Below are 60,948 nucleotides of genomic sequence, written 5' to 3'. Positions count from 1 at the left end.
GTAAATTAACAGTCAAAAATAATGTCAATGTGTTTTTAAATGTATTTCTAATAGATTTCTATCATTAAAAGGACATCTTTGAGTGGAACTAACAGACTAACTAACTAGCTAACTATCTAACTAACTAGCTAACTATCTAACTAACTAACTAGCTAACTGTCTAACTATCTAACTATCTAACTATCTAACTAACTAACTAACTAACTGTCTAACTAACTAACTAACCAGCTAGCTAACTAACTAACAAGCAAGCAAACAAACAACAAAAATAGCTTGTAGCTTGTAGGTTTTCTAAAAGTCCATCAGCTAATCACTTTGTTCTTTCACTGTAATGTGAATCTACAGCTAGCAGCTCTGTAGACTCAGTGCTGCTTTGAGCTAAATAACTTACATCATATACATGTTTACATATTTACAAAGACAATGCTGACATGCTGATTTACAGCAGCAGGTATAATGTTGGCCACAGCTTGTTCACAAGCTAAACTAAGTGTTTTGATTCACTGCACAGCTGAGACTGCTGCAGGTATTTTACTATAAATCAAAGTATTTTATTTTATTTATGAATTTGACCTGATGGTGGCGCTATATGAAAAGTTAAGGATCAACAAATAAGGGACATTAATGTGTGGTGATTTCATGGACATAGTTTAAATATTTCACTCAAAACTACAAATGTGAAACTCATGTTGGTTGTAGAAGAAAAGTCAGGATGTCATCAAAGTCAACAGGATTCATCTTCTGTGAAACATGAATGTCTTTACAAAGTTTAGTGGCAATAACTGTTGAGATATTTCAGTGTGGATCAAAGACGGATGATCTGACACTGCCATCCATAAAAGACATTTGTTTTCTTGATGCTGGTGATTTTTCAATTATCTGCAAGACAAAAAACAGCTGATTAAGACAAAGAGTTGCTGTTTTGATTGACTTTATAATCCGATTAGCCACTCCAGGCCTGGTGGTGAGTAATCTTAATAGTTGACCTATCGTAGTCTTTCAGGTCTAAACCAAGAGAAATAATTTCTACTGCATAAAAAACATGATGCTCTGCTAGTCAAATTTTCTCTTTTCACTGAATCAGAATAATAAGATTAGAACTTACTGTACCATCAAAATAGGTCTGACTGGTTCTCATACACAGGAAAGTCTCGTTCTGTGGAAAAATAAAGTTTTGTTACATATGATTATGATTATATTCATTTCTAATGTATTCTTTATTTTGTCTATGTTACTACAGTATTGTGGTAGTCTGAGCTTAGAAAACATTAAATAAGATCACATGAATACCAACCTGGGACTTGTGGCTCAGCATTTTTGTCGGTTCTAAACATTGAAAAAAACATAGTTAAGTTGAGTTATTGGTTTTAAATTACATTTTTCAACAGTAAACACAGCAACTCAATCTAAGCTTCATGGTGAGATTGTATTTCCCATTGTATATTCAGTATGAAGGTAATGCTCAGTTCACTTTGAATTTGAATTTTTCCACTTAAAGGAATTCACTTCTTTTTTAATTATCTCGATCACTATTTTTTACTTACTTTTTGTCATAAATGTAAAACCCTCCACCCAACGCTCCTACAACAACCAGCACACAGGCCATTGTTATTCCAGTGATGGCACCAGCTGAAAGACCTCCTTCTCAACAAAAGAAAAAGTAGTATCACTTCAATTTGCAATTTTAGACACACAAACTTGCCTGAAGAGGGTTTAAATGCTAATTGTTAGCACATATAAATGGATATATAACAAGATTACATAGATCACAGGATCAAACACAAATCATTCACCTGATGGAATAAAATCTGTTGAATGCTACTCATGCTACTTATCTCTTCATATGATTATTATGAGAAGTATAGGTAGAAGGAGGCAGTATAGTTTTGGGTCGGTTATGGATCAGAGTGGGTACTAATAAGAAGATTTTTTTTATTTTTTATTATTATTTATGATTTGCTCCCCGCCTTTGCTGTCTGTGTCTGCAATCACCACACATCTGAAAATCAGTTTAATACAATCAAAATTTCAGGACACGAATGATAATGATTAATAATTATAGTACATTCTTCTATAATATAATATAATAATAAACACTGGCAATCAGTTTAATTTTACCTTTTAAGGATATGATGAGTTCCTCATTTGTCATTGGTTATTCATTTATTTTCTATTTTATTTTGTTGGTATTACTAAAATAGACTGCTGCTCGTCAAATTATTAGAGGTATACTGTAATACTGTAATACTGTATGTTAATCACATACCTGTTACAATCAATAGATGACCTGCAAATCGTGTTCTCCCAGTTATTTCATTCAGTGCTCGACAGGTGTAGAAGCCACTGTCAGACAGTTCAGTCATGTTTTTAGTGAACACAGCAGAGTTGTATAATATAATTGTCCCATTCAGTAACCAGGTGTAACTGGCAGATGGTGTAGACGCAGCAGAGCAGGTTAATGTTAAGGTCTGTTTCACGTTTATCTCACTTGGTCCTGTGATTTGAATATTTTCTGGTCCATCTGAAAACAAATATTTAGAAAGTTTAAACCAGCATAAATAATGTGTTTTTATGTAGTACATTGATTGGGAAGAAATAACTAATAAAGAATAGAAAACCTGCATGTTACAGGTCTATAAATACTTTACAATGTTTTACTTACAGTTAACAATCATGCTGTAATTAGCTTCATCATTGCTGACGTGGTTGCTGATTTTACACACATATTCTCCACTGTCTGTTCTCTTCAGAGAGATAAAAGACAACACTCTGTTTGTATCATAAAGTATCATGTTGTCAGTCTGAGTCAATGGTGAGCCGTCCTTCATCCACTCTCTGGTAAAGATGGAGCCAGCACCATCACAGGTCAGGCTGACAGACTTCCCCTCAATCAGCTGTGTTGAAGGTATGATTGAAGTATTAGATACTCTCTCTGTTAATGAAAGAAGAGTCATTTCATTTCACATCACATGACGTATCAGACAGTTAAAAGACTTGTGACATGTAATTTTCCTTCTGTGAGGTTGAAACTTGTTATTTCTGATTTGCCTGAACAAATCCTCAAAATTAAATCAGTAATGATGTTGGTTATGAAAGTAATGGGAGTTTAACATTCATTCACTACACTGAATAATGGAGATCCTCCAACATTGACCCAAGCAATTAATAGTTATGTGTTCAGTCCAATATTGTGGTTTTAGGGTCTTAATGAAGCATGGCATCATTAAATTATATGTTAAAATATGTAAATGATCAACAGGAGTGACATTTTCTTATTTTCACCTGACTTGTATCATTAAAAAACAGGAAATGAAAGAATGTTAAATCAAAAGAGATTCAGATAACCTTGGAGAGTTATACACTGGTCATACAAAAGTAATACAGTGCAACTTACCCAGTACAGTTACAGCTGAAGGTTGAGATGTTTGATATCTCATAATTTTGTAGTTAAAGGCCTGACAGGTGTAGTCCCCACTCTGATTCATCTGAAAATTCATCAGTGTGAGTTCTGGTCCACTATCAGACAGCAGGTCTCCATTCAGAAACCACTGAAAATCAACAGGGGGTCTGGAGGCAGCTGAACAGGACAGCCTGATAGTTGACCCTTTCACATGGTGTTCTTGTGATGGAGATAACTTCAAAATGATGTTTTCTGGGCCAACTGGGCGGAATATGGAAAGTAAAAACCAAATATCGACATAAAGTAGAGTTAATGTCAGCGCAGCTCAGTCTGATGGCTTTTAATAGCTTCATATGTCAGTCAGCTACAAAGAGCAATACAGGTGATGAAATGTCATCAGATCAAGTCCTTAACTGGTTCATATTCAATAATATGAATCAAGCTCTGTTGCACTAGCATGCTTTTCATTAAAGGATAAGAAGTTGTACATGCAGGTAAGTAACTCACAGCTGATGGTAATTTCTATTGGATCGCTGGTGTCATCACTGACAGGATTGGACACATGACACCTGAATGGTCCCTGATCATAGCGGGTCACATTGATGATAGTGAGAGTACGGCCTCCATCAGTGAACTGAACTCTCTCACTGGCTGTAACCTCAGAGCTGCCGTTCATCCAGAGGAAAGAGAGAGAGGATCCAGAAGAAGAGCAGGACAGACGGACAGAGCTGAACTCCACCAAGTCTGAGCTGCTGGCAGTTACCCTTACATTGGAGACTTGTGCTGTGGGTGAAAAACACTTTGGTTTTATACTTGACACTATGTAGCAAAGGGAGCACGGCTCAGTAATTTAGGAAGTGGGAACGAATCAAAGGTCAGTGGCATAACAATGAATATTATTCACTAGATTTTCTTGGTTCATATTAGCTTCTGGGGCAACTAAAACAGAAGTGAATAATTTAGTTTTGCTTAACGTTCAATTAGCGTTTGACAATTATTATACACTAGACATACACAAACTGTACTCAACACAGAACTGAAAACACTTCAAGTAACTTTTACATTAAGATGTAGAAAAAGTGTACAACACAGTAGATACAACTGTATCTACTTAAATATTGTGTTTCCTCTCTTCTACTACTTGTTAAACATTTAAACATAACAACTGTACGATCAGACAATATACATCTACTGCAAGTAATACATACTTTCCAGTCCAGTATCAAAGCTGTTGAACTGAGACTTGACTGTTTGAGATTTGAATGTCTTAACATTGAAAAGTAAAAACAGCAGAGAGGACTAGTTCAGCTGTTCCTCACACTCTGAATGTTTAACTATTATATTCTAATAGAAACTGCTCCCATGGTCTTCTGTACAACACTATACTTAGTGCTAGCACAAGTTAAATGCTTAACCAGTGTTGGTGGACCATACAGTTAATTTTGACTCTTTGACCATACCTACATTCTCCATGAAAATGTTTGAATGGCCATTTGCATACTATTTACTGATTGTGATTAGCTTGGCAAGTAAAACTAGCTTAGTGTCTTAAATGTGTGTACCAGTAGCTAACATTGACTAGCTGCAAGTATTTTCCTGTTTTTGACCTTGTTAGACAAACATGGCATTTGTTACCACCTCAAACATATTTTATTCTGAGATGTCCTCATTGTCTATTTAAGAGCAAAGTTTGGAATATCTCAATTTTAATAACAATTACTTAGTGCAGGAATGCATGTAAAGTTGTTATTAGTGTTTCTACTCTGCATTAAAGGAACAAAAAACCTTTAAATTTGTTATGTGTTTATAAATAATGTAACAGTTGAGACAGACATGGGAGAAATATGTATTATTGGTACTCTGACACAATATTAATAGCAAACTTACCCACTACGGTTATAGCTGAAGGCAGAGATATTTGATATCTTCGAGTTTTGCTGTTAAAGGCCCTACAGCTGTAGTCCCCACTCTGACTCATCTGAATGTTCGTCAGTGTGAGCTTTGATCCAGAACCAGACAGCAGGCCTCCATTCAGAAACCACTGAAACTGAGCAGAAGGTCTGGAGACAGCTGAGCAAGACAAGCTGATGGTTGACCCTTGCACATAGTGGTCTTGAGATGGAAATAACTTCAAACGAGTGTTTTCTGGGCCATCTGAATGTGGGGAGCAGAAACAACCAAGTTATAATCAACTAAACATTATATTAGTATCATGAGAAATAACTGAATCCAACAGCTTGACGCCGTGTGAAACCTCATAATTTATTAATATGCACAACTACATCAGTATACACCAAGTCACCAGAAAATCCCTGAACACTGTAATATAATGAAACTGAACATCCCTGTGATTAAAAAAAACAAACACATTTTATGATACTAACTGTATAATGTTTTTGTATACACAGTACTGTAATTTGTAAGTTGCACCAGATTTCATTAATATAACATGAGATTTATTTTTGTGAAGAACTCATTTGAAGAATATCTAAGATATGATTTTGGTATTGGTTGGATATTTGAAATGATTTGAATAATAGTTCATGATTTGATAAATATATTCTTTATATTGTTATTTAAATTGGGAACTAATTCTTTCTATGTAATTTGTTGTGTTTACTGTAGTTTAGATGCGGCGGAGTGAGACGTCACACAGTGAAGTCATGTATTAAGTTTGTTGCTGGTGCCATCACAGTGCCACTTGTCTTTTCTTGAGCGGAGATTAAAAGTACACAAATTGCTCTGAAGAAGTTATCCCTGTGCTTTTTCTTACCCACGACCCGAAAGAGATTCAATTTTAGGAGACGCTAACCTACACTTTTAATAGAAAATTAAAAATATTAAAAACACTACTGAAACTAAACATTGTGAACATTCTAAGTCTCACAAATAGCAGCAGGTCTGTTATATTGGATTTTATTATCTCATGCAGTCACTCAGTGTCTACAGTGATCAGCTTGTAAGATGTGGCACAAATATAATCAAGCTTGCAGATACTGTTACATAAAATACTGAGTATGTTATAAACTCACAGTTGATGTTAAGATTTACTGGATTACTGGTGACACCACTGACAGCATTGGACACTCTACAGACCAATGGTCTCTGGTCATAGCGGGTCACACTGATGATAGTGAGAGTACGGCCTCCATTAGTGAACTGAACTCTCTCACTGGCTGTAACCTCAGAGCTGCCGTTCAGCCAGAGGAAAGAAGGAGAGAATCCAGAAGAAGAGCAGGACAGACTGACAGAGCTGAACTCAATCAAATCTGTGCTGTTGGCAGTTATCTTTACATTGGAGACTGGCTCTGTGGGTGAAAAACAAAATACTACAGTAAACACCTCATAGGGAAAGTCAGTTTAACTTTCTGTTGACATTGTGTCACTAAGTCACTGATTCAACTCTGTGGTAGTTTCTTAGGCTGTATATTATGATGATGGCTCATTACAAACTTTTAATATCATTCAGCACCACAACATATGGTCTTAAAACTACCAAATTACTGTAGAGTTGAATAAACTTGACTGTGACACAATCTCAACAAAAGCCAAATTTAATTAGCATGTAACATAAGACTTTATTGAATGACAGTTGTATTCGATTACATTCAACTACATTCATGTATAGATAAGCTCCTGTTTTATATCAGGCATGTCAGAAAAAAAAAACAATACTAGTGCAAATGTGCACCTTTCACTAAGCTAGTCATATCTCCGCCCGGCATGAAGCCGATATTCTACTAATTTCACTGCAGTGGAAAACTGTCCCTAAAATGTTCACATACTGTATAACATGAAACATGTCATGTAATGATGTCAATTATGTTACATTATTGCTCTTAAAGTTAATTTCTTCTGTTCTCCATTCAATGTTTAAAACTACTGTTCATGTGAAACATCTGCTCACCAAGCATTTTCAGTTCAGTGAGTCCTGATGTCGTTTGTCCTACATATGGTTTAATACTAACTCTGTACTGTCCAATGTCATTAAGAGTCAGATCCATGAGCTTCAGAGATCTAGTAGATTTGTAGAATGTGATCCTGCCTTCATACTCTGGTGCAATGCTGTTTGAAAAACCGAAGGAGGTTATTATTGGTCTTTCTATACTGTTTAAAACAAAATTCCAGCTAACTGAATGAAATGGTGTTTCTGTTGGAGTCACTGTTGTGGTGAACATCACTTCTCCTCCAACAGCTGCAGTCAGTTCATCTGGCAACACACCACTTCCTTTGGTTAAACCTGGAGGAGACAGTTACATGTTAGAGAAGGACTGAGATCAGTGGACTGCAATTTGAGACACTGGGACAATTTACTTCATCATAATAAACTACTTTGTTTTAAAGTCAAATAAGTAAAATACAGTCAAATCATGTTTTTCTTATTGTTTTTGGATGTTTGACCTTCATGGTGCAGAATGATGGTACCAATGTGCAGAGTTTGATACCAGAAAGTTTCTCTGTGACCACCAAAAATCTTTAGTTTAACAAGTGTACTGACAAACATGATTTGTGATTTCACAATTAGTTTAGAGCTAACTGTGGTCCAATATGCAAAAATGTTTGAAGTGGAAACCTAAACACAACTTGTCATTCAACACACATACACTGAAGATGGACTTTACAGAGAAGTAGGAAATGTCTTGTGTCCAGCAGCTAAACTTTTAAAAAGACAACATTTTCATATTCATATTCGCATGTACATATTTATATAGTTTTTATATAGTTTAACAATTTAACTGAACTTTTCCACAAAAGAAAACGTGACACACAAATTCAAAGTAAAGAACGCATTTGTACATCTCAAAAAACATGAAAGGTTTCACGTTGTAACGTTTAATTTGTTCTTCATTGTGCTTTGAGACGTGATGAGATTCTGCTGTTACTGAGCATAGTGGATGATACAGTGATAAATATGCTTACACTGAGAAGGATTTTAAAATGCATGTGGTTGTATACGGAGGGTCAGACCCATTCATTCATTTATCTGACGTAGAAGGAGCCACCACTGTTCACAAGCACTAACGCACATATTAAAGAGCGCACAGGTTGTAGTCTGACTCCTTTTAAGGTGAGCAAAGACATATCTCTCTGTAGCCTTCATGGTAGGATGAAATGGCCGCAGCATGTTTTAACCACATATCCTCACTTCTAACAGCTGAGGGAAAATAATCACATAAGATAGAGGGCATGATGTATGCCCCTCTCCACACACCAACAACAGACTGTTTCGTGATGCCATGGCATGTAGGGAAAAGATAGGAGTACATCATGGGAAGTCCACCTCTGCCTGAGACCACTATGACTGTCACATTATGACATCATAAGTTTCACGTAATGATGTTATACTTAAGTTTTTTTTATTTTTCTGGCATGGCAGTGATACGTTTCTGTAGTTTGGTATGAATATTTTCTGAAGACAGAAACAAGCCAATCAGCCTCATTATGTTTAGGTGATTGTTAGAAATCATAGCTGAAGCTGCTGATATGTTTACAGAGCAGTTTATACTGTAGTGCACTCGTCATTCATTTTTATGAGGACAATTTAGTTTGTGCCCTTTGGTAGAAGTATTAGATCACAACAAGGCCATTAAATATTAACAAACTGATGCAGTTAGTGAATGGTAACCAGTACACATAGGTATAAAGTTATTTGTGTAGTAGCCTAGTAACAGTGACTTTTAGCTAGTTTTATAACTCTTTGGACAAAAAGTGAGGGCTAATGCAACTTCTCTGTAAGTGACAACAAAGGAAAAAGACTTTAAAACTCTCATATAAATTCTACAGCTCATATCTTAGTGTCAGTGTAGTAAACCATCAGTGCCACGTATTGTGTTGCCAACTACAGTATGTTCATAGTGAGATAAACCCACTGAAGACGTCATGACAAAAGTTGGCATTGCCCTGTTTGTTCTGGCAGTCTAGAAGTGATAGTTCAGTGTAACTGCAAATCTAGCAGAGCACCTCACAGCTTTTTGTGAGTTTTTTGGTCTATTGTATATTTTGTTTTCATTTTATTGTTAAGTATGTTTCTTATATGTTGGTGTTTCTGGTATATTTATATTTGGGATATTTTGGTTACCTATGCGATGAACTTGTAGATTTTAAATATTTTATTAAGGTATTTATTTGTATCTGGGACCTTGATGCCTAATACATTTCTTTCTCAAACAACATCATTTTTTATGTTATCTGCTCCCTAAATTAAGTTGGTCCAGAATATATCACTCTAATGGCATTTGCTAATGAAAGCAATGAGCAATGTAAGCAAAACACTGTGGGAAAAAAGGAAAGATTCTCCCTCTCATGACTCGTGGCATCTGATTTGATCAAGTCTGAAACATTTCTTTGTATCATCACCCTAACTAAACACGCCTGTCCGTAAAGTACTGTAGATGTAATCAGACAATGTAAAACCTTAATAATGATAATAATAATAATAATAATAATAATAATAATAATAATAATAATAATAATAATATTAACATCAACACTGTGAGCATTTCATCATAAATAACTTGAATAATAAATCTAAGGATAATATCTCAGAAATTTAGACAATATGTGTAAAAATGTCTTTGGTTGAACACATTTTTCAAAAACTGGTGAAAAACATTTAGTATGTTCTGTATCAAGTGATAAGAGCTCACCTGAGATGACTGCCAGGAGGATGAAATGAGTCACAGCTGTTTCCATTTTATCTGAAGTATCTTCAAGTATGACCAAAAAGACAAATTTGTGAGAGGAAAGATTTTGTGTCAAACTCCTTAACTTTCCTTTGGCTGGTTTCAGTGTGACAATGTGGATCTCAGTATATGAAGGCTAATAAGGAAGTAATGTGTTATCAGAGGCGGTCCTGGCTAGTTTTGCGCCCTGGGCGGAATGAATTGTTCCATAAATTCCTCTCAAAATGTGCAAATAATGTTATTTCAACCATATCATGTTGTTATTTAAACTGTGTTATATTACTTTTTGTATTACAGTTTTTCTGTGTTTAAACTACAGTAATAGGTAATTTCTACAAATAAACGTTTTTTTTAAATATATTCTTTCTTTTAAATTAATAGTTATGTTTGGTTCATTTTATAAAATGTTATTGTAAAATAAACAATTGTATCTCCATTTACAGGTTTTTGATGATTTCATTTTACAGTATTTCAGTGTTAATTGCTGCCACCTGGTGGACATTGCGCACAATCCAGTCGACAGCACTGATAATTGTGCAATTATTTTGAAGTTTCATATTGAAGTTTATAGTTTAAGAGATTATATAGATATCTTATTAAGTTCTATATAATGGTAAAGGGTTAAGTCAAGCAAATGAACAGTTCGAGAGATACGCCAGGGACAGATAGAGATTCCTTGTTTTATATGGGGATAAACACAAGGTAGTAAGGACCCACATCGTCTCATCAGTTAATTCAGAAATGCATTCCTACTGTAGCGCCCTGGTGGTTGAGTGGTTAGAGCACATGCCACGTGATCACAGCGTCCATGGTTCAAATCTGACCAGTGACCTATGCTGCAGGTCATTCCACTTTCTCTCTCCCTATTTCCTGTTAGTGTTTCTTTGCCAGTTACTGTCTAAATAAAAGCAAAAAGCCCAAAAAAAAATCTTAAAAAAAAAAAGAAAAAGCATTCATACTGACTCATGCAGTGACTTAAAGAGTTATTAACACATCTACTCACCTGCTTTAGACTGTCAATTTTAAGTACATAAACTGCCCCTAACGTTCACTTCATGAACAGATTCTTGAATACCAACAAAATAATATTATCTGGGCCAACTTAATTTGGGCAGGAAACAATGTTGGGGAGAAAGAAATGTTTGTGGTCACAGAAAATGTGTGAGGGCACAGAAAACTACCTTGATGAAACATTTAAAAACTATTAGTCCATACCATCCGTCACCAAAATATCCCAAACATAAAGATACCAGAAGCACCGACATATGAAAACCCTATTCAAGATAAAATGAAAACAAAATATAGAAAGGAATACACACAGTTCACAAAAGGCTGCGAGGCGTTTCTGTTGGGTTTCATTAGGAAGAGTTAGTGCTCTGTGTAGTATCTATAGTGATATAGTGATCTATCCTCAGCATGGATGATTTGTAATTACACTGAACTATCACTTCTAGACCGTCAGCACAAACACTAGAGGGCAATGCTCTACAACTTTTGTCATGACGTCTTCAGTGGGTTTATCTCATTATGAACATAGTTGGCAACACAATACGTAGCAGGTATGTTTTCTACACCAACACTGAGACAAGAGTTGTGTGATTTGTTAAGACAGTCAGAGTTTGATGGTTGAACTTTTCTCAGCTGTACACATCTCACAAAGACCAATGGATATATTATCTTTACTTTGTTTTGTCTCTGTGACTCTTACAGGTAAGCATCTTGAATATATGAGTTGTATAGTTTTTCTCTCTTGCTGGTTAAAATACATGTTGTCATTTTTGGAAAAGTTTTATTAGCCTTCACTTTTTGTCTGAGGAATTTTTACAGTACAGTAGGTCAGTTTGTTAATATTTAATTGCCTTGTTCTGCCCTTGGTCTAACACTTCTATCAAATGGCACAAATACCACAGTATAAACAGTTCGAGAAACATGTCAGTTTCGGACAATCACCTAAACATAATGAGGCTAATTGGCTTGTTTCTGTTTTCAGAAAATCGACATTTATACCAAACGATTATATGACATTTACTTACTTAAAAAGATTAATGAGCCTTATACAACCAAAAAAAACATGATTTGACTGTATGGGAGACTTTAAGACAGATACATTTATGATGATAAAATAAATTGTCCCAGTGTCTCATTCTGCAGTGCACTGATCTCAGTCCTTCTCTAACATGTAACTGTCTCCTCCAGGTTTAACCAAAGGAAGTGGTGTGTTGCCAGATAAACTGAATGCAACTGTTGGAGGAGAAGTGATGTTCACCACAACAGTGACTCCATCAGAAACACCATTTGTGGCAGTGGCCTGGACTTTTGCTTCTGAAACTATTTTAAGACCTATAATAACCTCTACATCTTTGGTCAACAATTCTGGACCAGAATATGAAGGCAGGATGATCTTCAACAGATCTAATGGATCTCTGAAGCTCATGGATCTGACTCTTAATGACACAGGAGAGTACAGAGTTACTATTATATCAGCAGAAGGAGAACAGTTTCTGGGATCCACTGAACTGAAGATACTTGGTGAGCAGATGTGTCACATGAACAGTAGTTTTAAATGTTGGATGTACAACATGAATCACAAAAGAAATTAACTTTAAGAGCAATAATGTAACATAATTGACATCATATGATTACATTACATGATTAATGTTATCTGTGAAATTTTAGGGACAGTTTTCCACTGCAGTGAAATTAGGAGAATATTTGCTTCATTCCTGAATTTCGTAGTGATATTTGTACATATGCAGTATTGTTAGTTTTTCTGACATGCCTGATATACAAGACTGAACTTTATTTATACATTCATGTAGTTGAATGCAATCTAATACAACTGTCATTTAATAAAGTCTTTCATTATGTGCTAATGAATTTTATCTTTTGTTGAGACTGTGTCAGCGTCGAGTTTATTCAACTCTACAGTAATTTATTTGTTTTAAGGCCAAATGTTGCGGTGCTGAATTATATTAAAAGTTTCTAATGAGCCATCATCATAATGAACAGCCTAAGAAACTACCACAGAGTTGAATCAGTGACTTAGTGACACAATGTCAACAGAAAGTTAAACTGACTTTCTCTATGAGGTGTTTACTGTAGCATTTTGTTTTTCACCCACAGAGCGTGTCTCCAACGTAAAGATAACTGCCAACAGCACAGACTTGGTGGAGTTCAGCTCTGTCAGTCTGTCCTGCTCTTCTTCTGGATCCTCTCCTTCTTTCCTCTGGATGAACGGCAGCTCTGAGGTTACAGCCAGTGAGAGAGTTCAGCTCACTGATGGAGGCCGTACTCTCACTATCATCAGTGTGATCCGCTATGATCAGGGACCATACAGCTGCAGAGTGTCCAATGCTGTCAGTATTGACACCAGTGATCCAGTAAATCTTTCCATCCACTGTGAGTTACTAATTTACTCAGTATTTTATGTAACATCGTATCCATGCAAATGTTAGCCAGATTTATATGAGTGCCAATAACACATACAATACAATGAACACTAATGACATTTCAGTCCGGAGAGACTGGATCAGCATCAAGAAAGCTCTAAAGCAGAGAGGGTGAATGAAAACATATTTAAAAAGAAAGCTGCAATATGATGAGCTGAAAAAGGCGTGTAACCATGCTATTGGTTAGATGTGATGCACACCTTCTATATGGAGATATAAATACCAAGCATAAATATCAAAAATATATACAATCATAATAATACCACATTGTTTAGTGTGACTAATTTTACTTTTTGAATCAGTAGGCCACCATACAACATTAGGTGCACTAGATTCCTCCGCTCCTCCTACCTCAGGCTTTCAGTAGAGAGATTTGATGTCTTCTAGGTTATAAACTGGAACTAGGGCGCCCACTGCAACAAGGTTAATTGACCCAGAAGGTGACTTTAAGATTTTACCTTTTAATCTTAAGAAGAAAAGTCTCAGTTCAACAGCTCTGATACTGGACTGGAGAGTATTTATTACTTGCACTAGATTCATAATGTCTGATCATGTGGTTGTTGTGTTTAAATGTTTAACAAGTAGTAGAAGAGGGGAAACACAATCTTTTAGTAGATACAGTTGTTTCTATTATGGCACTGACACCATTCAGAAATGAACACTTTTTCGCTGAGTTTTCAATTCTGTGTTGAGCACCATTTGTGTATGTCTAGTGTATAATAATTGTCAAATTATATGTGGCCGGGTCATACAAAGATAGGACCAGACACAGAGAGATATTACTTTTTAGTGGGTTCTTTTATTCCCCGACTGGGTTCAGATGAAGGCAGCGTTAATTTTATAATTTTGAGGGTTATAATAACCACAACCAAAATACAAACAGAATTACAACACTGTTTTCCCTCTCTGCTAAGTTAACAGTTAATGAACTTCACTGTCAGTATACACAGACAACAGTAGTGGCTGCTTTCCTAGATAAAAAAAATGAAAATAAAACAAATAAATACATTTACCAAGCCACATAACTCATACAATTATCTTACAGTAACCAACATCAATTAAGTGAAAAATATAAACTCATAAGCAAAATATGTTTTTACCAATGATTTTAAAATAACTTAATACATTTTTAACCGAAAATCATGAACTCACTTGAAACCCTGTGTGTAGCCTGCGCGCCTCGACTCACACATGGACCCTACTCGGACACACCTCCCTATCTCCCCTCTGCAATTTGCACCAACATACAAAATTAACAGTTACAGTGAAATAAACATTTTTAACATTTTTATCACCCATATATCGTCACTTACGCTGACTCGTAGTTCAGCTCCGCTATCCACGCGGTGGAGATGGCATGTACACTCACACTTCACCAATCTTAGCAGTTGCTACTCTCACGGCACCACAGCTAACTTATGTCTTACGAGATTTGCCGTGGTCTCGCGAGATTTGCTGGTCTTAAAGTAACAGTGTATTCTAAAATCCCAGCAGATACACTGAAAACACTGTAACCCCTGTTCACCCGGCTACATTCTCCCCTGCTACAAGTCAACGTCCTCGGTGACTTCTTATGCATCTATGGTCCCTTTAAATTGTGATGAATACAGAACCATGCCTGCTAACACTTGAGAAAGTAAATCTGGGCTAAGAGACACTGCGTTGCATGCTGACATGGGCAGGTTAAATGGGTTCCTGTTTCTCCCAGCAGTTGTTCTCTGACTCCTGCGTGGAGGGGGAATAGGCGTGTCAATCCTGACATTTCCCTCCTTTCTCCTTCTTGGAGCAGGCACAGGCCTCTCCTCTGGCTCCTTAGCAGGTGTGGAGATACTCTCTGTTGTGGGATGAGAACAGGGCACTGGTTCAACCTCCAGGTCCTCCTCATGCATGTTACTCAACTCCTGCTCCAGTTCATCCTCATTCTCCACCATATCCTCAGCTTCATCATCCGGATGGCCTTCTGTCTCAACAATCTTCAGATCCAAATTCTCAGGTTCCTGAGTTGCCGCATGCTCAGCTGCTGGATACCTCACTTTCTCCTCCAAAACAAACTCAGGCTCCACGAACTCCATCTCTGGCTCCAGACTTGAGACAAGTTCATCCAAAGGAGCGGTTGCCTGATGACGTCGTCTCGGCACTGGCACTGGCACTGGCACAGGCCCCACACATGGCCGCAGGTTGGACCTATGGACCCTCTTCACTGGCCCGCCCTCTAGTGGCTCCACTGTGTATGTGGTCCCTTGGATATCAACAACCTTGTACACAGTAGCCGACCAGGCATCCTGGATCTTATTTCTTCCCGGTGGCCGATGGCGGAGATACACCAACTCTCCCAACTCGACAGGCGGACAATACGTTCGCTCCTGCTGTTGGGCTGTCCTTTCCGCAGCCTTTCGCTCAGCACACTCCCTTGCTCTGGCATGTGCATCTTGGAGACGCTCCTGGTGTACAGCTAACCAGTCTGGTTCCTCACCCCTCTTCTGCTCCTGGCCCAGCAGCGCATCGATTGGAAGATGAGGGTGAACTCCAAACAGCAAGTAGTAGGGCGAATAGCCTGTGGTTGAGTGTGGCGTGACATTATATGCATACACTAGTTCTGACAGGTGTTCCGGCCAGCGGCGCTTCTTTTCAGGGGGAAGTGTACGTAAAAGGTCATGCAGGGTTCTATTGAACCGTTCACACTGGGGGTTCCCTTGGGGGTGGTGTGGTGTTGTTCGGGTTTTCTTCACCCCATACAACCTGCATAGCTCAGCGATTACTGCACTCTCAAAGTTTCTTCCCTGATCAGAATGCAGGCGTTCTGGTACCCCATATTTCAGAAACCACTCTTTCAGGATGACTTTAGCAGTGGTATCTGCTTTCTGATCTCGTGTGGCAAAGGCTTGACTGAACTTAGTGAACACATCTGTCATCACAAGTACATTTTCACGACCATCGGTGGCACGCTCAAGTGTAGTGTAATCCACAGCAACCACCTCAAGTGGGCGAGTAGCCAAGAATGGAACCTGAGGTGCCTGAATCTTAGGCTGTGGCATTTTTGTCAACACACATCTCTGGCATCTCTTCACCCATTGCTCAACATCCCCATGCATACCCACCCAGAAACATCTCTGTCTCAGCAGACCCAGTGTCCGCTCTATGCCCTGGTGTCCCATCTGATCGTGCACGCTTTTGAGCACCTTTTCCTTGAGGCAGGTTGGAAGTAGCAGCTGGTGACAGGTTCCAATATGAGCATCCTCGATCACGCGATACACAAGTCCATCTTTTTCTCTTAGTCGCGACCACTGCTTCAACAAAAAGCGTACTGGCTTAGACAGACCTATCTTCTCCTGGTAGGTCGGTTTCCTCTGTTTATCCCAGAACTCTCTCACTACTCTAAGCGTTGGGTCTAACGCTTGAAAGTTATGGAGTTCTGTTTTTGAATATCCAGGCAGCGTGGGAGTGTTGTCCTGAACTGCCTCACTAGCCACCGTCTCACTTGCCTCAGATGCTTGTAGCTGTCTGAGCCTATAACACTCAACCCCGGCTGTTACTAGATCTAGGTCTAGAGCAGTACCTTGCCTGAGTGTGTTACAAATGGCTACACATCCATCATACTCTGCATCTTCGCTGTCAGGTTCTGGCTCACCAGCTGCTGGTCGCCGGGAGAGAGCATCAGCAGCAGTATTACACCGGCCAGGGCGATACTTCACATCAAAGTCAAATACAGCCAGCTGAGCAACCCATCGCTGCTGAATTGCTCCTAAATTGGCAGTGTGGAGGTGGCACAGGGGGTTATTATCTGTGATGATGGTGAATTTTGACCCCAAGAGATAACTCCTGAACTTCTCTGTGACCGCCCACTTTAATGCAAGGAGCTCCAGCTTCATGCTGCTGTAATTTTGATCATTCTTTTCCGCCCCTCTGAGCCTCCTACTGGCATAGGCTATGACTGTCTTCCTTCCCCCTTGCTCCTGGTACAGAACTGCCCCTAGACCCAGAATGCTAGCATCTGTCTCTAGTATAAAAGGTAGAGTGAAGTCTGCATAGCCTAGTGTGGGTGCGCTAGTCAGCTTTTCCTTCAAGTGCTCGAAAGCTTGTAGACACTGTGGTGTCCAAGCTGACCTGAACAACTGATTAGCCCTGGCCTGGCTACTCTCTTTGACACAGGCAGTAACAACATCATGAAGAGGCCCTGCGATTTGAGAAAAACCCTCAATGAACCTCCTATAATAACTGCAAAAGCCCAGGAATGACCTAAGCTCTTTTACAGTGCTTGGGACGGGCCACAGCTTTACTGCACTTATCTTTTCCGGATCTGTGCCTATGCCTTGGGCTGAGACCTGGTGACCAAGGAACCTGACCTCGGGCTGGAGAAAATGGCACTTCTCCACTTTGACTTTCAGCCCTGTCTCCCTCAACCTCTTCAGGACGGTCTCAAGTCTCAACAGATGATCTTGGAATGTTGGTGAAAACACAAGCAAGTCATCCAAATAAATCAACACAATCTGGAAGGCTAAATCACTCATTGTAGCCTGCATCAGGCGTTGAAATGTTGCGGGTGCGTTACACAGCCCGAAGGGCATCCGTAGATACTCATATAGGCCGAATGGTGTTGTAAACGCAGTTTTATCCCTATCTTTCTCATGTACCGCAACCTGGTGGTATCCGCTTGCGAGATCAATGGTTGAGAAGAATTCAGCGCCGCTCAGGGCGTCTAGACTCTCTTCGATGCGCGGGAGGGGAAACGCATCACGCCTTGTTTTTGAGTTCAGCCTCCTGTAATCTACACACAGTCTTAGACTTCCATCCGGCTTGCGCACTAAAACAATTGGTGAAGCATAGGAGCTTGAACTCTCCTGAATCACTCCCTTCTTCAGCAGCTCAGAAATATGCTTTTTGACCTCTTTGTACTGATTAGGCGGTATACGCCGGTAAGGTTGGGAAACTGGTGTTTCATCCACCACTGGGATTTCATGTTTCACTCGATCTGTATATCCCAGATCCTCATCATTAACTGCAAACACATCTGCGTACTTCATCAGAATTGCTCGTAGCTCTGCCTGCTGTTCTGGTGTACCTCCTAGGTGTAAGCGGTCAAGTAAGGTCTGTATGTCATTGTCAGATCCCTGACCATCTTTCCGATTAATTATCACCTCCTCATGATTTGCGGAGATGCGCTGAAACTTTACTTCACAGGGGTCACCCTCAACACACTGACACTGACTAAGAATACCAAGTCTAGTCTTAGGGGATAGCCAGACATCTTCCCGCGAAAAGTTTATTACTTGAACTGGAAAAATGTGACTGTTAGATGATATCACTGTAGGAACAATCATCAACCCACTGGGCAGTGGAGTGTTCCCTGGCTCAAGCAACATAGTGGCATCACCCTCAGACTGTGTTTTACGGCCCCTTGCATATACCGTGGCAACAGATGAAGCAGGTACATGCATTTTGTGTTTGCCTGCTACACGAGCTGTGGACATCTTCTCTACGAGTTCGGCCTCTTGCACTCGGTTGAAGGCCTCTCTCCACACAGAGTCCAGCTCACCCCTTAGAGCTGTGTCAAACTCTGAGAGCACTAACTGTCTGCACCGTTTAACGATGTTCATTCCAATGATGCCTGGTAGAGAAGAGTCTGGCTCATTTGTGTCATCATCTTTGGTTATGAGGAAACCACACTCTGGGATGGTAAGCCCCATTACCTGTATGTTAAGCTCAACATAGCCTAAGTATGGTAGTGGTAACTTGTTTGCAGCTGTTAATTTAAGCCATTTAGCAGTGCAGTGCATGTCTTCCTCCTCTCCATGGAGGTGGTCTCTGAAGAAACTTTCTGTCAGGGTGCTAACATTACTTCCAGTGTCCAACAAGCATCTAAGAGGAATACCATCTATCTGGATGTCTACCTCTGGGCACTCCCCTACAGCATTTTCCAGGAAACGCTCTTTGGTTAGAGTGCTTGTCGAGCCCTCTGACTTGCCTCGCATTGCCCGGCTCATAGCAATGGAGGGCTCCCGTTTCCCTGTATTGCAGGACAAGGTGTCGCAGAAGACTGGCCCCCTGGTTTACGTGGTGTGGTGCAATGTCTGGCAATGTGCCCCACCCCTTCACACCGCAAACAGATTGGCTGACCGTCACTAGTATACTTGGGCTGGACTTTAGGTCTACTAACCTTACTACCACCTACTGAGCTGATGTTCTGTGTAGTGAGCTCACGGACTGCATTGGTTAGCTCACCAATAGCTTTACCCTGCTGAGCAATTATCTTAACTACTTCCTGCAGAGTCACTGTCAAGTCAGTTGGTGAGTCACTGGGCAAGTTCGCCTTTCCTGAAACCTCATCTGGAATACCACCTACTAGATTTCTACTTCTCGCCACATTTGAGCTCCGGGGGCGGTCTTCAAGAGCCCACATGATTGCCTCCTCACGTACATCAAATAGACTAGAATCAGGCTTCTCTCTAATGAGCCTTCGCAACTCGCGTCGAAGGGCTGAGTCGCGCACACCTTCGATGAACTGGTCTCTAAGTGCTTGTTGTGTGTCAGTTACAGCATTAGGGGACTGTTGGAGAGCAGAATTAAGCAGCTGCGAGAGCGCATGGGAATATTCTCGTAGGTCTTCCCCATCTAACTGCCTACGGGCATAGAAAGCATGTAACAGTTGTGGAGTACTGCGTTTCTCTCTAAAGGCTCCCCTCAAACATGAAAACAGATCACTGGGTTGCTTCACCTGTCCCCTCATGCACAGTTTGACCTCCTCTAGGGCTGAACCCTTTAGCAGCGAGAGAATAAAATCTACTTGTTCCTCGCTATGTAGGCCCCTTGCTCTCATTGCGCGCTCCACCTCCTCTATAAACTCATCTACTGTGTTAACATCCTTCCCTGGTTCACCATTAAAAGGCACAATGTGTTTTTCTCTTGGGACGTAAACAATAGACCTTGTCTGCACATCGCCCAGATTAGCGATACTTGACAGTACAGCATCATGTTTCCTACTCAGTTCCAGCATCTGTGACTGCAGCTGTGCCAGGGGGTTACCTTCATCCCCAGACAACGAAACAGATGCGTCGTCCTCTTCATCGCTGGTTGCTGCTCTAGGGGCAACTGCCCCCTCCTCGTCTTCTGACATTCTGAAAAGTCTCTTACAGTTTCTTTATTGCAGCGAAATAACACAGTCAGTAGTAGTTTCAGCGCCTCTCAGTCCGATAGTCTCAAAGACAGGGACACCAGATGATCAGCTCCTCTAGCAGTCCACGACGATGATGCAGATATCCCTCTCGTCCCGGAACACCAGCCACGTGCCACGCACAGCCACGTCAGGGGCACCACACGCTGGTCATCACACTCTCCGGTACCAGGCCAGGACCAGTCTTCACCACTACTGTTGTCTGAATATTCTATGTAATTTCCCTATGCAACTAAGACCTCAAAATTAAACAGGGGATCCCACTTCTGACACCAATTAATGTGGCCGGGTCATACAAAGATAGGACCAGACACAGAGAGATATTACTTTTTAGTGGGTTCTTTTATTCCCCGACTGGGTTCAGATGAAGGCAGCGTTAATTTTATAATTTTGAGGGTTATAATAACCACAACCAAAATACAAACAGAATTACAACACTGTTTTCCCTCTCTGCTAAGTTAACAGTTAATGAACTTCACTGTCAGTATACACAGACAACAGTAGTGGCTGCTTTCCTAGATAAAAAAAATGAAAATAAAACAAATAAATACATTTACCAAGCCACATAACTCATACAATTATCTTACAGTAACCAACATCAATTAAGTGAAAAATATAAACTCATAAGCAAAATATGTTTTTACCAATGATTTTAAAATAACTTAATACATTTTTAACCGAAAATCATGAACTCACTTGAAACCCTGTGTGTAGCCTGCGCGCCTCGACTCACACATGGACCCTACTCGGACACACCTCCCTATCTCCCCTCTGCAATTTGCACCAACATACAAAATTAACAGTTACAGTGAAATAAACATTTTTAACATTTTTATCACCCATATATCGTCACTTACGCTGACTCGTAGTTCAGCTCCGCTATCCACGCGGTGGAGATGGCATGTACACTCACACTTCACCAATCTTAGCAGTTGCTACTCTCACGGCACCACAGCTAACTTATGTCTTACGAGATTTGCCGTGGTCTCGCGAGATTTGCTGGTCTTAAAGTAACAGTGTATTCTAAAATCCCAGCAGATACACTGAAAACACTGTAACCCCTGTTCACCCGGCTACATATAACTGAATGTTAAGCTAAGCTAAATGATTCACTAAAGTTTTCAGTAGCTCCAGAAGCTATAAATGAGCCTTGACAATTTATATTCATCTTTTTTTTAAACATTTGATTTGTTCCCTGTTTCTGCATTGCTGCATTCTACTGAGCTACGCTCCCTTTCCTGTACAGTGGCATTTATCAACCAAAACCAAAGTGTTTTTTACCCACAGTGCGTGTCTCCAATGTAAAGATAACTGCCAGCAGCTCAGACTTGGTGGAGTTCAGCTCTGTCCGTCTGTCCTGCTCTTCTTCTGGATCCTCTCCTTCTTTCCTCTGGATGAACGGCAGCTCTGAGGTTACAGCCAGTGAGAGAGTTCAGCTCACTGATGGAGGCCGTACTCTCACTATCATCAGTGTGACTCGCTATGATCAGGGACCATTCAGGTGTCATGTGTCCAATCCTGTCAGTGATGGCACCAGCGATCCAGTAGAAATTGCCATCAACTGTGAGTTATTTACCTGCATGTACAACTTATTATCCTTTAATTAATTATATGCTAGTGCAACAAAGCTTCAAAGACACAGCTTGATTCATATTATTGTATATGAATCAGTTAGGTACGGGCATTAATGACATTTCATCACCTGCGCTTTGTTGACTGACATATGAAGCTATTAAAAGCCTGAGACTGAGCTACGCTGACACTAACTTTACTTTTTGCTAATGATTGATTTCCCCCCTATATATACCTCCCAGTTGGCCCAGAGAATATTATTTTGAAGTTACCTCCATCTGAAGACCACTATGTGGAAGGGTCAACCATCAGACTGTCCTGTTCAGCTGTCTCCAGACCTTCTGCTCAGTTTCAGTGGTTTCTGAATGGAGACCTGCTGTCTGATACTGGACCAGAACTCACACTGATGAATATTCAGGGGAGTCAGAGTGGGAACTACAGCTGTCAGGCTTTAAACAGCAAAACTCTGAGATATCAAATATCTCAGCCTTCAACTATAACTGTACTGGGTAAGTTTGAGTAAAAAGTATGTGTACATTTGTTTATTATGTCTGTAACACCTGCTGTTAACATTGTATCAAAATACCAACAATATATATTTATCTGCCCCTCCCTGAGCTACTACCTTATCGTGGTGGAGGGGTTTGCGTGTCCCAATGACCCCAGGAGCTCAGTTGTCGGGGGCTTTATGCCCCTGGTAGAGTCTCCCATGGCAAACAGGTCCGGGGGGAGGGGCCAGGCGAAGACCAGACCAGCTGAGGCAAAAATCCGGACATGGGAGGAGTTCGGTGAGGCCATGGAAAAAGACTTCCAGACGGCTTCGAAGAGATTCTGGACCACCATCTGGCGTCTCAGGAGGGGGAATCAGTGTGCCGTCAACACTGCGTATGGTGGGGACGGTGCGCTGCTGACCTCGTCTCGGGACTTTGTGGATCGGTGGAAGGAATACTTCAAGACCTCCTCAATCCCACCGACACGCCTTCCGGTAAGGAAGCAGGGCCGGGGGACTTGGGTGTGGGCTCTCCTACCTCTGGGGTGGAGGTCGCCGAGGTGGTTAAGAAGCTCCTCGTTGGGAGGGCCCCGGGGGTGGATGAGATCCGCCCCGAGTTCCTCAAGGCCCTGGATGCTGTGGGGCTGTCATGGTTGACACGACTCTGCAGCATCGCGTGGACATCGGGGGCAGTGCCTCTGGATTGGCAGCCTTTTTAAGAAGGGGGAACGGAGGGTGTGTTCCAATTACAAGGGAATCACACTCCTCAGCCTCCCTGGTAAGGTCTATTCTGGGGTGCTGGAGAGGAGGGTCCGTCGGATAGTCGAACCTCGGATTCAGGAGGAGCAGTGTGGTTTTCGTCCAGGCCGTGGAACAGTGGACCAGCTCTACACCCTCTGCAGGATCCTTGAGGGTGCATGGGAGTTTGCCCAACCAGTCCACATGTGTTTTGCGGACTTGGAGAAGGCATTCGACCGTGTCCCTCGGGGTATCCTGTGGGGGGTTCTCCGGGAGTACGGGGTATCGGACCCCCTGATAAGGGCCGTCCGTTCCCTGTATGACCGGTGTCAGAGCTTGGTCCGCATTGCCAGCAATAAGTTGGACTTGTTTCCAGTGAGGATTGGACTCCGCCAGGGCTGCCCTTTGTCACCGATCCTGTTCATAATTTTTATGGACAGGATTTCTAGGCGCAGCCAGGGTGTGGAGGGGGTCCGGTTTGGTGACCTCAGGATTGGGTCACTGCTTTTTACGGATGATGTGGTCCTGTTGGCTTCATCAGACCGTGACCTCCAACTCTCACTGGATCGGTTCGCAGCCGAGTGTGAAGCGGCCGGGATGAGAATCAGCACCTCCAAATCCGAGGCCATGGTCCTCAACCAGAAAAGGGTGGAGTGCACTCTCCGGGTTGGGGATGAGATCCTGCCCCAAGTGGAGGAGTTCAAGTACCTGGGGGTCTTGTTCACGAGTGAGGGAAGGATGGAGCGTGAGATCGACAGGCGGATCGGTGCGGCGTCTGCAGTAATGCGGACTCTGCACAGATCCGTCGTGGTGAAGAGAGAGCTGAGCCGAAAGGCAAAGCTCCCAATTTACCAGTCGATCTTCGTTCCTACCCTCACCTATGGTCGTGAGCTTTGGGTAGTGACCGAAAGAACAAGATCGCGGGTACAAGCGGCCGAAATGAGCTTCCTCCGTAGGGTGGCTGGGCTCTCCCTTAGAGATAGGGTGAGAAGCTCAGTTATCCGGAGGGAGCTCGGAGTAGACCACTCCTCCGCATCGAGAGGAGCCAGATGAGGTGGCTCGGGCATCTAAAACAGGATGCTTCCCGGACGCCTCCCGGACGCCTCCCTGGTGAGGTGTTCAGGGCACGTCCCACCGGTAGGAGACCCCGGGGAAGACCCAGGACACGCTGGAGAGACTATGTCTCTCGGCTTGCCTGGGAACGCCTCGGGATCCCCTGGGAAGAGGGAAGAGCTGGACGAAGTGGCTGGGGAGAGGGAAGTCTGGGCTTCCCTGCTTAGGCTGCTGCCCCCGCGACCCGACCCCGGATAAGCGGAAGAGGACGGATGGATGGATGGATATATTTATATGTGATAATATGACACAGTTTGCCAGGACAAATATCAATCTCTTTTAGTTACTTTGATGCAGACCGTTGCAATGACGTAAGGTGAATGGTCGTGCTGAATAGTTAAAAGAGGAGAAACACTAATAACATGTGTAAATACATTCCTGCACTACACAATTGTTGTTCTTTGCTTTTACATAGACAACAAGCAGTTATCAGAACAAAATATTCATTTGCATTTCATGATAATATTCAACTTTCATTAGTCTCACAACTAAAATCATTACTGAATACCCCTAACCCTAACCCATTTCATTTTGAGGATTTGTTAAGGCAAGTCAGAAATAACTTTCAACCTAACAGAAGGAAAATTACATGTCACAAGCCTTCTAACTGTCTGATACGTCATCTTGTTCATACAAAATGAAATGACTCTTCTTTCATCATCAGAGAGAGTATCTGATACTTCAATCAGACCTTCAACACAGCTGATTGAGGGGAACTCTGTCAACCTGACCTGTGATGGTGTTGGCTCCATCTTTACCAGAGAGTGGATGAAGGACGGCTCATCATTGACTCAGACTGACAACATGATACTTTACGATACAAACAGAGTGTTGTCTTTTCTCTCTCTGAAGAAAACAGACAGTGGAGAATATGTGTGTAAAATCAGCAACCCCTTCAGCAATGATGAAGCTAAATACAACATGATTGTTAACTGTAAGTAACACACAGTACAGTATTCACTCACTTCATTAGGTACACCTGTGCAATCTAAAATAATCCAATACAACAGCTCTGCCAAAAATCATACCTTAAAGACATGTTCAGTTTTTGTTGACATTATCAGAAAGGTGATAATTGACTTCACTGTTTATTATCGAAATCGTAGTGGGTGGTGTGGCTGTACTGAAGTGCATTATATTGAATGGTATTTCTAATATTTTGTCCACCACATTAACTTGCATAAGGGGGGAAACATATTAGAACCACATTATTTGTTCTGGTTTAAACTTTGTTTTCAGATGGACCAGAAAATGTTCAAATCACAGGACCAAGTGAGATAAACGTGAAACAGACCTTAACATTAACCTGCTCTGCTGCGTCTACACCATCTGCCAGTTACACCTGGTTACTGAACGGGATAAATATATTATACAACTCTGCTGTGTTCACTAAAAACACGACTGAACTGTCTGACAGTGGCAACTACACCTGTCAAGCACTGAATGAAATAACTGGGAGAACATCATCTGCAGTTCATCGATTGTCTGTAACAGGTATGCAGATTTTGTTTATTGGAGATTTTGTTGCAGCTTTTTGACATTTTGATTAACATACAGTATTATACATCTAATAATGTGAAGACTAGCAGGCTTCCTGAAAATATTACTTACATATTTTATTACCAACTAAATTAAAATATATTGATTTGAGGTAGCATGTTTGCTAAAGCAACAACAAGCTGCACAATCATTCAGCAACAGGAAACTCCTGCCAAAGAAGGCATCAAGGCCTCAGTCTCTGCACTTAACAAACAGGCACTAATAACTGTAAAATTACATAAGTGGTGTTAAAATCTTGATCTTATCCCTCTTAAATGTGTACCTTTACAGAGAAGACAACATCTACATGTTCTGCTGGATGCATTGCTGGAATAGTAATCACATGTTTTGTTATCTGTGGAGCTGCTGCTGGAGGATACTTCATTTATAAAAAACAGTAAGTGGTGAATAGCTTTGAGATATAAAGAGGCAGCATTTGTCTTCTTTTTTTAATGTGAAGTATCAATCACAATTAGAGTATGGTAACACAGGTTGTTATTCAAGAAAGTGTCACTAGCCTATGTACAGCGTCTGCTAGTCTCACGATATATTCTCTTCTTTGTAATCCTAATCCTGATTTAAGCTTTTATTCATGTTGTTTGACTTAAAAAAACAACAAACTAAAAAAAACCTGTGGTAGATTACATGGGTCACCATAAATTCAAGCAATTTTGTCATAAGGGTCACAAAACTCTAAAATGAAACTGTTCAAAAACCATTACAATGTATGGAGATCAAATTTAAAATGTCTGATAAAATGCACAGTGAAGCTCTCTGTGAAAGAACAACACTGTACGTCATGCAAGAATTACTTATTCTTTGTTTTGTTGTTTTTTGTTTGTCTGTTTTTTATTTTTTGTCTTCTGACATTTAGGACACGTATGACCAGCAACACTGATTTAATGCAATCAGAAGCAGATCAAAGTGCTTACCTAATCAATCAGTAGATAATGGTGTTATCATTACCATAAAGTCTACAAAGTCAGATAATGCATGTCTGATATCTAATTTACATGGTAACGGTTCATCATCTCTTTAAACAGGACTAAAAAAATCCTCTAATGGAAACAGCTCCTCCACAACAGCTACGTTTAAGACAAGATTTTATGTGTTTGTTATCAAGAAACATCAAAGGGAGTAGATACAAAATGATTACGTGTACGTGCTAATTTTATATGTTTGTATAATTTATACAGTATTATATACTCTCAGAATTGAATTCCTGTAAGTACTGATTATATATTGTATCTTAAAGGCGGTGAAGGTCAGGAGAACGCAGCATACTCTGAAGATCTGGTACTGTAAAATGTCACCAATGGTTTACATGCACTTAGTTCTCCCACCAAAACCACACAAACCCACATTCATTATAAAGACATTTGTAGTAACATTATTGTAAGTTTCAAGTAAATGCATGAAATGTTAAAAATATACTGTTAGCAGAGACTTGATGGAAATATAATTTTTTATTACTTGCCACATTTTATTTACTTAAAGTGTATTTGTATAGGGACATGTAAGAACTAATGTCACATGCCAGAGCAGCTAGTTTGTTGTGCTTGTCCCCTTGATGGGCCATCGAAATACATAAAACGTTACACTGAAATACATATGGAACTGCACATGACACAAAACTCAATACATATAGTGTACATACATTAAATTATTGGCCAGTGTGTGATCGGGTTTGCTATGGTTAGTTCAAAGAGTCTCTCTTCCTCCATTGATCAGATTCAGGACCAGCGTTTACTACAATGAAATGACAATGACAGTCAGACTTTGAACCCAGAAGAAGATTTTCAGCTCAAACATTGAAGTAGAAGTGTACATGTGTGCTTGTCTTTGGGCCTACAAGCCAAATATTAATGAAACTGTTAATATTTTATCTGTGAAGTTAGCTTTTAGCGAATTTCAAACAGAGACTATGATATGTCCTGACCTGAACTTTCATCAAAACTGTTACATGTTTTCCAACAACTCTTTTGTTTTACTAGGAGCTGAAATATGCAGACCGTTTTTTCCACAACAATGATGGTTTGACAGTCCACCTCGGGCTACAGAATCGCTCTCAGAACCAAGTGAACAGGGGTCCTGCTGCTGCATCCTCCCCTCCAAGCTATGATGTCCACATGCAGCGAACGAAGAGGCCAGCTCATCAGCCTGATACTACTGATGCAACAGTCTACGCTCAGGTCCAGGTCCGCAAGAAGTGAACACAGCAGAACGGATCCTCTAATGAGGTCAGATTGGAGACCAGAATCTGTAGAGATCTGGTCAGAGAAACCTGCACTTCCCTTTCTGCTACTTTGTGGAGGGCTAATTTAGACTTGGGTTTATCTAGTCAAAGTACTTTAGCAGTAGTTAATGATTAACTGTTATTGCCCTGACTGAAGTCAGCACAAGAGCAATGATGCCCTTTTATTTGGGATACACCACATATAATAGCTTTCTTGTTCCCTTGTTAGAATTAGTTCATTCTGTTTGCTTGAGTGAAATGTTTGGGACCACTCTAGTAACATATAAGACTCCACAAGCATACTGTAGGGGAGACGGGGGTTGGTTGTCACAGTGCTTATTACAGACAAACTAGAGGGTGCTGTGACATGATGTTGATATCAGATAGTTAGCCTAGCATCCTGCCCATTTTGCACTGGTCACTTTGTTAGAACACACAAAACATTGAAGTGAGGAGATATTTTGTAATTTTTAAGGGTCAGAGTAGATTTTCATGTTGGTGTTGTTTTTGTATTAAAAGCTTGTAGGTTATTAGTCATTTAAAAATCAAACTCCTGTTGGAGCACCCTGGTGGCCGAGTAGTTAGAGCACATGTCACATAATTGTAGCGTCCCTGGATCAAATCTGACCTGGGACTCTTTCTCCCTGTTTCCTGTTGGCCTCTCTGCCAGTTACTGTCTGAATAAAGGCATAAAAGCAAAAAATAAATTTAAAAAAAGCCAAAGGTAATTGCTTTGATTTGAGTTCATTTTTAGCTCACAGGCCAAAACCATGTGGTAAAAACATTTGTCAAGAAGTCGGTTGGGGATGGTTGTCTCATTTCTCTGGGGGTTGTTTGGCACACATGTGGCAACCAACAGGTCCAGTCCATACACTGATATGTTATGAAACAATGGGCTTTTTTCAGCACTGTAAATTCCTTCATTTTACTTTTCATTACAGAGGCTAATTCAAACAAATAATCACCTGGTTCAAATTCATGGTTTAAACACATGAGTACTATTATAGAGTAAATGGTAAATGGACTGTACTTCTATAGCACTTTTCTAGTCATTATGACCACTGAAAGCACTTTTACATGTCTCATTCACCCATGTCACATTCATACACTGATGACAGAGGCTACCACACAAGGTACCAACCAGCTCATCAAGAGGAAACTAACCATTCATACAGTTGGAGCAGCAACAAGAGCAATTTGGGGTTAAGTATTCTGCCCAAGCATACACCGACTTGTGGACTGGAGGAGCCAGTCCATCAATCTTCCAATTGATGGACAACCACTCTACCTCCTGAGCCACAGCCGCCCCAAGAGGTTGTGTTCATTTTAACCTCTTAACGCACGCTGTTCCGTCTACGGGATGGGACAGATGTTAGGAGGTAGCCACACGTTCTTCTGAATGTTTTACACCAACCCTTAAACATATATATTCATGCCGTACATTGTTAGAAAGCCTAGATTCTCCTGATTCATTCAAGACCACTCACGACTTATATGGTTGCTCACAGCCGTAATAGTATTAGCGATTAGCACGGCTAGCCACTCAGCTAAGTGAGAAAAGCTATAATGCTACATACCTTCAAAGTCTTCCCTTTATCCACAACGATCATCTTATGACTCAGGACTTTCTGTACAGCTCGCCAAATATCCATTCTTGTGAAATATGAAATCCGTTTCCATAAAACCGAAATACTTTCCTCAATATGTCCATGAATTTAGTCCAACACGTAACGTAATAACACAAATAACAAACCATATACGGTCCGTGTACGTCATTTCCTGACCTGCGCGTCCATCTCAGAGTACACGTGACTAGATGTTTACGGCCGTGAGCCTCATCTGCTTCTGACGACACCACACACAAGCCAATCAGTGTTTAGGATTAGGCAGTACATGTCTCCAAAGCCAATGAGGACATGTGACCGACGACAATGACGACATGGCTTTGATTGACTGCTGTTCTAGCCAATGGAAATATTCGGTGAAATGAAGTTGATAACCTTTTAGCCAATAGTCTGAGGTTTCCAACGGTGTATGACACTAAGCTATCAGTTTGGCTGTCCATAAACAAACTTCAAGCGTAACCGGCGTGCGCCCTGTGCGTAAAAGAGTTGAACCATATATCATTACGCACTCGGCATTTTGGTACACGGTTGGTTCTTCTTCGACTTGACTTATAGCAAAATAAACAGATAGATAGATAGTTAGTTAGTCAGATAGTTAGTCAGTCAGTCAGTCAGATAGATAGATAGATGGATAGATGGATGATAAATAGATGAATAGATAAATAGATAGATAGATAGATATGGCCAAACAAAAAAAGGTTATATATAATAATATAATATATAATAATAATAATAATAATAATAATAATATGGTGTCAGCTTTCATTAGAGACCAAGATTGTGATTGTAGGCAAAGGGGTTGTAGTTATAGGTGTTTGATTGTGGTTATACAGCTTTGGTAACCAAGTGTCCATTTGGAGTCTCCAAAAAGGACCTGAGGAAAACGCATGGACAAACCTGTTGAAAAATAACTCTGAAAAATTCATCGTTTGGTCTTTTGACTCCAAATTTGGACTGCATGAAGCCAAGACATGTGGCTGTGGCCTCATTGTGTCTATATCCTGCTGAGAGGTCCCTGAATGTCTGTACACATGTCATTGTAAAGGCAAACCTATGGGCGAGTAAACAACCCCATCATTGTAACCTCTGCCACTCTTTGTCAGTAAGTCACAGAATCACACAGACACTTTTACAAGAATCCTGAGAGTGTTTCCTTTCCAATGATACCAGACACATCTCTGAGTCTCTAACTATGTGGGATCTGTGCTGCTCACAACTTGGGCATGTTGTTTAGGCTAACACGAAAAAAATAGGGACGTGTAATAAGAGGTTATAAAAAAAAAGTGGTGTTTCTATCTTGAAAAACTTTAGTCAAATGAATTAGCTATCTCGTCTGTCAACTGATATAATCAGTGCGCTTTTCTCCAGTGAATGCTTATTTCGTGGCAATACTTGTGTTCATGTTTTTAAGTTAGGTAAGGAGGAGACGTTCGCAGAAGAGTAAATTGGCGCTTTTCTACTACACAGTTCCAGGACGACTCGACTCCACCCGTTTTTTTTTGTGTTTCCACTAGGGATAGTACCTGGTACCTGGTACTTTTTTATTACCTGCTCTGCTGAGGGCTGGTGCATATCAAACAGGGCTTAAATGAGAGTTAATATTGAACCTGTTGTTAAGTGGCCAGAAACTCAGCAGAAGTGCTACAGTTTGTGAACACAGTAGCAGTGAAAATGTGTAAGGCCTATCAGGGCAGTCGTATGCTATCTCGTTGTGCAATTTTTTTTACTGTAAGTGGTCAAAAAGTAAATTAATGAAAATTTAAGCACATTTATATTATTAGTTGTTTAATGATTACACATTCAGATATAAAGTTACTATCAAGTTGAATTGCACTGTAAAAAGGAAAAAAAAAGTTACAAGTAGGCTAGTGGAGAAATAATATCAATTAAAGAACCTACAGGTGTATTTACATTATCACAGAAAAGCATTTTGACCTGATTTCTTATAACCCATGTGGATTAATCATTGTTCAAAACTGATTGAACTGAAAGATGGAGAAAAAATTAATGACCTGTTTCCCTCAACTGTTCAATAATAAATTGATCAACAGACAAAACATATATTGCTTGTTGGAAAACAAACAAAAACAAACAAAAAAAATCAAACCAACTAAATAAACAAAACCAGTTGAGTCTATATAGTGATCTATTGCTAGCAACACTACAGCTAGCAGCTCTGTAGACCCAGTGCTGCTTTGAGCTAAATAACTTACATCATATACATGTTTACATATTTACAAAGACAATGCTGACATGTTGATTTACAGCAGCATGTATAATGTTGGCCACAACCTGTTCACAAGCTAAACTAAGTGATTTGACTCACTGCACAGCTGAGGCTGCTGCAGGTATTTTACCATAAATCAAAGTATTTTATTTCATTTATAAATTTGACCTGATGGTGGCGCTATATGAAAATTTAAGGGATCAACAAATTGGGGGACACAAGTGTGGTGATTTAATGGAAATAGCTGAGATATTTCACTCAAAACTACCAATATGAAACTCATATTGGTTGTAGAGGAAAAAGTCAGGATGTCATCAAAGTCAACAGGATTCATCTTCTGTGAAACATCAATGTCTTTACAAAGTTTAGTGGAAATAACTGTTGAGATATTTCAGTGTGGATCAAAGCGGTGCACCGACTGATCAGCTGACACTGCCACCCATAAAACACAATAAAGGAGTCTTGATGCTGATGATGATGATTATCTGCAAGACAAAATGAACACATTGATTAAGACAAAGGGTTGCTGTTTTGATATATAATCTCTATCATTTATAAAAACATGATGCTCTGCCAGTTAAGATGTCTTTTTCACTGAATCAGAATAACGAGATCAAAACATACTGTACCTTCAAAAGGAAAGAAGATCATGGAGTATATTATGTGTTCTCATATATTGCTGCGTTGTTCTCATACACATGTAAGTCTTGCTCTGTGGAAAAATAGAGTTTTGTGACATTGTGATTATGTTAATTTCTAATGTATTCTTTATTTTGTCTATGTTGCTACAGTATTGTGATAGTCTGAGTTTAGAAAACATCAAATTAGATCAGATGAACACCAACCTGTGTTTTGTGGCTTGTTGTCGGTTCTAATCGTCTCATACATATGTACGTCTTGTTCTATAGAAAAAAGCACTTTTGTTCAAATGATAATTATATTCACTTCTAATTTAGTCTTTATTTTGTCTATGTTGCTACAGGATTGTAGTAGTCTGAGTTTAGAAACATTTTGCAGGTCATTTTGTGACATGATATCTAAATCTATTTAACACAAACTTTTTTTTTTCTTTATCACTTGTATGAGGCATATAATGCACAAAAAGATCACCAGGTTGCGCTGTGGTTGCTAGATACAGGCCATGTTAGTGTGCAACCAGTGAAGAAAAACACAAAACCAAAATCATTGCTGACATGAGAGATTAGTTAGATTTGTTCATTTTATCCACTCTCAGAGGGTTTATGAGTCCCTAACAGATTTTTAAAAAAGTTTTGTACATTTGTAATAATCTTTTGAAAACATGCTCAACCAGAAGGTTGAGATGACCGAATAGGGTAGCCTAATGCTAAATGCTAATGCTAACCAATGTAAATCACCTGATATGTAATATTAATAACCCTGAAATGCTGTCAGATCAGATTACTAAATATGTTGTAGTGAATTGGTTAGACCAAAATTCAATAAGAATTGTTATGATCTTAAAAATGCCTATTATTTCATCTTTAAATTTCTCACTGCTACGTAGTGTATTTAAAATGAACTGTTACCCTGAACGGTTAGCTCAACCGTTTGGTAGAGGCCTGTAAAAATTAAAATTAAGGGTCAATTTTAAAATAAATCAATGTGTTATGTTGTCATGTCCCCAAACAGGTAGGAAAAGCAAATAAATATATTTTTATACCATTTTCTTGGTGTGACCTACAAAGGGTTAAGTTCCATCAGATGAATACCAACCTGTGTTTTGTGGCTTGTTGTCGTTTCTAAACATAGAAATAAAACATTGTTAGCTTGGATTATTGGTTTTAAAACATATTTCTAAACAGTAACCACAGCAACTCAATCTCAGCTTCATGATAAGATTGTATTTTGAATTTCAGGTAAGGAAGCTATGAAAAATAGTCCAGTGGATTTTCAGTATGTTGTAATGTTCGATTAGATTAGTGCTGAGTTACAATTAAGATAAAGTCACTTTTACCACTTGTGATTATTTTGATGACTATTTTTCACTTACTTTTTGTTATAAATGTAAAACCCTCCACCCAAAGCTCCTCCAACAACCAGCAAACATGCAATTACTATTCCAGCGATGGCACCAGCTGAAAGACCTCCAGCTTTCTCTGGGACTGTATGAAATGAAACAAAATAAAAAGTATTATCACTTCAACTTGAATCTATTGAATGCATCGTGCTTATTATCTACAGAAGAGATCAATAACTGTAGGAAGCTTGCCAGTCTTCACATGATTATTATTAGAAGTAAAGGCAGAAGGGGCGGCTGTGGATCAGGGGCAGAGCGGGTATTATCACCAATCACCATACATCTGAAGTTCAGTTTGAAAATACAACCAAAATTTAATCAAAATGTCAAAGAGATGCAACAAAATCTACAATAAACAAAGTCTGCATACCTGTTACAGACAATCGATGAACTGCAAATGATGTTCTCCCAGTTATTTCATTCAGTGCTCGACAGGTGTAGTTGCCACTGTCAGAAAGTTCAGTCACATCTTTAGTGAACACATCAGAATTATTTAATATATTTGTCCCATTCAGTATCCAGGTGTAACTGGCAGATGGTGTAGACGCCGCAGAGCAGGTTAATGTTAAGGTCTGTTTCACGTTTATCTCACTTGGTCCTGTGATTTGAACATTTTCTGGTCCATCTGAAAACAAATACATGGAAAGTTTAAACCAGAACAAATAATGTGTTTTTACACAGTAGACCAATTGGGGAAAATGTCCATATGTACTGTGTGTTACTTACAGTTAACAATCATGTTGTAATTAGCTTCATCATTGCTGACGGGGTTGCTGATTTTACACAAATATTCTCCACTGTCTGTTTTCTTCAGAGAGAGAAAAGACAACACTCTGTTTGTATCGTAAAGTATCATGTTGTCAGTCTGAGTCAATGGTGAGCCGTCCTTCATCCACTCTCTGGTAAAGATGGAGCCAGCACCATCACAGGTCAGGTTGACAGAGTTCCCCTCAATCAGCTGATGTGTTGAAGGTCTGATTGAAGTATCAGATACTCTCTCTGTTGATGAAAGAAGAGTCATTTCATTTTGTGTGAACAACATGATGTATCAGACAGTTAGAAGACTTGTGACATGTAATTTTCCTTCTGTTAGATTGAAAATTGTTATTTCTGATTTGACACTTCCAGTTAAACGGATGTATTCATTTTGAAAGGGTTTGGAAAACGGAAAAGTTGATGGTAACTTGATATAAAAAGGCATTGGACTAAACTAAAAGAGTGATTTATTAGCTTGGTTGAAAGTGGCAACAAGGTAAAGGTTATGGTACATTTAGGTTTGTGTTGAAATATAAGTTAATTGTATATAAAGTCAAGCTAAATGCTACAAGGTTATTATATTATTATTGTTCATATCTCACACATTATGCTGCTCCTGTAACTTTAAATGTAACACTCTGTTACATTAGATCAATCTGTAATATGCAGAGTGTAATCTTGCCATGTCATCATTAAAAGACATTAAAATAATACTTTATTTACATTGTTCAAGCAGCTTGTCTTTATTCTTTTTGTCATAAATGAACCATCCAAAGCCCAAACAACCCCCTCTGTTTACATGAAATGGTTCAGTCCTGTATCCAAACCAGGAACACTTGCTAACAATGAATTAAGAGTTAGTGCAGCATGAACATAACGTCTCAACAGCTTCATAAAATACAATCAGGGTTAAAAAAAAAAAAAAAAAGTGAGTGTGACAATATATCACTCAACTTTATATAAAAAGGTGGCTCTAATCCGTGAGTGGTGGAAATGAACCTGTTAGCTAAACTTAGTGCATCGTGAAAAAGGCTAATGTTACTTGTGCTCTCCTAACATTAGTTATTGTTAATATCTTTAATATCTTCACTTGTCTTTCAGCTGATGTTTAATCAATGCAGGTAAACCTTTAGAAAGGTATTCATACTAATTCAGTTGTCCCTGCTCCTGGTGCCAGGACCAACAGATGTATCTAAAGGCTCAGCAGCCCTCCTGTCCCCCCAAAATAATGAACCAGCCCTACTCCAAACTGAAGATTGAGCATCGTGTTGAATGACATGTCATCCTTTTCAATGATAAGATTTGAAAGTAAACTTAGTTGGTATGAATACTTGGTTTCAAAATCTAGTGCTGATTTTATTATTTTGTTTGTTATATCACTCTTTAGATAGTAATGTTAATTTATTTACATTAATTCATCATTTTAATTAATTAATTAATATTTAGGTTTTATTCATTAATTATTAGATAATTTTATCATTAAGATTACATTTAAATTGTAAATAACTACTGTATGCAGAACGTTGAAAGTATGTAAATATTGTAGAGTTAATATTTGACTACAAGAAACTTATTTTAAGTTTTGAATGGGCCTGTTGGGTTCTGGAGGTTTGGTTACAGTAATTGCACTTTGGTTGGCGTGTCCTGTGCCTGATGTTGGGGCCCAATTTGACATCTTTTCATGGGGCCCAAAATCCCTGGTGGCCCCTGATGGAGAGTGAATGCTGATTCAAGCACTGTATATACAGTGTCAAACTTCCACTATCACAAGCAGATAACTGAATCCAATACTTTGTTTTGGTTTTTTGTTTTATTATATCACTGTGTATACAGCTTCTTATGGCAACTTACCCAGTACAGTTATAGCTGAAGGCTGAGATGTTTGATATCTCAGAGTTTTGCTGTTAAAGGCCTGACAGCTGTAGTTCCCACTCTGACTCATCTGAATATTCATCAGTGTGAGTTCTGGTCCAGTATCAGACAGCAGGTCTCCATTCAGAAACCACTGAAACTGAGCAGAAGGTCTGGAGACAGCTGAACAGGACAGTCTGATGGTTGACCCTTCCACATAGTAGTCTTCAGAGGGAGATAACTTCAAAATAATGTTTTCTGGGCCAACTGGGAGGTATATGGAGAGTTAAAAGCAATTATCAGCCAAAAGTAAAGTTAGTGTCAGCTTAGTTCAGTCTGATGGCTTTTAATAGCTTCATATGTCAGTCAGTAGCAAAGTGCAATACAGGTGATGAAATGTAATTAATGCCAGTCTGTGATTGGTTCATATTCAGTAATATTGCGTCTTTAAAGCTCTGTGGCACTAGCATGTATTTAATGCAAAGATAAGAAGTTGTGTGTGCAGGTTAGTAACTCACAGCTGATGGAAAGAGTTGATGGATCACTGGTACCATCACTGACAGGATTGGACACATGACACCTGAATGGTCCCTGATCATAGCGAGTCACACTGGTTATGATAAGAGTGGAGTTTCCATCAGTGAGCTGAACTCTCTCACTGGCTGTAACCTCAGAGCTGCCGTTCATCCAGAGGAAAGAAGGAGAGGATCCAGAAGAAGAGCAGGACAGACTGACAGAGCTGTTGAACTCCACCAAGTCTGAGCTACTGGCAGTTATCGTTACATTGGAGATACGCTCTGTAGGTGAAAAACACTTTGATTTTATACCTGCCACAATGTAGCAAAGGGAGCATGGCTCAGTAGTATGGAGCAATTTAGAAAGTGGGAACACATCTAAGATTAATGACACAACAATGAGTATTCATGAGACCATTTTCATGATTCATATTTGCTTCTGGGCTTAGCTTAGTCTAGCTTCTTAAAGTCTGTGTAAAGTCAATTCATTGATTTACTTCTAAACATATTATACATGTTGGAAAATGGTTACAGAAAACATATGAAAAGGCTGATAACTATGCAGTGCTGAATTCTGGAGATAGAGCCTTAAACTGTTTCTCAGCCTCTCATTTTTCCTGATTTTCTGATCCTGCAAAAAAGGGCTACTCCGTGACATAGTGGCGTGCCCTAACCCTGACCTCGGCCCCTCCCCTACTATATAAGGCCGAGAGTCCGCTCTCCTCAGTGGTTAACCTGCCTAGTGGCGAGTTATTGTTACTACATCTAACACTACTATTACAACTACAGTGTACAGTTAGCCAGTTAGCTGAGTTAGCCGCCAAGCTCGCAGCTGAGCTAAGGGCAGAAAGCTCTCAGACATAGCGTCCATATTTTGGGTAGAGGTGGTGACCTTGATTGACAGGTGACACTTGGTAGGGGGCGAGGTTTCAGTGAACTCGGCGGGCACGCCCACAGCGTTTGGTAGCAGAGACAGAGGCTGATTTTTACACAACTTTGAAGCATAATTTCATATATTTTTTTAATCATTCAAATTTGGCAGGGTGGTTAACAGCACACTTTTCTGTGGTATGTCAAACTCAGAACACATATTTATTCTTACTTTACACGGACTTTAAGTGAAAACACTGCCAGTAACTTCTACATTAAATGTAAAAAAAAGTGTTCATCTCTGACTGGTATCAGTGCCATAATAGAGACAACTGTATCTAGTTAAAGACTAAAGACTGTGTTTTCTCTCTTCTCCTGTTTAATATTTAAACACAACAACTGTTCGATCAGACAATATGCAACTAGTGTAAAATAAATACTCTCCAGTCTTTTATCAGAGCCGTTGAATTGAGACTTGATTTGTACTTTTCTTCAATGAGACTCGGCTATTTGAGACTTGCATGGCTTAAGATTGAAAGGTAAAAGCAGCAGAGAGGACTAGTTCAGCTGTTCCTCACACTCTGCATGTTTAACTATTATATTCTGATAGAAACTGCTCCCATGGTCTTCTGTACAACACTATACTTAATGCTAGCAGAAGTTAAATGCTTAACCAGTGTTGGTGGACCATACAGTTAATTTTGCCTATTAACTGACCATGCCTACATTCTCCTTTACATTTAGTGATTATGATTAGATTGACAACTGTCTTAAATTTGTGCATGAGTAACTAACATTTGGTAGCTGCGCCTATTTTTCTGCTATTGACCATATTAAACATATTTTATTCTCAGACCTCCTTGTTAGAGCAAGTTTTGTAATATCTCTATTTGAATAACAAGATTTTATTGTGTGAATGACATGGGGCTTGACTTGAACTTGACAGGACAGTAAAACTACTTTGTCATATTATCACAGAGAAATAATCTATTATTGGTATTTTGACACAATGTTAACAGCAGGTGTTACAGACACAAATACACATACACAACTGTTTCACTTAAACTTACCCAGTACAGTTACAGCTGAAGGCTGAGATGTTTGATATCTCAGAGTTTTGTTGTTAAAGGCCTGACAGCTGTAGTTCCCACTCTGACTCATCTGAATATTCATCAGTGTGAGTTCTGGTCCAGTATCAGACAGCAGGTCTCCATTCAGAAACCACTGAAACTGAGCAGAAGGTCTGGAGACAGCTGAGCAGGACAGTCTGATGGTTGACCCTTCCACATAGTGGTCTTCAGAGGGAGATAACTTCAAAATAATATTTTCAGGGCCGACTGGGTGGTATATAGAGGGGGGAAATCAATCATTAGCAAAAAGTAAAGTTAGTGTCAGCTTAGCTCAGTCTGATGGCTTTTAATTGCTTCATATGTCAGTTAACAAAGAGCAATACAGGTGATGAAATGTCAGTAATGCCAGTCAGTGATTGATTCATATTCAATAATATAAATCAAGCTGCATCTTTGAAGCTCTGTTGCACTAGCATTCATTTAATGCAAGGATAAGAAGTTGTACATGCAGGTTAGTAACTCACAGCTGATGGAAAGATTTGTTGGATCACTGGTGCCATCACTAAAAAAATTGGACACATGACACCTGAATGGTCCCTGATCATGGCGGGTCACATTGGTTATGATAAGAGTGGAGTTTCCATCAGTGAGCTGAACTCTCTCACTGGCTGTAACCTCAGAGCTGCCGTTCATCCAGAGGAAAGAAGGAGAGGATCCAGGAGAAGAGCAGGACAGACTGACAGAGCTGTTGAACTCCACCAAGTCTGAGCTGTTGGCAGTTACCTTCACATCAGAGACTCGCTCTGTGGGTGAAAAACACAATAATTATTTTTATTCGTATTTATATTATATTAGAGGCTGGGAAATTAATCCCATTATAAATATAACATGTTGGCTATTCACAGCTGAGTATATTTAAGTTAAAGTGACCAAAATTTGGATTTTCTATTTGACTTTGACTTTGGACTTTTGATGTAGTAACATCCTGGAGCAACATAACAAATAAGACAGAGGACAGCGTACATGTTGGTTATTTGGAGGCCAAGTTTAGTTCAATTAAGAAACAATGAACAGAATACAAAGCTGCTTATATCCCAACTTGTTATTTGGTCATGATAACCTGAGAATTATCTTGTTATGACAGACTTGGTCTTACCATGAAAGCTGGGTGATAAAAATGTACATTTGCCACCATTGAGTATCTATCATGTGTATTTCTGTATTGAACAGTGTTAATGTCAGGCTTCAGGGGTCATTCAGCATCTGTGTAGTGAAGTGAAACCCTACTGTTGTTCATATTTCAGACATTATGCTGCTCCCGTAACAGCGGACACTTTATATTTCTTTATGTAACACCCTGTTTCATGAGATCACTCTGAATCCAATCTTTTTCATTTTGTTTTGTTTTTTCTTTTATCTATATCACTGTGTATACAGCTTCTTACGTCAACTTACCCAGTACAGTTATAGCTGAAGGCTGAGATGTTTGATATCTCAGAGTTTTGCTGTTAAAGGCCTGACAGCTGTAGTTCCCACTCTGACTCATCTGAATATTCATCAGTGTGAGTTCTGGTCCAGTATCAGACAGCAGGCCTCCATTCAGAAACCACTGAAACTGAGCAGAAGGTCTGGAGACAGCTGAGCAGGACAGTCTGATGGTTGACCCTTCCACATAGTGGTCTTCAGATGGAGATAACTTCAAAATGATGTTTTCTGGGCCAACTGGGTGGTATATAGAGGGGGGAAAGCAAATATCTGTTAGTTAGTGTCAGCTTAGCTCAGTCTGATGGCTTTTAATAGCTTCATATGTCAGCCAGCAGCAAAGTGCAATACAGGTGATGAAATGTAATTTATGCCAGTCTGTGATTGGTTCATATTCAATATTATAAATCAACCTGTCTTTAAAGCTCTGTTGCACTAACATGTATTTAATGCAAGGATAAGAAGTTGTGCAGGTTAGTAACTCACAGCTGATGGAAAGAGTTGTTGGATCACTGGTGCCATTACTGAAAAAATTGGACACATGACACCTGAATGGTCCCTGATCATAGCGGGTCACACTGATGATAGTGAGAGTACGGCCTCCATCAGTGAGCTGAACTCTCTCACTGGCTGTAACCTCAGAGCTGCCGTTCATCCAGAGGAAAGAAGGAGAGGATCCAGAAGAAGAGCAGGACAGACTGACAGAGCTGTTGAACTCCACCAAGTCTGTGCTGTTGGCAGTTATCTTTACATTGGTGACACGCTCTGTGGGTGAAAAACACTTTAGAAGAGAGCATTTTCATGATTCATATTTGCTTCTGGGCTTAGCTTAGTCTAGCTTCTCAACACAGAAGTGAAAACACTTCCAGTAACTTCTACATTAAATGTGTAAAAAAAGTGTTCATTTCTGACTGGTATCAGTGCCATAATAGAAACAACTGTATCTAGTTAAATATTGTGTTTCCTCTCTTCTACTACTTGTTTATTATTTAAACACAACAACTGTATGATCAGAAACTATGCATCTAGTGCAAATAAATACTCTCCAGTCTTTTATCAGAGCTGTTGAATTGACACTTGATTTGGACTTTTCTTCAGTGAGACTTGACTGTTTGAGACTTGATTTTCTCAAGATTGAAAGGTAAAACAGCAGAAAGGACTAGTTCAGCTGTTCCTCACACTCTGCATGTTTAACTTTTATGTTTTGGTAGAAACTGCTCCCATGGTCTTCTGTACAACACTATACTTAGTGCTAGCAGAAGTTAAATGCTTAACCAGTGTTGGTGGACCATACAGTTAATTTTACCAATTAACTGATCATGCCTACATTCTCCTTACCATTTAGTGAATGTGATTAGCTTGACAAGTCTTACATTTGAATAACAAGATTTTATATGTATGTACAGATGTTATTAGTGTTCAATTAACTGTATGTCATTACAATGGTCTGCATCAAAGGAACAATAAAACAGTTGCATTTAAACTTGTTATGTGGGAAAGCAACAGTTGGGACAGACCTGGGGCTTTACTTGTACTTGACAGGACAGTAAAACTGTTGTGTCATATTATCACAGAGAAATAATGTATTATTGGTGTTTTGACACAATGTTAACAGCAGGTGTTACAGACACAAATAAACATACACAAATGTTTCATTTAAACTTACCCAGTACAGTTATAGCTGAAGGCTGAGATGTTTGATATCTCAGAGTTTTGCTGTTAAAGGCCTGACAGCTGTAGTTCCCACTCTGACTCCCATTAATATTCATCAGTGTGAGTTCTGGTCCAGTATCAGACAGCAGGTCTCCATTCAGAAACCACTGAAACTGAGCAGAAGGTCTGGAGACAGCTGAGCAGGACAAGCTGATGGTTGACCCTTCCACATAGTGGTCTTCAGATGAAGTTAAGTTCAAAATAATGTTTTCTGGGCCAACTGGGTGGTATATAGAGGGGGAAAATTAAACATTAGCAAAAAGTAAAGTTAGTGTCAACTTAGCTCAGTCTGATGGCTTTTAATAGCTTCATATGTGAGTCAGCAGCAAAGAGCAATACAGGTGATGAAATGTCAGTAATGCCAGTCTGTGATTGATTCATATTCACTAATATGAATCAAGCTGCGTCGTTGAAGCTTTGTTGCACTAGCATTCATTTAATGCAAGGATAAGAAGTTGTACATGCAGGTTAGAAACTCACAGCTGATGGAAAGATTTGTTGGATCACTGGTGCCATTACTGAAAAAATTGGACACATGACACCTGAATGGTCCCTGATCATAGCGGGTCACACTGGTTATGATAAGAGTGGAGTTTCCATCAGTGAGCTGAACTCTCTCACTGGCTGTAACCTCAGAGCTGCCGTTCATCCAGAGGAAAGAAGGAGAGGATCCAGAAGAAGAGCAGGACAGACTGACAGAGTTGTTAAACTCCACCAAGTCTGAGCTGTTGGCAGTTATCTTCACATTGGAGACTGGCTCTGTGGGTGAAAAACACAATAATTATTTTTATTCGTATTTATATTACAGGCTGTGAAATTTATCCCATTATAAATATAACATGTTGACTATTCACAGCTGAGTATATTTAACTTTAAGTGACAAAAAATTGGATTTTCGATTTGACTTTGACTTTGGACTTGATTACCCAACTTTTGATGTAGTAACATCCTGGAGCAACATAACAAATAAGACAGAGGACAGCGTACATGTTGGTTATTTGGAGGCTAAGTTTAGTTCAATTAGGAAACAATGAACAGAATACAAAGCTGCTCATATCCCAACTTGTTATGTGTTCATGATAAACTGAGAATTGTCTTGCTGTGACAGACTTGATCTTGCCATAAAAACTGGGTGCTAAACATGTATGTTCACCACCATTGAGTATCTATCATGTGTATTTCTGTATTGAACAGTGTTAACGTCAGGCTTCAGGGGTCATTCAGCATCTGTGTAGTGAAGTGAAACCCTACTGTTGTTCTTGTCTCAGACATTATGCTGCTCCCGTAACACTGAACACGTTATATTTCTTTATGTAACACTCTGTTACATGAGATCACTTTGAATCCAATCTTTTTCATTTTGTTTTGTTTTTTCTTTTATCTATATCACTGTGTATACAGCTTCTTACGGCAACGTACCCAGTACAGTTATAGCTGAAGGCTGAGATGTTTGATATCTCAGAGTTTTGTTGTTAAAGGCCTGACAGCTGTAGTTCCCACTCTGACTCATCTGAATATTCATCAGTGTGAGTTCTGGTCCAGTATCAGACAGCAGGCCTCCATTCAGAAACCACTGAAACTGAGCAGAAGGTCTGGAGTCAGCTGAGCAGGACAGTCTGATAGTTGACCCTTCCACATAGTGGTCTTCAGATGGAGATAACTTCAAAATGATGTTTTCTGGGCCAACTGGGTGGTATATAGAGGGGGGAAAGCAAATATATGTTAGTTAGTGTCAGCTTAGTTCAGTCTGATGGCTTTTAATAGCTTCATATGTCAGTCAGCAGCAAAGAGCAATACAGGTGATGAAATGTCATTAATGCCAGTCTATTCCAGTATATTTAATAATATAAATCAAGCTGCGTCGTTGAAGCTTTGTTGCCCTAGCATTCATTTAATGCAAGGATAAGAAGTTGTACATGCAGGTTAGAAACTCACAGCTGATGGAAAGATTTGTTGGATCACTGGTGCCATTACTGAAAAAATTGGACACATGACACCTGAATGGTCCCTGATCATAGCGGGTCACATTGGTTATGATAAGAGTGGAGTTTCCATCAGTGAGCTGAACTCTCTCACTGGCTGTAACCTCAGAGCTGCCGTTCATCCAGAGGAAAGAAGGAGAGGATCCAGAAGAAGAGCAGGACAGACTGACAGAGCTGTTGAACTCCACCAAGTCTGTGCTGCTGGCAGTTATCTTCACATTGGAGACTGGCTCTGTGGGTGAAAAACACAATAATTATTTTTATTCGTATTTATATTACATTACTGTGAAATTTATCCCATTATAAATATAACATGTTGACTATTCACAGCTGAGTATATTTAACTTTAAGTGACAAAAAATTGGATTTTCGATTTGACTTTGACTTTGGACTTGATTACCCAACTGTTGATGTAGTAACTCAACTCAACTCAACTCAACTTTATTTATAAAGCACTTTAAAACAACCACAGCTTAAACAAAGTGCTGTACATAAATACATAAAAATAACACAGGAAACGTAAAAACAATTAACAGGAAATAAATACTAAGATAATTGTTTATTGTTTTTAAAACAAATTAAAAACAATAAAACTAATTAAAATAAACAAACAAACAAACCATAAAACACTAAAACAGGAGCAGAGTCTCATGCACGGTTGAAAGCCAAGGAATAAAAATGGGTTTTAAGACGAGTTTTAAAAACAGACAGTGAGGACGCTTGTCTAATATTTAAAGGAAGCTCGTTCCATAGTTTAGGAGCAGCAACAGAAAAAGCTCTATCCCCTCTGAGCTTCCGCTTTGACCTCGGTACCTCCAGGAGCAGCAGATCAGCTGACCTGAGGCACCGAGTAGGAGCGCGGGGGTGAAGGAGCTCAGAGAGGTAGAGCGGGGCCAGTCCATTTAAAGATTTAAAAACAAATAAAAGAATCTTAAAATGGACTCTAAAGTGCACAGGTAGCCAGTGGAGGGATGCCAGGATGGGCGTTATGTGCTCCCTCTTACGTACTCCAGTTAAGAGGCGAGCAGCTGCATTTTGCACCAACTGGAGACAACTCTGTGGTAACATCCTGGAGCAACATAACAAATAAGACAGAGGACAGCGTACATGTTGGTTATTTGGAGGCCAAGTTTAGTTCAATTAGGAAACAAAGCTGCTCATATCCCAACTTGTTATGTGTTCATGATAACCTGAGAATTGTCTTGCTGTGACAGACTTGGACTTGCCATAAAAACTGGGTGCTAAACATGTACGTTCACCACCATTGAGTATCTATCATGTGTATTTCTGTATTGAACAGTGTTAATGTCAGGCTTTGGAGGTCATACAAGGAAAAAAGAATCTATGTCAGCATCTGTGTAGTGAAGTGAAACCCTACTGTTGTTCATATCTCAGACATTATGCTGCTCCTGTAACACTGAACACGTTATACTTCTTTATGTAACACTCTGTTAACACTCTGTTACATGTGCACCTTTCACTAAGATATTCATATTTCAGGCATGAAGCAAATATTTTAATTTTACTAGTAGTTGAAAACTGTCAACAAAATGTTCACAGATTAAATGAGTCATATAATGTAATCATATGATGTCAATTATGTTACATTATTGGTCTCAAAGTATATTTCTTTTGTTATTTATTTTCTACATTCAACATTTAAAACTGCTGCTCATGTGAAACATCTGCTCACCAAATATCTTCAGTTCAGTGTGTCCTGTTATCGCTTGTCCTCCATCTGGTGTAATAGTAACTCTGTACTGTCCAATGTCATTAAGAGTCAGATCCATGAGCTTCAGAGATCCAGTAGATCTGTCGAGGATGATCCTGCCTTCATACTCTGGTGCAATGATGTTTGAAGAAGTGTAGGAGGTTATTATAGGTCTTTCTACACTGTTTAAAACAAAATTCCAGACCACTACCAGGAATGGTGTTTCTGGTGGAGTCACTGTTGTGGTGAACATCACTTCTCCTCCAACAGCTGCATTCAGTTCATCTGGCAACACACCACTTCCTTTGGTTAAACCTGGAGGAGACAGTTACATGTTAGAGAAGGACTGAGATCAGTGGACTGCAAAATGAGACACTGGGACAATTTACTTCATCATCATAAACATATCTGTCTTAAAGTCTCCCATACAGTCAAATCATGTTTTTCTTTTTGTCTTTTTTTTGGACATTGATTGAATTGTGTGCACAGTTTGATACCAGAAAGTGGTTCTTATCTGTTTCTCTGCAATCACCAAAAATCTTTAACAAGTGTACTAACAAACAGTGACAACATGTATTTTAACCAGAAAGAGAGGAAGACTTTAAAACTCTCATATTCAAGATTCTTACCATTAAGATCCACAGAGACAAAACAAAGTAAAGGTAATATATCCATTGGTCTTTGTGAAATGTGTACAGCTGAGAAAAGTTCAACCATCAAACTCTGACTGTCTTAACAAATGTGGTCTTCTCTTCTGGCTGCTGCAGTTATATAACTCATGTCTCAGTGTCAGTGTAGAAAACATACCTGCTACGTATTGTGTTGCCAACTATAATGAGATAAACCCACTGAGGCTGTCATGACAAAGGTTGTAGAGCATTGCCCTCTAGTGTTAGTGCTGACAGTCTAGAAGTGATAGTTCAGTGTAACTGCAAATCATTGTGCTGTGTTCTGTCTTTTCTTCTTTATCTTTTATACTTAGTGTAGTTAGTTTATTAGGTTTAGTTTATTTGTTGATTACTATAGATACTACACAGAGTCCTAATCCTAACCCTTCATAATGAAATCCAACAGAACTACCATGCAGAGTTTTTTGTGTTCCTTTTTATTATATTTTGTTTTCATTTTATATTTAAATGTGTTTTTATATGTTGGTGTTTCTGGTAAATTTATATTTTGGACATTTAGTGACTCAGAGAATGGAGTTATACACTTTTAATGTTTCATCAAGATATTTCTACTACATTTCTTCCTCAAACAACATTATTTTTTATGTTATCTGCTACTAAAATGAAGTTAATTTCATTTGCTAATGAAAGTAATGTACAATTTGTGTAAGCAGAACATTGTGAAAAAGGGACGTGTTAGGTGTTAATGTAAAAAACAAAACCCTCCCTCTCTCATGACTCATGGCATCTTATTTGATCAAATCTTTTCTTTGTAACATCACCCTAACTAAACAGTGCTCTAAAATCAAGCCTGTCTGTAAAGTACTGTAGAAATAATCAGACAATGTAAAACTTTACTATTAACATCAACACTGTGAGCATTTCATCATCAGCAACATGAAATCTAAATTCAAGTATAATATTAAAAATTGAGACAATATGTATAAAAATATCTTTGGTTGTGAAAAACATTTAGTATGTTCTGTATCAAGTGATAAGAGCTCACCTGAGATGACTGCCAGGAGGATGAAATGAGTCAAAGCTGTTTCCATTTTATCTGAAGTATCTTCAAGTATGACCAAAAAGAGAAATTTGTGAGAGGAAAGGTTTTGTGTCAAACTCCTTAACTTTCCTTCAGCTGTTTTCAGTGTGACAATGTTGATCTCAGTATATGAAGGATAATAAGGAAGTAATGTGTTATCGCAGTTTTCCCATCACACGTCCTCTAAATGGTTTACCTGCATCATCGTGCTGTCAATAATTGATAAAATGGACTAAGTGGAACTGAAAAACAATACAATTTGAGTTATTTGTTGTATCAGAATTCAGTTTTTATAAAGTCAGAAAGCAGCAGCACAATGTTTTGACTCTAAACATGCAGTGATTTACTCAGTGATCTTACAATGGCTGCTTCACTCTGTATTGAGTCCAGACGGGCTAGCTTTTGCTCCCTACACACATCCATGACCCTGTCACAGGTGCATCAGTTGTCCTTCCTTGGACCACTTTTGGTTGGTAATGACCACTGCATACCTGGAAGACCTCACAATACCTGTCATTTTGGAGATACTCTAACCCAGTTGTCTGGCCATCACAATTTGGCCCTTCTCAAAGTTGCTCAGACCTTCTGTCTTCCTGTTCAATATATAAAACACGTCATCTAAATGTCACACATTAACTCAAAAGTACCTACTTTGATACGGCTATAATCATAACTTTATTGTTAAGTGTTACCAACACATCTACTCACCTCTGCTTTATCTCAACAAGAAGAAGAAGACTGGAAAGTTCAATCAAACAACTGATTTTCAAATCGTGTGGACATTTATTCTCGTCCCTGTAATGAATAGCACCAAGCAGAGTTAAATCTAACAGTGGATCTCCAAACTTGCATAACTACAAATAAAAACAACTGTATGTTCTGGATACCAGAAATTCTGCTAATTATTCTCTATTTCTTATCTTCACTATTTATTATTCTGGGTTTCTTGATCCTATTATTGATAGTATTTTGACCAGGCAGTACATAACAGTTACTCTTGTGAGCAGGGGGGGGGGGGGGGGACTAGAATTTTTTCTCGGAGGCAAAGGTATCTCTGTCACTCTAATCCCTTGATGAAAATGCATTGTAAAAAGAAGCCATAAATTAACACCACACAAACAATCATCTATTGTTACAAACTGAATTGAAATTCAAAATAATGCTTAATCTGTCAAAATATCCATTGTTACAATGTCATGCAATTTGCTGCCCCTGTGTGAGCTGACCTGGTGGTGATAGAGAAACTCCTTGTGTCTGACCACACTGAGGTCTGTCTGGGCTTCATGTGTGTAATCTATGCTTCTTCAAAAAAAGTCTGAAATATCTCCCTCGCTTCATTTTTCATCTGTTCCTATTCAAAAAAGTCATTCTGATAACAAATCAAGACGTACTAAGCAGAACAAAATCTCTAAAAACAAGTGGGGAAAAAAAGGAAGAAAAATGCATTTGAGTGTTAGTGTTACATTGTAGGAAATTGTCAGATCTGGACGTGAATGAGGACTCAGATGCAGAGGAAGGACTGTTAAGGCAGACTTTTATTGACTCTAACCTCCTTGACAGAGTGACAAAATAACAAGCTAGGAAACTTTACTCTATCAAGGCAGGAAATCTAAGGAGAAACAATAAACAGGGAGGAAATCTAATAAACAAAACCACTCCTAAACAAGGAGGGAAAAAGCCTAAAAAAAATAAAGGACAAAAACAGAAAATCACTCCACTAGGAGGTAAACGAAAAGCCACAACTAGGAAACAAAACACTCAAAGAGGAATCCAACTCCGTACGCAAAAGGAAAAATAAAACAGAAAAAAACTCTAAGAAACTTAACTGACTACTACGCTTTATCTATGAAAAAATACAAACAAAAGATCACTCGCAAGGAAGCAAAGAACACAGGCTTACGTGACATTAGAATTACAAGGCTGAGGAACAACATGGACTGTGGAGACTGGCTGGGGTGCACGACAGAACGAGACACTCTGGCACAAGACAAGGGAAGACGCAGAGTATAAAACACATGAGGGTAATGGGGAACAGGTGGACACGATCGGGAATCAGGGAAGACAACAGGACCGGTGACACATGAGGAAGAGCAAGTGACCTGAAACGAGAGGAGAGTTAATTTTTTAAAATAAAACAGGAAGTCACGAGACAAAAACCCCAGGACAAGACAAACCTCACCGCGGTGTGACAGAAATGAACAAGTTGCCACAAGTTATGGGCAGACTGTTTTTAGCAATGCTGAAGGGTAAGGACCACACCAACATCTAACCACATAGAAGTGATATGTGCAGGTATGTTAACCTGCTTTTTAATGTGCTGCAGCTGAATAGATGTCTAGTCTGCAAACTGATGTGATCAGTGCACTTTTCTGCTGTGTATTTACATACATTACATATCACTGAAAAGCATCTTTTGTGCCTGCCATGTCCATTATTATGCATATTCATTTGATGAACTTTTCAATGTGTTGACTTTTAACCTGAGTTGTGGTGATCCTTCATCACTGTTCACCACTGATTGAACTGAAAGATGGAGGAAAATTAATGACCTCTGTTTTTGAATTTCCTGAACAGACAATATATTTGCTTATTTAAAAATAAACTATTAAACACACACACACACACACACACACACACACACACCTACACACACACACACACACACACACACACACACACACACACACACACACACACACACACACACCAGAATTGTAGCTTGTAGGTTTTCATAAGTCAGTCCATCAGCTCATCATCTTGTTTTTTCACTGTGACGTGAATCCACTTTTAGAGTCTACAGCTAGCAGCTCTGTAGACTCAGTGCTGCTTTGAGCTAAATAACTTACATCATATACATGTTTACATATTTACAAAGACAATGCTGACATGCTGATTTACAGCAGCAGGTATAATGTTGGCCACAGCTTGTTCACAAGCTAAACTAAGTGTTTTGACTCACTGCACAGCTGAGACTGCTGCAGGTATTTTACCATAAATCAAAGTAATTTATTTCATTTATAAATTTGACCTGATGGTGGCGCTATATGAAAAGTTAAGGGATCAACAAATTGGGGGACACAAGTGTGGTGATTTCATGGCACTAGTTGAGATATTTTACTCAAAACCACAAATATGAAACTCATGTTGGTTGTAGAGGAAAAAGTCAGGATGTCACCCATAAAACACAATAAAGGAGTCTTGATGCTGCTGATGATGATTATCTGCAAGACAAAATGAACACATTGATTAAGACAAAGAGTTGCTGTTTTGATTGACTTTTTATATAATCTCTATAATTTCTACTGATTAAAAAACACAATGCCAGTTAAAATGTCTCTTTTCACTGAATCAGAATAAAAACTTACTTTACCTTCAAAAGGAAAGAAGATCCTTTATTTTGTGTTCTCATATGTCACCGAACAGTTCTCATACACATTTAACTCTGTTTCTATGAAAAAACAGATTTTTGTCACATATGATTATAATTATGTTAATTTCTAATGTATTCTTTATTTTGTCTATGTTTCTACAGTATTGTGATAGTCTGAGTTTAGAAAACATTAAATTAGATCAGATGAATACCAACCTGTGTTCTGTGGCTTGTTGTCATTTCTAAACATAAAAATAAAACATTGTTAGGTTAAATTATTGGTTTTAAAATATATTTCTGAACAGTAACCATAGCAACTTGATCTAAGCTTCATGATAAGATTGTATTTTGAATTTTGAGAAAAAATAGTCTAGTGAGTTTTCAGTATGTGGATAAATTAGATTAGTGCTGAGTTAGAGTTAAGACAGTAAGTCATTTTTACCATTCATGAGGGAAATTGTATCAGTACATGAAAAAATAATTGTGATTATTATTCACTTACTTTTTATTATAAATGTAAAACCCTCCACCCAACGCTCCTCCAACAACCAGCAAACATGCAATTACTATTCCAGCGATGGCACCAGCTGAAAGACCTCCAGCTTTCTCTGTGAATGTATGAAATGCAACAAAAGACAAGTATTATCACTTCAATTTGCTATTTTAGCCACACAAACTCATCTGAAGAGGGTTCATATCATGGAAAAATAGTAATTGTTAGTACATATAAATGGAAATATAACAAGGTTACGTAGATTACAGGATCAACACAAAGCATTCACCTGACGGAATAAAATCTGTTGAATGCATTGTGCTTCTTAACTCAGCTTTCTGTAACAAATCTATCACTTGTTGATACAGAAGAGATCAATATCTTTGGTAAGTTTGTTAGCATTCACTTGATTATCATGAGAAGTATAGGCAGAACTAGAAGTCAGTATAGTTTGGGGGATGAGGATCGGAGGTAAAGCAGGTCGTCCACTAACTGGAATACCAGCGCTTCAATCCCTGGAACCTCGATATCACCATGTATACAGCTTCTTACAACAACTTACCCAGTACAGTTATAGCTGAAGGCTGAGATGTTTGATATCTCAGAGTTTTGTTGTTAAAGGCCTGACAGCTGTAGTCCCCACTCTGACTCCCCTCAATATTCATCAGTGTGAGTTCTGGTCCAGTATCAGACAGCAGGTCTCCATTCAGAAACCACTGAAACTGAGCAGAAGGTCTGGAGACAGCTGAGCAGGACAGTCTGATGGTTGACCCTTCCACATAGTGGTCTTCAGATGGAGATAACTTCAAAATGATGTTTTCTGGGCCAACTGGGAGGTATATATAGGGGGGAAATCAATCATTGGCAAAAGGTAAAGTTAGTGTCAGTTTAGCTCAGTCTGATGGCTTTTAATAGTTTCATACGTCAGTCAACAAAGCGCAGGTGATGAAATGTCATTAATGCCCATCCTTAACTGATTCATATTCAATAATATGAATCAAGCTGTGTCTTTGAAGCTTTGTTGCACTCGCACTTATTTAATTAAAGGATAATAAGTTGCGCATGCAGATTAGTAACTCACAGCTGATGGAGATTTCTACTGGATCGCTGGTGCCATCACTGACAGGATTGGACACATGACATCTGAATGGTCCCTGATCATAGCGGGTCACATTGGTTATGATAAGAGTGGAGTTTCCATCAGTGAGCTGAACTCTCTCACTGGCTGTAACCTCAGAGCTGCCGTTCATCCAGAGGAAAGAAGGGAAAGAGCCGAATGAGGAGCAGGACAGACCGACAGAGCTGCTGAACTCCACCAAATCTGTGCTGCTGGCAGTTACCTTCACAGTGAAGACTGGCACTGTGGGTGAAAAAAACAATAAATGTTTATATTTGCAACAATATGTATTTGTCATTTGACTTACCTAAATTTTGATGTAATAACATCCTGGAGCAACATGACAAATAAGACAGAGGACAGTGTACATGGTGGTTATTGGGCAGCCAAGTTTATAAATATAGTTCATATCCCAACTTGTTATTTGGTCATGATAACCTGAGAATTGTCTTGCTGTGACAGACTTGATCTTGCCATGAACTGGGTGATAAACATGTACGTTCACCACCATTGAGTATCTATCATGTGTATTTCTGTATTGAACAGTGTTAACGTCAGGCTTTGGAGGTCATACAAGGAAAAAAAAAATTTGTCAGCATCTGTGTAGTGAAGTGAAACCCTACTGTTGTTCATATCTCAGACATTATGCTGCTCCTGTAACAGTGGACACTTCATATTTCTTTATGTAACACTCGGTTACATGAGATCACTCTATAATATACAGAGTGTAACATTGGAGAATGAATGCTGATTCAAGTACTGTATATACAGTGCCAAACTCACAATCAGATGACTGAATCCAATATTTATTCATTAAAAAAATATATATATATCACTATATCACTGTGTACACTGCTTCTCATGGAAACTTACCCAGTACAGTTATAGCTGAAGGCTGAGATGTTTGATATCTCAGAGTTTTGCTGTTAAAGGCCTGACAGCTGTAGTCCCCACTCTGACTCATCTGAATATTCATCAGTGTGAGTTCTGGTCCAGTATCTGACAGCAGGTCTCCATTCAGAAACCACTGAAACTGAGCAGAAGGTTCGGAGACAGCTGAGCAGGACAGTCTTATAGTTGACCCTATTGCATGGTGTTCTTGTGACGGTGATATCTTCAAAATGATGTTCTCAGGGCCAACTGGGCAGCATACGGAGAGTAAAAATCAAACATCAGCAAAAAATAAAGTTAGTGTCAGCTTAGCTCATTCTGATGACTTTTAATAGCTTCATGTGAGTTAGCTAATATAGAACAATATAGGTAATAAAAATGTAATTCTGCAAATGCTGATTTAGTTATATTTAGTAATATACATCAAGCTGCCTCTTTGAAGATTTGTACCATCAGCATGCATTTAATGCAAAGATAAGAAGTTGTGTGTGCAGGTTAGAAACTCACAGCTGATGGAGATTTCTACTGGATCACTGGTGTCATCACTGAAAAAATTGGACACATGACACCTGAATGGTCCCTGATCATAGCGGGTCACATTGACTATAGTGAGAGTACGGCCTCCATCAGTGAGCTGAACTCTCTCACTGGCTGTAACCTCAGAGCTGCCGTTCATCCAGAGGAAAGAAGGAGAAAAGCCAAACGAGGAGCAGGACAGACTGACAGAGCTGTTAAACTCAATTAACTCTGTGCTGCTGGCAGTTACCTTCACATTGGAGACACGCTCTGTGGGTGAAAAACACTTTAGTTTTATTCTTGCCACAATGTAACAAAGGCTAATGATACAACAATGAGCATTCATGACTAGATTTTCATGATTTGTATTAGCCTCTGGGGCAACTACAACAGAAGTAAATCATTTAATTTTGCTTAGCATTCAGTTATAGTTTGATAATTACAATACACTAGACATACACAAACTGTACTCAACACAGAAGTGAAAACACTTGAAGTAACTTTTACACTACACTATGAAAAAAGTGTTAATCTCTGACTGGTATCAGTGCCATAGTAGAAATAACTGTATCTACTTAAAGATTGTATTTCTCCTCTTCTACTACTTGTTAATATTTAAACACAACAACTGTATGATCAGACATTATGCATCTAGTGCAAATAAATACTCTCTAGGCTTTTATCAGAGCTGTTGAATTGAGACTTTACTATTTGAGACTTGAATGTCTTAATATTGATAGTAAAAACAGCAGAGAGGACTAGTTCAGCTGTTCCTCACACTCTGCATGTTTAACTTTTATATTCTAATAGAAACTGCTCCCATGGCCTTCTGTACAACACTATACTTAGTGCTAGCAGAAATTAAATGCTTAACCAGTGTTGGTGGACCATACAGTTAATTTTGCCAATTAACTGACCATGCCTACATTCTCCTTAACATTTAGTGATTGTGATTAGTTTGACAACCGTCTTAAATTTGAATAACAAATAATATGTATGTACAGATGTTATTAGTGTTCAATTAACTGTATGTCATTGCAATGGTCTGCATCAAAGGAACAATAAAACATGTTATGTGGGAAAGCAACAGTTGAGACAGACCTGGGGCTTGACTTGAACTTGACAGGACAGTTAAACTTACCCAGTACAGTTACAGCTGAAGGCTGAGATGTTTGATATCTCAGAGTTTTGCTGTTAAAGGCCTGACAGCTGTAGTCCCCACTCTGACTCATCTGAATATTCATCAGTGTGAGTTCTGGTCCAGTATCAGACAGCAGGCCTCCATTCAGAAACCACTGAAACTGAGCAGAAGGTCTGGAGACAGCTGAGCAGGACAGTCTGATGGTTGACCCTTCCACATAGTGGTCTTCAGATGGAGATAACTTCAAAATAATGTTTTCTGGGCCATCTGAATGTGGGGAGTAGAAACAGCCAATGTATAATCAACTAAACATTATATTAGTATCATGAGAAATAATTGAGTCAAACAGCTTGACATCGTGTGAGGCCTCCTAATTTATTAATATGCAGAACTGCATTACTATACACCGAGTCACAGAAACAATAGAAAACCCAGAACTATGTAATGCAACAGAACATCTCTGTGACAACAATAAGACATATTTAAATGACACTAACTGTATAATGTTTTAAATACACAGTGCTGTAATTTGTGGTTGTGTTGCACCAGATATCATTAAGTTGAAAGCTGCGTTTAAAATATTAAAAACATTATTGAAAGTAAACATTGTGAACATTGTAAATTTAATAGTGTTAGTGCTGCTACTATATTGCCTCTGTGTTTCTCTTTAATCTCCGTCTTTCAGAAACAAACTCAGCAAAGTAATGATAATTGTGAACGGACGGCCGTGATCAGACAGGAAAACTGTAGTGAGCTATCTGGACCGGTGTTATGTCAGGATAGAAACATCTAGTGCCCCCGTGGAGAGTCTCTTAAGCCCCATCAGTCTCCAAGGAGAAACAGGTTGTCTATATATTATGTTGTTTATACAACATGGTGTTATGATGGCCAAGACTCATATTATTTTATTTGTTGTTATATTATATTATTATTATTATAACATCACAGGCGTTGCTAAGGGGTAACGCAAACGTAATATAACGAGTAATTAATTACTTTCCACAGGGAATAATTAAGTAATGTAATGCATTACTTTTTTCTATAGTAGCCAGTAATGTGTAATGCATTACATTTTTTGAGTAACGACCCCAATACTGACCCTTTCACTGTTAGCTGGCCTGCTAGCTGTTAGCACTAACTTCTGTCATGATGCTGGTTAGCGTGATGTCAGCTGTGGTGTTTTGTGTTGGACAAACTATCAACTTCTACACAACATCAACTTTTTGCTTTTCTGCTGTGAAATTAGTTTTACTGTAATATTCATTTTAAACAAGTCCAAATAGACTGTCACTAGTTTTTAATGTGGCTTGGCACACCTGCTCTTGTTTATTTAGTTGTTTGAGCTTTAATGTAGTTTTATGTGAGTCTTTCAGTGGTGTTAATATGTTGTTTGCGAGCTCCTAAGATAAATTTCTGTTATTATGTGATAGACAATAATGTTTTTTTTTTGTTTTTTTATCTTGAGCACTCTTGCAAAATAATAAGTAATAACATGATCCTGCCTTTTTGCCATATTGCTCACCCCTAACTCAGTGTCTGATCAGTTTAGTCTGCATAATACATCATTCAAAACAGCCAAGAGCATCATAAGAAGTCATTAAAATGAAGCAGCACCTTGTAAGTTAGTAACTCACAGCTGATGGAAAGATTTACTGGATCACTGTTGACAGGACCACTGACAGCATTGGACACTCTGCAGCTGTATGGTCCCTGATCATAGCGGGTCACACTGATGATAGTGAGAGTACGGCCTCCATTAGTGAACTGAACTCTCTCACTGGCTGTAACCTCAGAGCTGCCGTTCATCCAGAGGAAAGAAGGAGAGGATCCAGAAGAAGAGCAGGACAGACTGACAGAGCTGTTGAACTCCACCAAGTCTGAGCTGTTGGCAGTTATCTTTACATTGGAGACTGGCTCTGTGGGTGAAAAACAAAATACTACAGTAAACACCTCATAGAGAAAATCAGTTTAACTTTCTGTTGACATTGTGTCACTAAGTCACTGATTCAACTCTGTGGTAGTTTCTTAGGCTGTACATTATGATGATGGCTCATTAGAAACTTTTAATATAATTCAAATAATACAAATAAATTACTGTAGAGTTGAATAAACTCGACGCTGACACAGTCTCGACAAAAGATACATTTAATTAGCACATAATGAAAGACTTTATTGAATGACAGTTGTATTAGATTACATTCAACTACATGAATTTATAAAATAAACTCCTGTCTTGTATATCAGGAAAAACCTGTAATGTGTAATGTGCAACTTTTTATTCATATTTCAGGCATGAAGCAACGATTTTAATTTTACTAGTAGTTGAAAACTGTCAACAAAATGTTCACAGATTAAATAAATCATATAATGTAATCATATGATGTCAATTCTGTTACATTATTGGTCTTAAAGTTAATTTCTTTTGTTATTTATTTTCTACATCTAACATTTAAAACTGCCGTTCATGTGAAACATCTGCTCACCGAGTATCTTCAGTTCAGTGGATCCTGATGTCGTTTGTCCTCCATCTGGTATAATAGTAACGCTGTACACTCCAATGTCATTAAGAGTCAGATCCATGAGCTTCAGAGATCCAGTAGATCTGTCGAGGATGATCCTGCCTTCATACTCTGGTGCAGTGATGTCTGAAGAACTGGAGGTTATTACAGTTGTGTCTACACTGTTTATAAAACAACTCCAGATCACTACCAGAAATGGTGTTTCTGGTGGAGTCACTGTTGTCGTGAACATCACTTCACCTCCAACAGCTGCATTCAGTTCATCTGGCAACACACCACTTCCTTTGGTTACACCTGGAGGAGACAGTTACATGTTAGAGAAGGACTGAGATCAGTGGACTGCAAAATGAGACACTGGGACAATTTACTTTATCATAATAAACATATCTCTCTTAAAGTCCACTAAACAGTCAAATCATGTTTTTCTTTTTGTCTTTTTTGGACATTGATTGAATTGTGTTCACAGTTTGATACCAGAAAGTGGTTCTTATCTGTTTCTCTGTGATCACCAAAAATCTTTAGTTTAACAAGTGTACTAACAAACAGTGACAACATGTATTTTAACCAGAAAGAGAGGAAGACTTTAAAACTCTCATATTCAAGATCCTTACCTGTAAGATCCACAGAGACAAAACAAAGTAAAGGTAATATATCCATTGGTCTTTGTGAGATGTGTACAGCTGAGAAAAGTTCAACCACCAAACTCTGTCTGTCTCAGTGTCGGTGTAGAAAACATACCTGCTACGTATTGTGTTACCAACTATAATGAGATAAACCCACTGAAGCCGTCATGACAAAGGTTGTAGAGCATTGCCCTCTAGTGCTTGAGTTGGCAGTCTAGAAGTGATAGTTCAGTGTAACTGCAAATCATTGTGCTGTGTTCTGTCTTTTATTCTTTATCTTTTATACTTAGTGTAGTTAGTTTATTAGGTTTAGTCAGTGGCGGCACCAGAAAAATTTGACTGCAGGTGCTATGGGTGTGCTCCAATATTGACTGGGGGTGCTCCTAGAAATACAGTATTTGCAGTTCACACACATAAACAGTAGTGGATATGCAACGTTAATATTGTTTTTAAAGTGTTTTTATACACAAATTGAGAAACAACAGGATTTCAATTACATTATCTTTATATTGAAAAATTGTCAGCCACCATCAAATGAGAATTAGATGTTAAACTAAAATGAAAAATCTGAAGGCATTTTTCATCCACACATCCAAACATTTATTTTACCACTGTCAGATCATGGGAATAAAACTCAGTTTTATGAAATTATCCAAAGGCATTTGACATGCACATGAAAAAGTAACTCGTATTTTTTAAACATGTAACAGAACACGTAGAATGAGGCATTAATGAGACCACTATCTCAAAACACAGCTGCAGGACAGTGGGAACACAACCATATGGGTCCATCAATAAATGGTTAAAACCACGAGGGATAAAAACCTAAACTTTCTTGAAATGTAAACCCAATACATGACATCCTTACAATCATTCACAACAGGCAACCCATCGCCATGGGAATAAAATAAAAAAACACTTTCATTTACAGGAGTACTATGCGACGGTTGTTATGGCTGAGGGCAAATGCGTCGATAATCTTATCGACGTTCAGGGCTCGTGCCCTTTTAATGTTGATAGCCAAAAGTCCAAGGTTACTGCTTCGAGCATCTCCGCTAGTGCTCCTCAGATAGTTTTTTAAACGGCGGAGACAGGAGAAAGATCGCTCACAGGAAGCAGATGTAACAGGAAGCGTCAGGGATATACAGAGGAGTTTGTACAAGTCTATAAACGCATCCTTGTATGGTGCCATGAGTGTTAACAGTTCCAAAGTGGTAGTAACAGAGTGTCCCTGTTGTGATTTCCTTTCGAGAAGACGTCGGACTTGATGCAACTCTGCCACATCAGTAACCGTAGCCGCGGCCGCGGGCTCCAAGCTAGGAGGACGAGTAGGGCCATCTGATATCGCGGCGGTGCCGTCGGATTCCACAAAGTTGTTGTTGCTGTCGAGAGGTTGGTCCGGTATGTTATCGGTCTTTCCTCTGGGGTCACTTTTTGGCGAAGTAGTCCGTTTTCTTTTGTTTGAGATGAGGAAACGCTTCATTTTGCAGCCGATACATCAAGCTACTCATGAAGCTACTAGCCAAACATAAATGGTGCCCAAATACGTGACTCCTGACACTTCAACTTTGACCTCGCGTTAATGTCAAGAAAATGAAATATACTTTGTAACACAATTTATTTTATTCTTTTTTAGGCAGAAATCAGATACAAGTGGCACAAGATAAAATGTCTTAAAAAAATATTGTATTTAATTAATTTTTATTTGATTTCATGGGGGTGCTACGGGGGTGCTGAGCCACCACTAGGGGGAGCTAAAGCACCTGCAAGCCCCTCCTTGGTGCCGCCTATGGGTTTAGTTTATTTGTTGATTACTATAGATACTGCACAGAGCCCTAATCCTAACCCTTCATAATGAAATCCAACAGAACTACCATGCAGAGGTTTTTGTGTTCCTTTTTATTATATTTTGTTTTCATTTTATATTTAAATGTGTTTTTATATGTTGGTGTTTCTGGTAAATTTATATTTTGGACATTTATTGACTCAGAGAATGGAGTTATACACTTTTAATGTTTCATCAAGATATTTCTAGTACATTTCTTCCTCAAACAACATTGTTTTTTATGTTATCTGCTCCCAAAATTATGTAAGCAAAACATTGTGAAAAAGGGATGTCTTAATGTAAAAAACAGAAAAAAGGAAGAAAAGAAACCCTCCCTCTCTCATGACTCATGGCATCTTATTTGATCAAATCTTTTCTTTGTAACATCACCCTAACTAAACAGTGCTCTAAAATCAAGCCTGTCTGTAAAGTACTGTAGATGTAATCAGACAATGTAAAACTTTCCTATTAACATCAACACTGTGAGCATTTCATCATCAGTAAAATGAAAACTA

At 39.0% G+C, this 60,948-nt stretch overlaps 5 protein-coding genes across 5 annotated transcripts in view; 2 read left to right on the top strand and 3 right to left on the bottom strand.

Moving 5' to 3' along the window:
• Window positions 1-1,112: 1,112 nt before the first annotated feature.
• LOC128366264 (carcinoembryonic antigen-related cell adhesion molecule 5-like) lies at window positions 1,113-10,169 on the bottom strand. Its single transcript, XM_053326949.1, has 9 exons — window positions 10,048-10,169; window positions 7,308-7,640; window positions 6,433-6,708; window positions 5,288-5,554; window positions 3,908-4,183; window positions 3,395-3,661; window positions 2,663-2,932; window positions 2,267-2,521; window positions 1,113-1,156 (listed from the first exon to the last, which is right to left on the bottom strand). The coding sequence occupies exons 1-9, from the start codon at window positions 10,091-10,093 to the stop codon at window positions 1,113-1,115; spliced, it is 2,034 nt and encodes a 677-aa protein (XP_053182924.1). The 5' UTR covers window positions 10,094-10,169.
• Window positions 10,170-11,659: 1,490 nt separating this feature from the next.
• On the top strand, window positions 11,660-23,183 carry LOC128366263 (uncharacterized). The gene is made up of 10 exons (XM_053326948.1): window positions 11,660-11,793; window positions 12,280-12,612; window positions 13,207-13,533; window positions 15,512-15,709; window positions 16,635-16,727; window positions 18,841-19,140; window positions 19,441-19,586; window positions 22,008-22,263; window positions 22,515-22,781; window positions 23,128-23,183. The coding sequence occupies exons 1-10, from the start codon at window positions 11,706-11,708 to the stop codon at window positions 23,181-23,183; spliced, it is 2,064 nt and encodes a 687-aa protein (XP_053182923.1). The 5' UTR covers window positions 11,660-11,705.
• A 2,072-nt stretch (window positions 23,184-25,255) lies between these two features.
• Window positions 25,256-26,599, top strand: LOC128366262 (carcinoembryonic antigen-related cell adhesion molecule 1-like). The gene is made up of 3 exons (XM_053326947.1): window positions 25,256-25,547; window positions 25,853-26,107; window positions 26,444-26,599. Exons 1-3 carry the CDS (start codon window positions 25,256-25,258, stop codon window positions 26,551-26,553), a joined length of 657 nt encoding a protein of 218 aa, XP_053182922.1. The 3' UTR covers window positions 26,554-26,599.
• A 6,122-nt stretch (window positions 26,600-32,721) lies between these two features.
• On the bottom strand, window positions 32,722-48,010 carry ceacam1 (CEA cell adhesion molecule 1). Its single transcript, XM_053326945.1, has 17 exons — window positions 47,903-48,010; window positions 46,211-46,543; window positions 44,471-44,749; window positions 43,955-44,221; window positions 43,016-43,294; window positions 42,489-42,755; window positions 41,309-41,587; window positions 40,796-41,062; window positions 39,865-40,143; window positions 39,341-39,607; window positions 37,621-37,682; window positions 37,404-37,476; window positions 36,886-37,152; window positions 35,005-35,277; window positions 34,649-34,903; window positions 34,252-34,363; window positions 32,722-32,725 (listed from the first exon to the last, which is right to left on the bottom strand). Exons 1-17 carry the CDS (start codon window positions 47,946-47,948, stop codon window positions 32,722-32,724), a joined length of 3,609 nt encoding a protein of 1,202 aa, XP_053182920.1. The 5' UTR covers window positions 47,949-48,010.
• Window positions 48,011-49,533: 1,523 nt separating this feature from the next.
• Window positions 49,534-60,948, bottom strand: part of LOC128366259 (carcinoembryonic antigen-related cell adhesion molecule 5-like) — an 11,651-nt gene continuing 236 nt past the window's right edge. The window contains exons 2-10 of the mRNA XM_053326944.1: window positions 57,950-58,279; window positions 57,101-57,382; window positions 55,467-55,733; window positions 54,379-54,595; window positions 52,883-52,944; window positions 52,364-52,630; window positions 51,355-51,386; window positions 49,839-50,037; window positions 49,534-49,547 (exon numbers count right to left, since the gene is read on the bottom strand). Coding sequence (XP_053182919.1) covers window positions 49,534-49,547; window positions 49,839-50,037; window positions 51,355-51,386; window positions 52,364-52,630; window positions 52,883-52,944; window positions 54,379-54,595; window positions 55,467-55,733; window positions 57,101-57,382; window positions 57,950-58,279 — 1,670 coding nt within the window. The remainder of the gene's footprint in view (window positions 49,548-49,838; window positions 50,038-51,354; window positions 51,387-52,363; window positions 52,631-52,882; window positions 52,945-54,378; window positions 54,596-55,466; window positions 55,734-57,100; window positions 57,383-57,949; window positions 58,280-60,948) is intronic.

Source organism: Scomber japonicus, chromosome 10, assembly GCF_027409825.1.
Source record: "Scomber japonicus isolate fScoJap1 chromosome 10, fScoJap1.pri, whole genome shotgun sequence".
Taxonomy (NCBI): domain Eukaryota; kingdom Metazoa; phylum Chordata; class Actinopteri; order Scombriformes; family Scombridae; genus Scomber; species Scomber japonicus.
The sequence above is the reverse complement of the archived record's forward strand: the minus strand, read 5'-3'. Positions and strand labels throughout refer to the sequence as shown.

What these genes read in the sequence shown, in the direction of transcription:
- LOC128366264 (XM_053326949.1), bottom strand. Translation starts at nt 10,093, where the DNA reads ATGGAAACAGCTGTGACTCATTTCATCCTCCTGGCAGTCATCTCAG. An exon ending in TTCAGCTATAACCGTAGTGG is followed by an intron (nt 4,184 to 5,287) that starts GTAAGTTTGCTA and finishes TTTCACCCACAG; the next exon opens with CACAAGTCTCCAATGTAAGG. An exon ending in AATAGAAATTACCATCAGCT is followed by an intron (nt 3,662 to 3,907) that starts GTGAGTTACTTA and finishes TATTCCGCCCAG; the next exon opens with TTGGCCCAGAAAACATCATT.
- LOC128366263 (XM_053326948.1), top strand. Translation starts at nt 11,706, where the DNA reads ATGGTTGAACTTTTCTCAGCTGTACACATCTCACAAAGACCAATGGAT. An exon ending in TGTCTCTGTGACTCTTACAG is followed by an intron (nt 11,794 to 12,279) that starts GTAAGCATCTTG and finishes TGTCTCCTCCAG; the next exon opens with GTTTAACCAAAGGAAGTGGT. An exon ending in CTGGCCCCCTGGTTTACGTG is followed by an intron (nt 19,587 to 22,007) that starts GTGTGGTGCAAT and finishes TCCAATGTAAAG; the next exon opens with ATAACTGCCAGCAGCTCAGA.
- ceacam1 (XM_053326945.1), bottom strand. Translation starts at nt 47,948, where the DNA reads ATGGAAACAGCTTTGACTCATTTCATCCTCCTGGCAGTCATCTCAG. An exon ending in CACTGAACTGAAGATATTTG is followed by an intron (nt 44,750 to 46,210) that starts GTGAGCAGATGT and finishes TTTCACCCACAG; the next exon opens with AGCCAGTCTCCAATGTGAAG. An exon ending in AACAACTCTTTCCATCAGCT is followed by an intron (nt 41,063 to 41,308) that starts GTGAGTTACTAA and finishes TATACCACCCAG; the next exon opens with TTGGCCCAGAAAACATCATT.
- LOC128366262 (XM_053326947.1), top strand. Translation starts at nt 25,256, where the DNA reads ATGACTCTTCTTTCATCATCAGAGAGAGTATCTGATACTTCAATCAGA. An exon ending in ATACAACATGATTGTTAACT is followed by an intron (nt 25,548 to 25,852) that starts GTAAGTAACACA and finishes CTTTGTTTTCAG; the next exon opens with ATGGACCAGAAAATGTTCAA. An exon ending in TCATCGATTGTCTGTAACAG is followed by an intron (nt 26,108 to 26,443) that starts GTATGCAGATTT and finishes GTACCTTTACAG; the next exon opens with AGAAGACAACATCTACATGT.